Source organism: Coffea arabica, chromosome 4c (genome assembly GCF_036785885.1).
Source record: "Coffea arabica cultivar ET-39 chromosome 4c, Coffea Arabica ET-39 HiFi, whole genome shotgun sequence".
NCBI lineage: Eukaryota > Viridiplantae > Streptophyta > Magnoliopsida > Gentianales > Rubiaceae > Coffea > Coffea arabica.
Genome location: NC_092316.1, coordinates 10135631 through 10207719, shown reverse-complemented (window position 1 = coordinate 10207719; position 72089 = coordinate 10135631). Strand labels below are relative to the sequence as shown.

The 72089-nt window shown below is 37.9% G+C and overlaps 4 protein-coding genes and 2 non-coding genes across 6 annotated transcripts; 4 read left to right on the top strand and 2 right to left on the bottom strand.

Annotated features, from left to right (window-relative positions):
- Positions 1–5840: 5840 nt before the first annotated feature.
- On the top strand, positions 5841–5947 carry LOC113740507 (small nucleolar RNA R71). Its single transcript, XR_003460502.1, has one exon. It is a non-coding gene; the product is annotated as a small nucleolar RNA R71 (small nucleolar RNA).
- A 14832-nt stretch (positions 5948–20779) lies between these two features.
- LOC113738929 (uncharacterized) lies at positions 20780–29104 on the top strand. The gene is made up of 13 exons (XM_027266195.2): positions 20780–20984; positions 21156–21221; positions 23109–23445; positions 23556–24073; positions 24178–24223; positions 24338–26803; positions 26912–27056; positions 27258–27527; positions 28082–28355; positions 28441–28497; positions 28601–28780; positions 28871–28949; positions 29044–29104. Exons 1-13 carry the CDS (start codon positions 20780–20782, stop codon positions 29102–29104), a joined length of 4704 nt encoding a protein of 1567 aa, XP_027121996.2.
- A 10888-nt stretch (positions 29105–39992) lies between these two features.
- LOC113738927 (probable phosphoribosylformylglycinamidine synthase, chloroplastic/mitochondrial) lies at positions 39993–50342 on the top strand. The gene is made up of 7 exons (XM_072044798.1): positions 39993–40064; positions 40310–40363; positions 40494–43402; positions 45361–45478; positions 45583–45820; positions 48621–49967; positions 50113–50342. The coding sequence occupies exons 2-6, from the start codon at positions 40319–40321 to the stop codon at positions 49964–49966; spliced, it is 4656 nt and encodes a 1551-aa protein (XP_071900899.1). The 5' UTR covers positions 39993–40064; positions 40310–40318; the 3' UTR covers position 49967; positions 50113–50342.
- A 1083-nt stretch (positions 50343–51425) lies between these two features.
- Positions 51426–51496, top strand: TRNAG-GCC (transfer RNA glycine (anticodon GCC)). Its single transcript has one exon. It is a non-coding gene; the product is annotated as a tRNA-Gly (tRNA).
- A 119-nt stretch (positions 51497–51615) lies between these two features.
- On the bottom strand, positions 51616–55100 carry LOC113739962 (uncharacterized). Its single transcript, XM_027267407.2, has 3 exons — positions 54570–55100; positions 53192–53434; positions 51616–53147 (listed from the first exon to the last, which is right to left on the bottom strand). Exons 1-3 carry the CDS (start codon positions 54897–54899, stop codon positions 52134–52136), a joined length of 1587 nt encoding a protein of 528 aa, XP_027123208.1. The 5' UTR covers positions 54900–55100; the 3' UTR covers positions 51616–52133.
- Positions 55101–58488: 3388 nt separating this feature from the next.
- LOC113738926 (uncharacterized) lies at positions 58489–59990 on the bottom strand. Its single transcript, XM_027266193.1, has 4 exons — positions 59816–59990; positions 59552–59707; positions 59136–59461; positions 58489–58791 (listed from the first exon to the last, which is right to left on the bottom strand). The coding sequence occupies exons 1-4, from the start codon at positions 59988–59990 to the stop codon at positions 58489–58491; spliced, it is 960 nt and encodes a 319-aa protein (XP_027121994.1).
- Between the last annotated feature and the right edge of the window lie 12099 nt (positions 59991–72089).

Here is a 72089-nt window from a genome sequence, read left to right as displayed (position 1 = left end):
CATAAACCTGGAATAGGAATTCGGTCCGTATAAAGAGCAAACTCTTTAAAGCTTCCCGATAAGCCCCAATAAGTAATAAAAATACTCAACGACTAACAACTACTAAACTAGGCAATCTTAAGACAACTACCAACTAAACTAACAATTATGAGATCATTCTTTCACTTCAAATGTACAAGTAAACAAGGTAACTTCATGGTCCAGCAAATTTTCAAACTTAGCTTGCTCCTTGCTTGTATGGTGAATGATCAAGGCTCGTAAAGCTTCATTCACCTTCTTGGATTTTGATCTTATCATCGGACCACCAATTTTGACCAAAGGATCCTTGACCCAAGATTGAAGTTATTGCACACCCGTATCCGCATCATACACTGTTGTTGCCTGCTACCCAGCTTAGTCAAGCTATTTATTGAGCTATTTTTTTTGTCTCATGAGAATCTCCGAACTCGTATTTTGTAATAGCTCTTAGGGATTATGTACTATTCAATTAGTTGTGCTTCTCTCTGTAGCAAGCTTATACCTTGTTCTACAGGAAATTACCTCAGGCCTTGTTCTTAGCCAGGAAATGTTGCTCTGTTTTTTGCACCTGACTTTTCCTCTCCTCGCGTGTCTGCTGAAAATTTGTGCTTGTTTAGCTTGGATTGGGCCGTCTATCAGCCATTTCCTGCATTTTTTACTCATACTAAATCGGTATTCAAAGGTCTTTACTTTGGCCTGTAAAGAAAATATTACGGCCCTTCAAGATAGCATATTATCCTCTGCATATTAATCTTGATTTCATGGCTCAAGATAAGCCATGTCGATTCGTTTATTGCAATGGATTTACTGCAATCCAAAAGGATAGCTTTTTTTAGGCTTTCTGCTCATTCACATTGCTTGTTTGCCTTCGGAAAAAAATTAATCTTACGTCGAAGTCTCTTTTTCTCACAAAAAAGAATACATTTTTGGGTGATTTTCCTTTGGGCTGCTCTGCACCCGGTCTTTTGCCGAAACCTACGTCTTTGGGCCTTATTAAAGTGGTTCCCCTCTATCCACTATCCATGCATTGCTCTTTTCATGCACCGTAGGTAATTTTGTTGGCAAATGGAGTTCCATTCATTACTCTTTTCATGCACCGTGGATGCGTGCGTAAGAAAAGAAATTTTCACATGTTTTCATTTTTTTGATCTTTTCCATGCCTTTCGCTTAGTTTCGCTTTTGTGCACAAGCCTTGCTGCTGACACCTTTTTACTTTTTGGGCAGTGTTCTTTACTTCGAAATGCAGTAATGCTGCTCTTAGCAGGGTTGTTTATTTGACCATTTCTCTCCTAGTCTGGAATTTTTTTTGATCCCATTCTTTCAGATAAGCTGCTGTGAGCTTTTAGATAGGGGATACTTTTTCCCCTCCTTGTGTCTTTTTGCTTTCGTTAGAGTTTTGCTGTTTGCTACTTCGCTGATTCATGCAGTGAGCTAATTATTTTTTGCTCTTCCATAGAAAAAAACTTCAGTCCCGAACTACTAACTTCCCCTATAAGGTCCCGTCAAGTGCGCTCTTCCTGATATCATTTCTTTGTTAGTATCATCTCTTTGTTAAGTTGACTTTACTTTGGGATGCTCTCTAATGCTATTAGGCCTGCCTTTTTCCGCCGGATTTCTCAGGTCTTCTGCCTTGTTAGATCATTTTTGCTGTGTCCGCTGTCAATTTGTTTTTGTTTTCATGCAATATTGCCATCTGTGTAACAAAAAAAAAAGGATATGTTTAGCTACCTCTTTTTTACCTTTCTCCCAACACACAACCTTTTTCCCCCCTTTGTACGAAAACTCTAGCATATATGCCCGTTTAGTTAAAGCGAACAAAAATATTAGACTTAACGAATTCTGCAACCACTTTGGAATCATTAGTACTGGTGGCCTTTGCTTCTACCCACTTCGAAACATAATCTACAGCAAGCAATATATACAAAAAACCAAAGGACGAAGGAAAAGAACCCATAAAATCAATGCCCCAAACGTCAAAAATTTCAACAAAAATCATTGGGGTTTGAGTCATTTGATCCCTACGAGAGATATTACCCACTCTTTGACACTTATCACATGACTTACAAAATGAGTAGGCATCCTTGAATAGAGTTGGCCAATAGAATCCACTCTCTAGCACCTTACGAGCCGTTCTCTTCGGTCCAAAGTGACCTCCACATGCAAAAGAGTGACAATATGCTAGAATAGATTGAAATTCAACTTCACATACACATCTACGGATGATTTGATCGGCACCCCGCTTCCAGAGGTAAGGATCATCCCAAATGTAGAACTTTGCATCGCTCCTCAACTTGTCTCTCTTTGCCTTAGGCCATCCTGTAGGAAATTTGTCAGTGACTATAAAATTAACAATATCTGCATACCAAGGCAAGGATGAATTAATAGAAAATAAATGCTCCTCGGGAAATGCTTCTCTCAATGGGAGGTCCTCTTCGACGACTTGTACTCGACTCAAATGATCTGCTACTAGGTTCTCTGCCCCTTTCTTATCTCGGATCTCCAGGTTGAACTCTTGTAACAACAATATCCACCGTATCAATCGCGGTTTTGCCTCTTTCTTGGTCAACAGATACCGCAAAGCTGCATGATCAAAAAAAATAATAACTTTAGCACCAAGTAAATAAGACCGAAATTTCTCTAAGGCAAAAACAACTGCTAAAAGCTCCTTTTCGGTGGTTGAATAGTTCAATTGAGCTCCGTTCAAGGCTCGAGATGCGTAGTAGATAGCATGAGCTGCCTTTCCTACTCTTTGACCCAATACCGCACCCACTGCATAGTCGCTGGCGTCACACATGATTTCGAATGGGAGGTTCCAGTCAGGGGGTTGGATAATAGGTGAGGTGGTCAATAACTCCTTTAACTTATTGAATGCCCCCTTACATGTTTCATCAAATTCGAAGGATACATCTTTTTGCAAAAGTTGGAACAAGGGTGCTCTAATTTTTGAGAAGTCCTTGATGAACCTTCTATAGAAACCTGCGTGACCCAAGAAAGAACGAACTTCCCGCACACTCGCGGGGTAAGGTAAAGTAGATATAACATCTATTTTTGCCTTATCAACCTCAATACCTGTAGATGATACAACATGACCCAAAACTATCCCGTGTTCAACCATAAAATGACATTTTTCCCAATTAAGCACGAGATTAGTTTCTATACACCTTACTAAGTTCAATTTCAGGTTATCTAGACAGTTTTCAAAACTTTCACCATATACACTGAAATCGTCCATGAAAACCTCAATAATCTTCTCAACATATTCTGAAAAGATACTTACCATGCATCTTTGGAAGGTAGCAGGTGCATTACACAATCCAAATGGCATTCTTCGGTATGCAAATGTTCCAAATGGGCAGGTGAAAGTAGTCTTCTCTTGGTCTTCGGGTGCGATGGCAATTTGAAAATAACCTGAAAATCCATCCAAGAAACAATAGTAAGCTCGACATGCTAATCGCTCCACCATTTGGTCAATGAAAGGGAGGGGGAAATGGTCCTTTTTTGTGACGGCATTTAGCTTTCGGTAATCGATACACTGTCGCCATCCGGTGGACTTTCGAATTGGTACGAGCTCACTCTCTTGGTTTGATTCCACTGTCACCCCTGCCTTCTTTGGGACCACCTGTACTGGACTTACCCATGGGCTGTCTGATATTGCAAATATAATTCCAACGTCCAGCAGCTTTAAAATTTCTTTCTTTACGACCTCCATCATGAGAGGATTTAATCTCCGTTGAGCTTGCCGTACGGGTTTAGCATTTTCTTCGAGTCGAATTCGGTGCATACACACCGCGGGGCTAATTCCCTTGATGTCGGCGATGGTCCATCCTATCGCCTGCTTATGTTCCCTAAGAACTCGAAGTAGTTTCTCTTCTTGAACCTTTGATAAACCCGCGGAGATGATCACTGGAAGTGTCTCCCCTTCACCCAAGTATGCATACTTCAGGTGTTTCGGCAGCGGTTTCAGTTCCAAGATAGGTGCCTGCACCACAGATGGAAGTAACCTTTTGTGAGGTTCAGGTATAAAAATGGGTGCGAGATCATACCTTGTCTTCGTGGTTGGTAACGTTTGCAACGATCCAATCACGCATTTAAACTCTTCACTCAACTCTACTCCAGAGGTCGTTTCGGACTCGAAGTGCCTGGTCAGAACGACCTCTAGCTCATCCCTGCCTTCAATTTCAAAAACCTTCTGTATAGCAGGGTCAATAACATTTACCGAGAAAACAGAGCCAACATTTGAATCGGATGGATATTTCATGGTCTCAAAAATGTTAAAATGAACATTATCACCATCAAATTCCATAGACAAAGTACCCTTATTAACATCAATTTTGGTTCGGGCTGTGCTCAAAAAGGGTCTACCTAACAACAAAGGTGATGGATCACGGGAGTGTTCATCCTCCATGTCGAGCACATAAAAATCAGCTGGAAAAACCAATTCGTTAATTTTTACCAAAACATCTTCAATCAACCCGTCAGGGTATGCATTGGTCCTGTCAGCTAATTGGATTATTATCCCAGTCTCTTTCAAAGGGCCTAAGTTCAATGAAGCATAAATGGACTTTGGCATGACATTAATCGAGACTCCTAGATCTAACATGGCCTTTCCAATCAAAATATTACCTATCCTACAAGGAATAGTAAACATACCTGGATCTCCGCATTTCGGTGGAAACTTTCTTTGTAGAATTGCTGAAACATTCTCCCCAACTATAACTCGTTCATCTCCCTTCAATCGCTTGCGGTTGGCACACAGGTCCCTCAAAAATTTTGCGTATCTGGGTACTTGTTTAATCGCATCCAGCAGGGGTATGTTGATTTCCACCTTGCGAAAGATCTCCAAGATCTCTTTTTCCTTGTCTTGCTTCTTTGGTTTCTCTAACCTGCTAGGAAAGGGAGGTGGATTAGTTTTAGCTGTAGGAATTGGGTTCGAGGGTACCTTTGCATTTTTGTTGTCTCTGCCCTCCTCTTCCAATTCTTTCTCAATCCGTTCCTCGTTCTTGTCTTTAGGAATCACCGGTTCGGGTCCTTGAACTTCCTTGCCACTCCTCAAGGTCATTGCACTTACATTCTTTGGATTTGCCTCAGGTTGAGATGGCAACTTTCCTTGAACTTGGGACTCCAAACGATTGATTGTTATAGCCATTTGATTCATTTGATTTTGCAATGATTGCACCTATCCCAATTGATTTCTCATGCTTTGCAGGTCTGAATCCGTCTTTTGTTGATTAGCAAGTAATTGCTTCATCATCTCTTCCATGGACGGACTTGAATTTGAAGGGGGTGGTGGTGGTGGTGGGCGAGGATGGTACTGCTGTTGGTGTCCTTGCTGTCTATTTGGCACAAAGTTAGACTGCCTATTTCCTCCATAGCTAAGGTTGGGGTGATCCCTCCAACCAGGATTGTAGGTGTTTGAGTATGGATCATACGGCTTTCTTGGCGCGGGCGCGTGGCCAGCCATGTTCACCTATTCTGCAGTTTCTTCTTGAACCAGTGGACACATTTCCGTAGGATGACCTACGGCAGTGCACACCCCACACACTTTGGCTTGCGAGGCACTTCCCACAGCTAATTGTCTGACGAAAGATGTTAATTCGGAGATCTGCTGTTGGATAGAGGACGTTTCTACCTCATTCACCCTACGCGTCGGGATGTCCTCTCTTGAACCAAACTGCTGTGAGTTCTCAGCCATCCCTTCAATCAGCTCCCATGCTCCTCGAGGAGTTTTGTTCACCAACGCCCCTCCACTTGCAGCATCGATTATGCTTCTGTCCCTGAAAAGCAACCCTTCATAGAAATATTGAATGAGCAGTTGCTCACTTATCTGATGCTGAGGGCATTTGGTGCATAGTTTCTTAAACCTCTCCCAGTACTCATAGAGTGACTCGCCTGGGTGTTGTTTGATGCCACATATCTCCTTCCTTAGACTTGCAGCTCGAGATGCCGGAAAGTATTTGTCCAGAAATTTTTTCTTCAATTGATCCCACGTGGTGATACTACCAGGCGGTAGGTAGTAGAGCCAGTCTTTTGCGGAGTCTTTCAAAGAGAAGGGGAAAGCCCTCATCTTTATTTGCTCTTCTGTAATTCCCGGAGGCTTCATACTGTTGCAAACGACGTCGAACTCTTGCAAGTGCTTGTAGGGCTCCTCACCTGGTAGACCATGGAAAGATGGCAAGAGATGAATTAAACCAGATTTTAGTTCAAAGGGAGTGTCATCATTTAAATTTGGAAAAGTAATGCACAATGGCTGCTGATTTAAATCAGGAGCAGCCAACTCCCTTAATGTTCGTGCATTTGCCATAGTGACTTCCTCTTGGTTTGAATCACTCGAATTGTCACCAGACAAATTTGTCGGCTCAACCTCTGGATCAAGTCCCTGAGGTGCAATACCGTATTGCTCTTCTCTGAGCCGCCTGGTCTCTTTCCTGGTTCTACGCGCGGTCTTCTCTATTTCAGGATCGAAAATTAATTCGCCTGTACGAGAAGAACGAGACATAAACTAGAAAAATATCAGAAAATTAGAACAAAAATGAACTTAAAAAGAAACAAATGATTAACGCCAGTCCCCGGCAACGGCGCCAAAAATTGACAGGTGTCGAGCCTGTGCAATAATAAATACCTACTCGAGAAAAATGAAATTTCTGTGTATAGTAGTGAGTAGGGTCGAATCCACAGGGATTGAAAAAAATTCGATTCTTTTCAAGTTCGGGACACGGGGGATTTTTATCAGATAAAACTAAAAATAAATAATTAAACAATTTAACTAAAAATAACACGCTACGAGGGTTATTTAAATCAGATTGCATGTTCTCCTAGTATGTGAAAATACTAGTTGTCACTAATATTAACCAACTAAACAATTACGGATTTAATTGATTAATTTGACAAGAGATTAATAAGTCAAATTGCACATCGGGCCCTTGATATCCAATTAACAAAATAATCCCATAGAAATTAAAATAGAAAACATGCAAATATTAACAAATTAAGGAACACGTAAAATTAATTAGATCTCACAGATATTTGGGACTGCGTCTTCGCGTTGATCCTTGACTAGAGGAGAAGATTAGCCACGCCTCATAAGAAAATTCCCACGCAATTTAATTGAACTCAAAGACATTTATCTCTTACTAATAATTAAAAATAAGAATTGTATTCTCTGTAGTCTAATACAATAAAAATTAGTCTCATGGAAGAGACGGAAGAAAACAAGACACACGAGAAATCTTCACCCCAAAACTAAAAACTTCTCTTCCCAAACGGAAGAGAAGAAGAAAAACTGATTCTGTAAAAAATGTCCGGCCCTCTCTCATTCTCCTCTGCACTAGTTTTATATGAGAACTAGTTACGTAGGAAGCAAATAGAAAAGCTACTTTCATCATCAAAGTCCACCTATGGCTAATGAGTACATCTCCCAAAAGAAGAACACATTTTCTAAATCAATGTTACGTGGTCCCTGCAGAATTCTCTCCTTTTGACTTCTTATTGCTAGTGGACTTGTCAGGACTTAATAATAGGAAGGCAACTCTTCATCAGCAATTCCGTTGGTTTGCACAATTTGGGCTGATTGTGGAAAGCTTTTAGAAGCTTTCACGTGTGGAGAGATCTTCTCAAGAAGGTTCCCTTTTAGCACTTTTCTGCTCCACTTTCTGAAATTATATCCAAATACCAAATATAAATATATATTGACAATTAAAGCAATATTTGGCAAGGATAAAGAGGAGAATTAACAATAAAATTACTAACAATTAACATTCTATCAATGGGTGTGGTGAGAATCTTTCTTAATTGGAATAGGGTGTATTACACAATGGATTTTAACCTTTGGATCTATGGCCTCTATCGTTCACCTCAGATTTCTTCTCTTCTACCCAACAACAATTAGAGGTATGTTTCCTTTTCTCCTACCTATTAGGTTTTCTTCCGTCGGAATTTTCTTCTTTTTTTTTGTTCTTGTTCAATTTTTTTGCTCTTCCTCTTTGTGATTGTGCTATTTTTCTAGGGTTCCTCCCCCAGCTGTTTGCCTTCTTGCGGAGGTTGTTCTTTGACGGAATTTTCTTCTGTGCCTTTTCCCTTCTTCTTTTATTTTCGCTTGCATGCTGGAATAGATGTTTTCGGTCGGAATTTTCTTCCTTTCTTTTGTTCCTATTCAGTTTTTTGGTCTTCCTCTCCCAGCTTTTTGCCTTCTTGCGGAGGTTGTTTTTTTGTCGGACTTTTCTCCTGTGCCTTTGTCCTTTTATGTTTTACGTTATTTTGTTGTTTTTCAGGATAGCCTTGTGCGTTCGTCTTCCAGATCCGCGTGGAAGTACTATCTTTTCCCCCTTCATTTTTTTAAATCTCCTTTTCGTTTGAGCTGTCTTTTACTTCTCTTTTGCACCGGTCTGTTTATGCATTTGCTTTTCTTAACAGTTCAGTCTGTGCCTCTTTTTTTTGCAAGAATGGCTACTGCTGCTGCTTTCGTTGTTAGTGTTGAGCCCGAGCTTGATGCTATTCCATCTGAGCCTTTTGACGGATCTTCAGGTCTTTATGTTTTATACGTTTTTGCCATCTACCGGCTATCAGTCTCGTTTGCTTTTATGTTGACTGCGTTGCCTTTGCCGTCTTTTCCTCAAACTTTTTTGTGATTATTACACAATGTTTTTAGTCTATTATTATGAGGGCGGGTATGCTTGTCCTATATATTTACCTTTATATCTAATATTTTGAGTTACTACTGCTGTTGCTTCAGTCGTTGCTGCTGCACCTAAGCTTGTTCGCATATCAAATGTCTCTGAATCTACACATGGTTGGATGACCTTGGTTCACGTTGTTGAGGCTGATCGTGTAAAGGTTGCTAGCCATGGATCGATTTCGAAGTCGTTCCGTTTATTTCAGCTTGGCGATTCGCAGGTTTGCTCTTGGACTTGTTCCTTTTATTAGTGTTTTGGTTCATGCTTATTTGATGTTGTCGTTCTTTGCTTGCTGTGTTGTCTAATTTAATTTTTCAAATAGGGTATTAAAGTGTCTGCCATTGTGTATGATGACAACATTCCTTGTGTGGATGGGCTTCTTCTTCCATTTAGGAAGTATTATATATCGAATGCTGAGGTCCGTCGGATTCCCGAGCTGTTCCCAGCTTGTCTTTATCCCTTTTACTGGGTGATTAATTCTATTACTTCTGTTAAAGAGGCTACTGATGTTGGGCTTCCTGTTCTGCCATTTTATTTTGGCCTTCGATCTTATGATTCTTTTCACTTTGTTGCTGACACTAATAACTTCATAAGTAGGTTCTCTCTTCCTTTTTTTTTTTTCTCTTTTTACTTCAGTGTTTGTTTTCGATTCTTTCACTTTTTTTTTTGTCTTCCATGGACCCAGATGTCATGGGGGTGGTTGTTAATTCTTTGTCTACACGAGACGTTTATGTAGAAGGGATCCTTCGCCGCGAAAGAGATATTATTATAGTTGACCAAGGGTAATCGTGTTGCTCTGTTTACCTTTTTTTTTTCTTGCTTTTTGTTTTGTTGCTCTTATGATCTTGTTCTTTTATTTGTGTAACTGATGTAGGAAGCGTCCCATCATCTTGACTCTATTTGGTGACCACGAATCTATTGAGGGCCGAGCTATTGGAGAATTAATGCATGCTATGCCTGTTATCATTGCTATCAGGGTTAGGGTGACTACTAAAAAATATATGTTTTTTCCTCTCTTTGTTGGTTTTGCTTTTTTATCTTTTTTAGCCTTTTTTTTTACGGATCTACTAGTCTTTACTCTTGGGTACGTATCTGATTTGCTTTGTTTTTTTTTCGCTTAGGTTTATCTTTGTCTGTTCATCCCTCATCTATTGTTTTTGTTTCTCCTGATGTTTTGGAGGCACGGTTGCTTGATGCTTAGTAAGTGTTACCTCTTTTGTTTGCTCCTGTGCTGTATACGATAGGTCTTTCCCCTTGATGTATACCCTCTCGCTTTGTTTTTACGTTTAGGTGCACTGATAACATTTCTGAGCTAGTTCGTTTGGTTTTTGATGAGCACGCCTACTTGGACCCTACTGTCTTGCTCCCCCCTGTTCGTGATCTCACTGTTACTACCATTGCCGATGTCCTGTCCTATGACCCCTTCGTTAGTGTTTTTACTGTTTCTCGTTAATGTCATGCCTTTTCGCTTTCTTCGTCCTATTTTTCGCTTTCTTCGTTTTTACTGGTTTCGATTCCAGGATTGGCGAAATGTGTGGATCAAGGGCCATGTTGAGGTTGCTTGGCCCTCTGCTCTGGCATATGGCCTCTCCCCATTGTTATGAACCATATGATTACTCTACAACGCTTGGAGTTTTATGTCTTTCTTGTGGTCAGGGAATATATGCTTTCCCTAGGTGCGTTTTGTTTTTTATTAGTTGTTGTAGGATCTCTGTGTTCCTTGTTTTAGTTTTTCATGATGGTTTTTTTTTAAAAGCAAAGCATGGATTAGGCTTACTGTTCACGATGATATCGGGTATATGAATGTTATTGTGCCGGGTGTTGAAGCTGAGAAGCTAATTGGTATTAGTGCGGTCCACATGTATGCATCTACTGATGATGAGGTTGTGTTCTGCTCTTTTGTTGTGTGTGCATACTTTATTTTGATAGTTGTTCCTCTATATTGCTTGTCGCTTATTTGATAGTTGTTCCTTCATTTCTTACAGAATTTTGCATTGTACCGGCGTGTGTCTCGTCAAATTAAACGCACAAGGCTCTTGTGCTATATTAGCCGTTCTACTGATGTGATCAGAACAGAGGCGTGCGCTAGATACACTGATGAGCAACCCTAGGGGAAGACCCTCTTAAAACCTCCCAACCTTGTAATTATCAGAGTTGGATCTTTTCTCCCAACAGAAATTAAACTCGATTGCTCTCATGAACTCAAGACCTCTGACACACAAACGTAATCATCAACCTTAAGCAAATAAGGATGGATGAAGTGACACCATGATTAGGGAACAAACTAATCGATAAAGTCTGATTTGAATGCTAAGCTATAAACTCAAGAATTCAAGAGTAAGTTCGATTAAGAACTTGAAGGAAAATTTCTCATGATTTCTAGTTGTAATAATTTGTCCTTTTGCTCATACAATAGGTGCCTTTTATAGGCTAAAACTAGGGCAAATTCGGCCCACATAAACCTGGAATAGGAATTCGGTCCGTATAAAGAGCCAACTCTTTAAGGCTTCCCGATAAGACCCAATAAGTAATAAAATAGCCAGCTCTTTAAGGCTTCTCAATAAGACCCAATAAGTAATAAAAATACTCAACAACAAACAACTATTAAATTAGGCAGTTTTAAGATAACTACCAACTAAACTAACAATTATGAAATCATTCTTTCACTTCAAACATACAAATGAATAAGGTAACTTCATGGTCCATTAAATTTTTAAACTTAGCTTGCTCCTTACTTGTATGGTGAATGATCAAGGCTCGTAAAGCTCCCTTCACCTTCTTGGATCTTGATCTTGTCATCGGACCACCAATGTTGACCAAGGATCCTTGCCCCAAAATTGAAGTTGTTGCACACTCGTATCCGCATCATTTCCTCTCTCCTCGAAAAGATTCGTTTTCGAATCTTCAAAGTCTGTATCAAAGTCAAAAGGGGATAGGTCAGACACATTAAAAGATGCGCTTATGCCATACTCACTTGGAAGTTCCAATTTGTAAGTACTATCGTTTATCCTCTCTAGTACACGAAAAGGTCCATCTCCTCTTGGATGTAACTTGGTCCGTCGAGATGCTGGAAATCTTTCCTTTCTCATGTGCACCAAAACCCAATCACCGGATTCGAATACAACATGTTTTCTACCCTTATTTATATGTTGTGCATATTGCGCATTTTTCTTCTCAATTTGAGCTCGAACTCTCTCATGCAAGGTCCGAACAGCCTCTGCCTTTTTGACACCATCTGCGTTTAAACATTCATTAACAGGAATAGGTGATAAATCTAAAGGGGTTAGTGGCTGAAACCTATAAACAATTTCAAAAGAAGAATGAGTGGTTCGGTTATATGCAAACTCGGTAATAGGCAAACATTCTCCCCACTTCTTCAAATTCTTTTGAACAATGGCTCGAAATAAAGCACCAAGGGTTCGATTGGTTATCTCAGTCTGACCATCCTTTGGGGATAACTAGAAGTAGAAAACAGCAACTTAGTTCCCAACTTTTCCCAAAGTGATTTCTAGAAATAGCTTAAGAATTTCATATCCCTATCACTTACAATAGTATGCGGTACTCCATGCAATCTAACCACATCCTTGAAGAATAAATCAGCAACATGGCGCGTATCATTTGTTTTCCTACAACGGATAAAATGAGTCATTTTAGAAAATCTATCCATTACAACAAAGATACTATCCATACCTCTAGAAGATTTTGGTAAACCAAGCACAAAATTCATGGATAAGTCTATCCAAGGAGTATGAGGTACGGGTAGAGGAGCATACAATCCATGAGGGTTACTCCTTGACTTTGCATGCTTACACTTTAAACACTTATCACAAATGTTAGCAATGTCACGCCTCATTTTAGGCTAATAGAAGTGTTCATGCAATATGTCAAGAGTTTTATCAATACCGAAATGTCTCATCAACCCTCTACCGTGGGCTTCTCTAACAAGTAATTCCCTAAGTGAATAGTTGGGAATACATAGCCGATTTTCTTTGAACAAGAAGCCTTCATGCCTATAAAACTTTTGAAATGCAGCATGTTTACAAGCTTAAAACACATTAGAGAAATCATCATCATGTGCATACAAGTTTTTAATGTGCTCAAAACCAAGTAACTTAGTGCTCATGTTAGTGATCAAAATATACCTTCTAGACAATGCATCCGTAACGACATTATCTTTCCCCTTCTTATACTTAATGATATATGGAAAGAAATCAATAAATGAAATCCATTTCGCATGTCTTTTATGCAACTTACCCTGCCCCTTAAGGAATTTAATTGATTCATGATCAGTATGTATCACAAATTCCTTAGGCATAAGATAATGCTGCCACACTTTAAGAGCACACACAACAGCATACAATTCTTTATCATAAGTAGGGTAATTAAGAGCTCCCCCACTCAACTTCTCACTGAAAAATGCCAACGGCCTATTATTTTGATGTAAGACAGCCCCTATGCCGATCCCACTAGCATCACATTCAACTTCAAATGTCAGATCAAAATTAGGCAAAGCAAGAATAGGTGCTGAAATTCACAAATTCTTAAACTTATTAAACGACTCTTCTTACTCTTTTCCCCATTAAAACCCCACATTCTTTTTAATTATCTCATTCAAAGGTGTTGCAATAGTGCTAAAGTCTTTAACAAATCTCCTATAGAAACTTGCAAGACCATGAAAAGACCTTACCTGAGATACATTGGTTAGAGTCGGTCACTCCATGATGACCTTTACCTTGGCGGGATCAACACTTATGCCATTTGCACCAACAATATATCCAAGAAAGTTAATTTCAGGAGTGCAAAAGACACATTTTTTCATGTTAGCAAATAGCCTATTTTCACACAAGGCACTTAAAACAAGTCGCAAATGCTCAACATGCTCATCTAAAGACTTGTTAAAGATCAATATATCATCAAAATAAACAACGACAAACTTCCCAAGAAAATGCCTTGAAACATAGTTCATTAATCTCATGAAAGTACTTGGAGCGTTTGTTAAGCCAAAAGGTATCACAAGCCACTCATAAAGACCATACTTTGTTTTGAAAGCAGTTTTCCATTCGTTTCCTTCCTTTATCCTTATTTGATGATAACCAGATTTTAAATCAATTTTAGTGAAAATGATTGCTCCATGCAATTCTTCTAACATTTCATCTAATCTAGGAATAGGATGACGATACTTAACAGTAATTTTATTAATTGTACGATAATCTGTACACATTCTCCAAGTCCCTTCTTTCTCAGGCACTAAGATAACTGGAACTGCACAAGAACTAAGAGATTCATGAACCTGTTCTTTTTCAAGGAGGGAATCGACTTGCCTTTGAATTTCCTTTGTTTCCTCCGGATTTGCTCTATAGACTAGTCGATTTGGTAGAATTGCTCCAGGAACAAATCGATTTGATATTCAATGCCTCGAATTGAAGGTAATTCTTTCGGTAGTTTCTCTGGAAACACATCCTTGAATTCTTGCAAAAGAGAGTAGATTGCACTAGGAAGAGAATCGGTTAGACCTAGTGTGTAAAAAGAAGAATAATCAGCTTCCATGTACAGAAGTACTATGAGAAGACTTTGTGCATTCAAAGTCCTATCTACCTCACGCACACTTGCATAGAAACTCCTTTTTTTCATTTTCAAGCTCTCGGCCTCACTGAGTTTTTTTCCACTCGAATTTTCTTTTTCACTCAACTCGGTCTCTACTTTCTTTTTCCCCTCATTCGACTTTTTCTTTGCCTTTTTCGATTGCCTTTTCTCTCTCTCTCTTTTCTTAAATGTAATTGTTCTTCATACACTTGTGTAGGTGTCAAGGGTGAAAGAGTGATTTTGAGATTGTCCATAATGAACTTACACTTATTGGTAAGTCCAATATGATCAGCCTGTCTATCATACTCCCAAGGACACCCCAACAAGACATGACTAGCATGCATAGGAATTACATCACATAAAACTTGATCCTTGTATCGACCAATAGAAAAAGCAATTAAGGTCTGTTTGGTCACCTTGACTTTCCCCATATCATTTAATCAAGACAATCTATATGATTTAGGGTGATAAGTCCATGGAATGTGGTTTTGCTCCACAAAATCAGCAGCTACACAATTAGTATAAGAGCCACTATCAATGATCATAAGACATATCTCATCTCCAATTTTGCATCTTGTATGAAAGATGTTGGTTCGTTGGAGATCATCTTCTTGAGTTTGTGCATTAAGCACTCTCATAGTCACCATAGTTCGTGCTACGGGGTCCTCCTCTATCTTAACCATGTCATCATCTTTCCCTTCTTTTTCAAGCGGTGGCATATCCGCATATTCCTCCTCTCTTTCGCTTTGCCACACTCCCTCTTCATTCATGTACATGATGCTTTAGTTAGAGTATTGAGTCATAAGATGGCCAATTCATTTGCATTTGAAACATGCCTTTGGTTGGTTGGTAGATGTATTTGCCCCTGGAAGAGTCGGCCGCAGGGTTGGATTAGAAGAAGTTGCACTCGGATGGAACGGTTGTTCCATCCGCTTGTTTTCCCTCTCTCTATTACCTTGCCTTGGCTAAGCATTGGATGTTGGCAATTGATTTCTTTTTCAAGGAGTGGAAGAGGATGTAGTGGTTCGGCCACTAAGTGTCTTTAGAGGTAAAGCTTGCTTTTCCACCTTCTCTGCATAAGACACCATTTGTTGAAGTTCAAAGTAGTCTTGAAGCTCAACTTTCTTCCTAATTTAGGATTTAATCCATTAAGGAACCTCGCTATGGTTGCTTCCGGATCCTCTTGTACATTGACCCTTATTATCGCTACCCCATTTGTTTGTGGTATTCATCAACCGAATTAGAACCTTGAGTGAGTCGTTGGAGCTGATTGTACAAGTCTGTGAGATAATAGAAGGGTACAAATCATTTCCTCATCACTTGCTTCATTTCAGTTCAAGTGTCAATCGGTTGTTCCCTATTTCTCCTCCTTGTGGCACATACTTGCTCCCACCAAATAGATGCATAATCTTGAAATTCAATAGCTGCAAGTTTCACCTTTTTCTCTTCAGAGTAATTGTGGACTTCAAACACTTGCTCAACTCGCCTAACCTAATCCAAGTAAGTTTCAGGATCATTTTTCCCATGAAAGGTAGGCATCTTGGTCTTGATGGAACCAAGATTATCATCGGTTCTCCTAGGTCGGTCTCGATCTTCCCTTGCTCGTCTTTGGCTTTTCCTTGATCGAAAGGAGGTGTTAGAATGATATCCCTCATCATCCGCATCATGATCAGCACTCTGAATACTCGAAACCCCATGGTGTGTATCTTCGGTATCTCGCATCTCAATGGCAGTCAACCTGTCGGATATTTGTGTCATCACAAATTCATATCTCTCCGCTTGTTTTTGAAGAGTTTTGAGTACCAGTTTGAGTGACACGTCGGTCTCAGACGGCTCAGGCATGTTCCCCTCTTGAGACATATTGTCCAACCTGCAAAACAAGTGTATCCTAGTCTACCTTGCAAGCACTCGTGTATCACTTAAGAAAAACACACTCACTCTCAATTTTCCTTCTCGAAGTTCTTAAAACAACTAAAACTCTCAAAATTCCAAAATTAATGACTCTATAAGCAAGTGACAAGACACAAAGCAGAATTTTACAAATCTTAGAAAAACACTACCCGAAGATGGAATTTTTTTTTTAGCTGTTGTTTTGCTGAGTTTCTGGTCAGTACTTTGGAGGGTAAATGGTGCTTTTGGAGTGCTCAAATAATGTATGAATTAGTCCTTAAATTTCAGGGAAATCGGCTCACAAAGACTAGTTCAACCGATTTTAGAAATCCAAGAATTTAAAGGCGATTTGGCTAAGGTGTTTGTGGCGGTTTAGGTTTGATTTTGGAAACTGATTTGGGGGTGTTTGGCGTCTGGTTAGGTCGCTTGGGGTTGTTGGAATTCAATTAAGATTGGGAACTCAAGAATTGGAAACCAATCAAGATTTGGTGACTCAAGTTTTGGGAAACCAATCAAGATTTGGAGACTAATCAAGAATTGAAAACCAATCAAGAATTGAAAACTCAAGATTTGAGATACTTGATTTCCTTTATGTGAGAGTCGATTCTTTCTCTTCTTCGTTTTTTTTCGTTCTCTTTTTTTTTTCTTTTTTTTTTTTTTTTGCTTCGGCTCTTCAAGGAACACAAATTCAGGTCACACCAACAAGTTCAAGAAAACGGATGAAAGGTTATGCAAATTCCAAGAAGACCTTAGTTCTTGATTTATTGTTCAAGAACGTTCAAAACAAGATTTCGTGGTCCAAGAACTTCAAAAATTTAGTTCAAGAAACTCAAGAACTTCCCCAATTTATGTTGTGGTGTCTAAGGTTTACAAGAACAACAACCAATACTCAAGAAATAGGCAAAACAGAATTTCAGCAATACTCAAAAGAATATTCCAACAATACTCTAGCAACTTGGACATTAAAACAATATAAGGTACGTGACTCTTTTTTTTTTTGTCTTTAAACCCTAATAACCCAAACACAAGTATAACAGACCCAAAAATTTGGACAGAAAACACAAAAAGACAACACCCGAACAGATTTTTTTTTGACTCGGATGAACAGTAACATGAACAATATGCTACAGTACAATGAACAGTAATCGCTATAGTAATGATGAACAGTAATCGCTATAGTATTTTTTTTTGACAAAAGACGCAAACTAACAAGATATGAACAACTTCATATGAAAGAGAATTAACCTGAAGCTCTGATTACCAACTGATGAGCAACCCTAGGGGAAGACCCTCCTAGAACCTCCCAACCTTGTAATTATCAGAGTTGGATCTTTTCTCCCAACAGAAATTGAACTCGATTGTTCTCATGAATTCAAGACCTCTGACACACAAACGTAATCAGCAACTTTAAGCAAATAAGGATGGATGAAGCGACACCACGATTAGGAAACAAACTAATCGATAAAGTCTGATTTGAATTCTAAGCTATAAACTCAAGAACTCAAGAGTAAGTTTGATTAAGAATTTGAAGAAAAATTTCTCACGATTTCTAGTTGTAATAATCTGTCATTTCACTCATACAATAGGTGCCTTTTATAGGCTAAAACTAGGGCAAATTCGGCCCACATAAACCTGGAATAGGAATTCGGTCCGTATAAAGAGCAAACTCTTTAAAGCTTCCCGATAAGCCCCAATAAGTAATAAAAATACTCAACGACTAACAACTACTAAACTAGGCAATCTTAAGACAACTACCAACTAAACTAACAATTATGAGATCATTCTTTCACTTCAAATGTACAAGTAAACAAGGTAACTTCATGGTCCAGCAAATTTTCAAACTTAGCTTGCTCCTTGCTTGTATGGTGAATGATCAAGGCTCGTAAAGCTTCATTCACCTTCTTGGATTTTGATCTTATCATCGGACCACCAATTTTGACCAAAGGATCCTTGACCCAAGATTGAAGTTATTGCACACCCGTATCCGCATCATACACTGTTGTTGCCTGCTACCCAGCTTAGTCAAGCTATTTATTGAGCTATTTTTTTTGTCTCATGAGAATCTCCGAACTCGTATTTTGTAATAGCTCTTAGGGATTATGTACTATTCAATTAGTTGTGCTTCTCTCTGTAGCAAGCTTATACCTTGTTCTACAGGAAATTACCTCAGGCCTTGTTCTTAGCCAGGAAATGTTGCTCTGTTTTTTGCACCTGACTTTTCCTCTCCTCGCGTGTCTGCTGAAAATTTGTGCTTGTTTAGCTTGGATTGGGCCGTCTATCAGCCATTTCCTGCATTTTTTACTCATACTAAATCGGTATTCAAAGGTCTTTACTTTGGCCTGTAAAGAAAATATTACGGCCCTTCAAGATAGCATATTATCCTCTGCATATTAATCTTGATTTCATGGCTCAAGATAAGCCATGTCGATTCGTTTATTGCAATGGATTTACTGCAATCCAAAAGGATAGCTTTTTTTAGGCTTTCTGCTCATTCACATTGCTTGTTTGCCTTCGGAAAAAAATTAATCTTACGTCGAAGTCTCTTTTTCTCACAAAAAAGAATACATTTTTGGGTGATTTTCCTTTGGGCTGCTCTGCACCCGGTCTTTTGCCGAAACCTACGTCTTTGGGCCTTATTAAAGTGGTTCCCCTCTATCCACTATCCATGCATTGCTCTTTTCATGCACCGTAGGTAATTTTGTTGGCAAATGGAGTTCCATTCATTACTCTTTTCATGCACCGTGGATGCGTGCGTAAGAAAAGAAATTTTCACATGTTTTCATTTTTTTGATCTTTTCCATGCCTTTCGCTTAGTTTCGCTTTTGTGCACAAGCCTTGCTGCTGACACCTTTTTACTTTTTGGGCAGTGTTCTTTACTTCGAAATGCAGTAATGCTGCTCTTAGCAGGGTTGTTTATTTGACCATTTCTCTCCTAGTCTGGAATTTTTTTTGATCCCATTCTTTCAGATAAGCTGCTGTGAGCTTTTAGATAGGGGATACTTTTTCCCCTCCTTGTGTCTTTTTGCTTTCGTTAGAGTTTTGCTGTTTGCTACTTCGCTGATTCATGCAGTGAGCTAATTATTTTTTGCTCTTCCATAGAAAAAAACTTCAGTCCCGAACTACTAACTTCCCCTATAAGGTCCCGTCAAGTGCGCTCTTCCTGATATCATTTCTTTGTTAGTATCATCTCTTTGTTAAGTTGACTTTACTTTGGGATGCTCTCTAATGCTATTAGGCCTGCCTTTTTCCGCCGGATTTCTCAGGTCTTCTGCCTTGTTAGATCATTTTTGCTGTGTCCGCTGTCAATTTGTTTTTGTTTTCATGCAATATTGCCATCTGTGTAACAAAAAAAAAAGGATATGTTTAGCTACCTCTTTTTTACCTTTCTCCCAACACACAACCTTTTTCCCCCCTTTGTACGAAAACTCTAGCATATATGCCCGTTTAGTTTGTAGATGAGTCTCTTGTTTGTCCAGTGATTTTTTCTTGTGTTCCTGCGTATGCAAAGCCAGTAGTTCGTTTCTGTTTTCATGCAATATTGATAGCCGTGTAGGAGGAAAAAAACTCAGCAACCTACTATATTTTTAACTTTCTGTCGGCACAACCCTTTTTTTTTTGTTTGCCTTTATACAAAAGCTTTCGTTGCTCTGCTCTATTTCTTTGTATGGATGTTTCTCTAACTTATATGCCCTTTAATTTGTTGATGAGTCTCTTGTTTCTCCCGTATTCGCTCCATACTTTTGTGCCCTTTAGCGTTCTAGCCAGCAAGCATTACCACTTTTGCTTGCTTTTGTGTTGAAGCTCTGTTTCATTTGTCTATTCAGAATCCATTATTCTTAATCCTGCTATCCTCTTTTCTCGGGTATGATGCTCTACTGCTTGTCTCTGTGCATTCGTTCTTTTACTTTTTTAACCTATTCTTTTACCGTTATTTTGACTTTGCGTTAGTGGTTGTTGTGATCTCTTTTCCCCCTTCTTTGCTCCTTTGCAGTGTAGCTTCTTTTGACTTCTTACTGCTCTTGTCGTTACTTCCAGTTTGTGTCATTGTCTCAAGTATGGTGCTTATTATGATCTTTAAGAGTTCTTCTTTGAATCGTTCCTTTAGCCAACCTGCTGTTTTCTTAGTGAATATCCATTTTTTTAATTTTTTTTGGGTGTAATGCTTGTGCACGCCTACACAATATCGTTCCCCGAACTATCATAGCTTCTTGTACTTACCCTTATATGCTGCTGATTGTGTCTTCGTTTTATCTGAGTCTTGTTCTGTATTATTCAATTATTACAAGCTAGATCTTGATTCCTAATTCCATGGACCGCAACTCTGTCTGCCGCATGCGTTATGCTAACATGGACAAAGGAAAAAAGGATGCCTTGTTACAACGCGAGATGCCTACGCAGGAAAAAAAAATAATGGACGTGCTTCTGCTACTGCCACTCGCGGTGCATCTCAGATAGACAACTGTGTACATTATCAAAAAGATCCTTTGGCTGCGTCGCAACAAGCAGATTCGTCTGTTTTCATCTCTGATTCTTTTGCTCATGATAACCGCGTACCTTCTCATACTACTCCTCCTTCTATTCGACAAAAAAAGGTATATAAGAGTCGCCGAAGCAGACGCATGATTGATGCCTCAAAAGACTTCCAGCAGGATGGTGTTTCTGCGTCTGCCACGGAATCTCTCACCCCTAATAACCATGTACTTATTAGTGACGATGTGCTTGATGCTACCGCAGCCCAGCTTGCTTCTAAGCTTAATACGCAATCATCGTCTGCTGAGCCATTTCCTTCTGTGGTTCTTCCAGCTGTGTCTTCACTGTCAGAAGGTATACTCCTTTTGGTAGTGTGCCTGTTTGTTCACTATACTTACCTGTTCTTTTTGCTTCGTTTTTCTCTTTCCAAGTGCCAATCCTCATTACTTTTGGAGACTGCCACTCTTTTCTGTGCTATTTCTTTATCACTGTGCTTATCTCGAATTCATTCTTCTTTTTTGCCAGCTCTTTCTGTTCCTCCTATAGAAGAAGGTACTTGTGTTATTGACTTAGGTAGAGCAGAATTGACGGGTATTTTACATACATGCAAGTTAAAAAATACCGAATTACACCCGTTCACTGCAAGTATACAGATCAACTAGTAGTTTAGGGTATATATCGGGTCGATCCCACAGGGAAGAGTGAACAATTACCGGTATTACTAAAGTTTCTCTATTATTTAGACTATCAATGAATTATAACAAATTAAAACCTACTAAAATTATTCAAGAAAATAGCAAATGAAAGCTCCTTAGGTTGTGGTATCCCTAACTACTCATGCAAGTGCTATATTTGGATCATTGAATACTACATCTAGGCTAGTTATGGTGTAATTTCCTTAAACATGTGAAACCTACTTTCGTAGTGAATCAACTATACTCATAACTAATCCATACCTATTTTCATGGTTATGAAATTAGCTACAAGTTCATTTCTTCAATGAAATTACATGAAATGAATCACTAAAAACCACATAAGTGCACCTCTACTTTCGTGAGTGTACTCCCTATGTTTAGCACTTCTTGAACTAGTGTTAAATCTCAATTTCCATTGCAGAAACAACACCTTAAATAATCACAATCAATGGTACCAGATTAATCATGATTTAAAGAGCCAAAGTACTAAATAACTTACTCAAATTATAGCAGTCAAATAACCAAATAATAAACACTAACAATTATAGAAAGTTCAACCAAACCCAAGGCTTAAACTTTAGAAACACATAATAGACATAAATTCCAGAACTTGTATATTAACTAAACTTGGAATCAAGTACAAAAGATAAAGAGTTTGGAAGGAATGTAACCCTTGTCACATGAGTTCATCTCCTTGCCTTCTTCATCCTCCATCTTCATCTTTGCCTAGCTAATAACAAGAAAGGATGAACTACTAGCTAAACTAAACTAACCTACTACTAAGAAGATGAAAGAACTACATTGTTGCAGACCAAGTTTCTCCCGTATGTCTCTTCTATGTCTTGCTCTCTATTCTTCCCTCTCCTTCTATTGCAATCTTGGCTATTTTATGATGAAAGATGGTCAAGAAATGAGGCCTCCACCTTCCTTTTACAGCTGGAGATGTTTCTCACATGTCTAGCATCCCATGTGAGTTGGTGGAGGTGAAATTGAGTTTTCCGCGTAAAAAGCAGACCTCTCTGACCACAATCCGGCCAGAAATCCGGCCACAAATCCGGCCAAATTCCGGCCGGATTGCTACAGTGACCATTTGGTCACTTCTGGTTCAATTTCCAGCTCTGCTCCGATTTTGACTCAACTTCAACTGAACTTTTCTTGATGATAAAAGCTGATTTAGCTCTTGACCAAAACATAAAACTTGTAGCCCTTTGAGTTAGCTTTCCAATGCATCAAGAATCACCTCATTTGGATCTGTGTAGGCTGAGAAATGACCGAAATACCCTTACCTGCTCATTGCCCTGTTCCAGTTTCGACTAGTAGAAATTTGCTATTGTAATTCGGCATTTTGACCTGGAAAACCTTCAAACTGGATTTAGATGTCTTCACCAAAGTTGTAGATCTATCTCTTATCTTCAAATTGGTTCAAGAATCATCTTAATCCGATCACTGTAGCTCAAGTTATAGCCGAAATACGAAAATGTGTCAAAACTGTCAAAATACACAAAATCCAAGTAAAAAGTGATAAAAACCTCATTTAATCACTTAAAAGCATTTTTCACCAATTATAGCCAAAATGATTCATATTCTTCCAATAATATAACCAAAGTGACTAAAAATAATATAAAATATCATACAATTATTACGTAAATTAGTCACTTATCAAGAATCATCTAGTGTTGAGAACAATACACAGATCGTTGTTAATACACATGCTCTTAAGGAAGGTTTGTGAACGTTTTTAATATTGCTCTGTCTACTTATACCGATTGCCTTTACTGCCAAGGCTGGTTCCTTAGTCCTCTGTTAAATGACCTTTACTCAACTGTCACGATAAGTAGAAAAAGAAAAACTAGGCGCACAGCGTACTCCCTCTTGGAAAAAGTCCCTGACCATTCTCTTGCGTTACCAAATGCTCCAAACTGCCAGCATTATGGAGCAAAAAGGTTTCACTTGGAACCTCCAAATTTCTGTTGCACGGGTGGTGACGTTTCTGTTGTTGTGCCTGCCATGCCTTATAGTCTTTATCGGCTTTTTTCTGGTACAGATGAAGATAGTGTTGAGTTTCGCAAACACATTCATACTTATAACAATAATGTCGCCTTCACTACTTTTGGTGCAAAGTATGACCATGAACTTACAAAGAACACCAAAGGAGTTTATACCTTTCGGGTTCAGGGTCAGGTTTATCATTTACTGGATAGCTTAATCTCCTCCAACAAACACCCTACAGGCATCCAGTGTATTTTTTTGATGAACAAGAAGAGCTATCTACAAGGCTTCGTAATTCCCCTAGGCTTCGTGAAAGTACTATGAAGTTCTTAATGCGTATTCTTGAATCTAATCCTTACACTAGATTCTTTAAAAGCCTGCGAGAAGTTGAGGATCTGGAAAACCACAGGATTGTTCTTAACTCCAATCCTAGCTTAGATCAAAGGGTCTATAATCTACCAACCGCATCCCAGGTTGCTGCAATCTGGACTGAATCTAAGGACCAACCATTTGAAAAAAGTCCACAGATTCAGGTTTATTCACATTCAAACACCAGCCATCGAATACATCACTATTTTTCCTACTATGATCCTTTACAGTATCCACTCCTATTTCCTCGCGGCGAGTGTGGTTGGCGTCATGGGATACTAAGAAATTCTGACTCAAGAAAAAGAAAATATGATACTTCTGATGATGCCAATCTAATTGATTCTTCTTCGATAGAAACTGCCTCGGATTTGATTCGCTTGGAACAGGAAGGCAAGTTTATCTAAACTAATATGCTTGCCTTATCGTTTGTTCTTTTAGTGAATTATATACAGAGCTGTAGGTAATGGCTTTTTTTTACGTGCATTTTCATGTAGCTTCTGAAAAAGGAAGCAAAGAATACCGCACTGTTTCTGTGAGAGAGTATTATTGTTACTTGCTCCAGATGAGAGAAAATGATCGTTCCATGTTATTATATGCAAGGAGGCTCTTACAATAGTTTGCTATTGATGTCTATGTAAAAATTGAAACATCTAGGCTTGACTTCCATAGAAAAAAACAAAATGACGTCAGGACAGAAATCCTACAGGGTGTTATGGATAGTATATCTGGTGGACAGCGGCAAGGAAGTCAGGTTGGTCGAAGAGTGTATCTTCCAGCTTCGTTTCTTGGAGGTCCAAGGGACATGCGACGTCGTTACATAGACGCTATGGCTTTAGTTCAAAAATATGGCAGACCAGATATTTTTATTACTATGACTTGTAAGACTAACTGGAAGGAGATTCAGGAAAATCTAAAGTATGGAGAAGATGCACAGGATAGGCCTGATTTAGTATCTAGAGTGTTTAGAGCAAAGTTCGAAATGTTTAAATATGAGACACTAAAGAAAAAGATCTTTGGAGAAGTCCAGGCACTTGTCCATGTTATTAAGTTTCAGAAAAGAGGTCTACCTCATGCTCACTTGCTGTTGATTCTTAAGCCTGAATATAAGCCGTTGAATCCTGAAGCTTATGATAAAATTGTTTTTGCTGAAATTCCGGATCCTGATCAGCAGAGATACCTGTATTCACTTGTCATCAAACACATGATGCATGGTCCTTGTGGACATCTGAACAAAGATAATGTTTGCATGAGAAATGGAACGTGCAGAAATCATTATCCCAAGGATTTCAGTGAATACACTATCCATACAGAGGATAGCTATCCACATTACAGAAGAAGGAAAAATGGTCGCGTTGTAAGAGTACGAAATAAAGCCCTTGACAACCGTTGGGTTGTGCCGTACAATCCTTACCTTCTTGCACTATTTGACTGCCATATGAACGTTGAGATCTGTTCAACGGTCAAGTTAGTCAAATATTTATACAAATACGTCTACAAAGGGTACGACCGTGTTAGCTTTCATATAAATAGTGGTGCTGCTGCTGAAAACGTTGATGAGATTAATGACTTCCAGTCCGGGAAGTGGGTCGCAGCTGCAAAAGCCTTTTGGCGTATATATAGGTTTTCTTTGAATGAAATGACCCTTTCTGTTTACGCTCTTCAGGTGCATCTTCCAGGCCATCAGATGATTTCGTTTCACATGCATTCAGATCTTGCTGATCTTTTGAATCGTGCTGATTTTGGCAAGACAATGCTCACACAATTCTTTCACATGAATAAGACCAATAAGATAGCTCAAAACCTCAATTGCCTTTATCGTGATTTCCCTGAGTTTTTTGTTTGGAAGCCTAAAACAAAAACCTGGACTCGGAGGAAACGAAGGATGGTGATTGGCAGATTGGTAACTGTTAGCCCAACTGAGGGAGAACGTTATTATCTCCGATTACTTCTATCTCATGTCCATGCTCCAACATCATTTGAGCATCTATTGACTGTCAATGGTAAGATTGCCCTATCATATAGAGAAGTTGCCTTCGAAATGGGCTTGCTCCAATCTGATACATATATAGAGGATGCTCTTACTGATGCAGCAACATTTCAAATGCCATCCTCGCTTAGAACTCTGTTTGCAGTTCTCTTAATCTATTGCTCCCCCAGCAATCCAAGGCTTCTTTGGGAAAGGTTCGAGGGTGAGCTTTCCCAGGATTTAAGAAGAAACTCGCATTTGACTGATCATGATTCTACTCAAATAAGAATCCGCACTTTCCAGGATATAAATAGAATCTTAGAACAAATAAGAAAGAATGTGAATGACTACCATCTTGTTCCTGAAGGCTTTTCTCTTGTATGTGATGAGCGGCTCACAAAGGAGATAGAGAGTGAGAGAACCATTTCATTCACGGAAGAAGACTTACTCTTATCTTCGAAATTGAACGAAGGCCAGAAACGTGCTTATGATGATATTCTAGCTGAGGTTTATTCTTCTGGGAATAAGAGTTTTTTTGTTGATGGTCCTGGGGGGACTGGAAAAACCTTCTTGTATAGTTCACTTCTTGCAACGCTTAGATCTCAGGGATATATTGCGATAGCAGTTGCATCGTCTGGCGTTGCTGCTTCTATTCTTCCTGGAGGAAGGACTGCTCATTCGAGATTCAAGATTCTCTTGGATGTATCAATGAACAGAACCTGCCAAATTAGCAAGCAGAGCTCTGTAGCTAAACTTATTTCACTAGCCAAGTTAATCTTTTGGGATGAGGCTTCAATGGCTAAAAAGGATACTGTAGAAGCATTTGATCTATTACTGAAAGATGTGATGAATTCTGATATTCCTTTTGGTGGTAAAATAGTAGTTTTTGGTGGTGATTTTCGTCAGACTTTACCTGTTATACCAAGTGCATCTAGGGACCAGCAGATCGAAGCTAGCTTTGTAAATTCCCCTCTATGGAATACTCTGACAAAACTTTCTTTATCAGAAAATATGCGAGCCATTCTAGACCTTCCATACTCAGATTTCCTTCTTAGAGTTGGTAAAGGCCTTGAACCTGAAGATCTTGATGGGAAAGTATCTTTATGTCAGCATTTATTAATTCGGTTCAGTAACAAAAATGAATCACTGAACAGGTTAGAAAACTTTTTTCCCCTTGAAACCATGCTGCTCTTATAAGTGTATTTTGTGTGTACATATATATATACACTCATACACATCTGATCCTATTCTTGGATGCTCAGGTTGGTAGATTTTGTATTCTCCGATCTCTGCCTTTATTCATTAGATCCATACAGGATGATTAACAGATATGTTCTTACGCCAAAGAACTCCTGTGTTGATGATATTAATGAAATGATGATTGATCGCTTCCCTGGACAGGCCTATGTTTATATGAGCACTGATAGGACTCTTAATGAAAGAGATCAAGAGGACTACCAAGACTTCTTGAATTCTTTAAATCCATAAGGGTTGCCTCCCCATAAATTAGTCCTGAAAAAAAACTGTCCTATTATTCTTTTAAGGAACTTAAATCCTACAGAAGGATTATGTAATGGGACAAGACTCATTTGCAAAAGCTTAAAATAGCATGTTCTTTTTGTTGAGATCGCAGTGGGTGAACATCGAGGCAAACAAGTTGTTTTGCCTAGAATTCCACAGCAGACATCTAATGCTGAGAAAATTGGAATTCCTTTTAAGCGTATTCAGTTCCCAATTAAGCTCTGCTTTGCCATGATGATCAATAAGTCCCAGGGTCAAACATTGGATCGTGTAGAGATATATCTGCGCGAACCTGTTTTTTCGCATGGCCAGCTATACGTTGTTTTATCTCGCGCTAAAATGTCAACTGCAGTTAAGGTTTTGATAATGCCGGCAACTTTTCATGATACCATCATTGAGGCTAAGACCCGAAACGTTGTTTACCGGGAAATTCTAGAATTAGCTAGAAAATGACTACATGCATTGAGGAATTTGTACACTTGTTGCTTGACCTGTAAAAAATCTTTACATTGCCTGCATTCCACTCACTGCATTTAATATTTACTTTCTATTGTTATTTCTTCAGTCTTAACCTTTATAGAACTTTACTTCTTCTTTAATGCAGCATGGGGTGATGTTTTGTTTATTGATGATATAAAGCCTGGAATGAAGTCATGGACATCTATAGTAACTATCCAAGAAAAAATGAATGTTGGGTCTTCGTTGTCTACTCCAACCAAGTACCAAAAATTCATACTTGATGACTCAAAGGTAGCCTTATGATATTAACGCCAATCACTATAGAAACTTTCCAGCAGTTAATGTATACTATATACTTTATGCTTTTTTGTTTCTAACGCTATTCACTGCTCTTCCTTATTTACTTTTCTTATCTTTTTATTAAATCCTTCACACTGGTCTCTCTTTTGCAGGGGTCTAAAGTTCAGGGGATACTTTTTAATTATGCCATAGAAAAAATGGGTCCAAAGCTGAGGTTATACAAAAAATATCGTATCTCTAATGCAGATGTTAGGCCTACTGCTGAAAAGTTTCGGATTGATGATCTTAAACTTCAGTGGGTTATAGGGACCGACACAGTTGTTGAAGAAGTTGATGAGGATGGTTCTGGTGTGTTGCCGTTTCGATTCAGTTTTACAGAATATAAAGATCTTTGCCGTTATGCAGACTCTACAACTGAAACTGTTGGTCAGTCGAATGCGCATTCTCCTTTATATTATATTTAGATGGATCTCAAGAGACGCTGATTAACAATTTTTTCCTCCTGATGTAGATGTCATTGGCGTTGTTGTTAATGCATCCTCTATCATTCCAATCCATAAGGATTCTGGTGACTCGTTAGTGCAGAGATTTGTGCTTGTCAATGAAGAGTTAAGCATTTTCTTCTTCTACAAATCTGTTTGTCATGAATTATATTTCCGTTGTTGTTATAGCATCAGCTTTTATTGCAGTAATAATTGTTCCTTTTTTTACTCTCCTTATGCATATAATGAATCCTGTTGTACTATCTCTCTGGAACGAATTCATCAAAAACGAAGGAAAATCGATCCTTCAGCAGAAGGATAAGTTTCCTGTTGTCGTATGTCGCAGACTTAAAGTTGTTACATATGATGGTTAGTGTCACTATTGCTAAGTATGTTTATTAGCTTTTCCTCATGCTTTGTGCCTATGTTCGTCTTGAGCTTAATAATATCAAAAACTAGGGTTCGCTTTGTCAACTAAAAAAGACACAGCCATTCTTGTTAATCCACCAATCAGAGATGCCAACCAGCTCAAACATTGGTATCTTCTCCTCAGCAATTTGTTTTTCTTACATCTTACAACTAATCGCTGCTATATTAAACACCCATATGTTATTTTTTGATTTATTTTGTAGGGCTGTTAGGCATGAAAAATACTTAGCTGATCTTGTTCAGGATGATGTTTTATCAGTCTGACAGGTGCCGAACCTGTGCAATAATAATTACCTACTCAAGAAAAATACAGATTTTGTATATAGCGGTGAGTAGGGTCGAATCCACAGGGATTGGGGATAATTCGTTTCTTCTGGAGTCCAAAGTATGGGGGGTTTTGGATTAAATGCTAACTAAATAAATTAACTGCAGAAAATAATTAATTAAAAGAAATAATTGGGGAAACTCTAGCCAAGGGTACACATCAGAAATGGTTCATGCAACTGATCATCGATTCAAATATAATTCCAACATTTATTAATAGATTAGTTATAGTTGTCATGCACGCGATAAACAACCAACCTTTCCTTACTTTTTCGATAGTTAAGGTACGACCGTTAACTATTTCTCTAACCCAAAAACAACCCTAGGTACGACCGTAGGATTTAATTTCTAGATTGCATTAATAATTAGAAAGGCCCAATCCTAACTAACAAACACGCTACGAGGGTTTGTTTAAGTTAGATCGTATGCTCCTCTGACATAAACCCAATTACGCCAGTTGCTACTGAGATAAAGATAACGAACAATTACGGATTCAATTATCCCTATTTAGCAAAATAGCCTATGTGAATAATTAAATATTGCGCATCTATTCAATCACTCACACGAGCTATAGCAATTAAAAGCAGGAAACATATAAATACCAATAAATTAAGGAAGCAATTAAAATAAATTAGATCTCACAGTAATTGTTGAACCAAATCTTCAGTTGTCCCCTTAACTAGAAAAGCTTAACCACGCCTCATGAGAAAATCTCCCCGTTGGGGAATATTGTCGAACACCTGGCGTGTGTCAGAGGCCAGTCTAAGGAAAGAAAGAAAAGAAACTAAAACTAAACTAAAACTAGAGATATCCCTCATACTCTACGTTATCCCTATTTAAGCAATAAAAGAAAGATGACTAAAGGCTATCTAGGTGGTCCCCACACATGTGGACAAAGCCTTCAAAGTACTTCTTGCCCCCAAGTCTCTTTCCGTAACTTTCTTTTAAGAGTCCAAATGACTAGATGCCTTCCACTAGCTTGTGGTCCCCACCAATTCAAGAGCCCAAGCATTGAAACCCTTAAAAATCTCCATATTTTCCATAAAGTCCCTCCTTTTTGGTAGTTTTCTGCTTTATTCCTGAAATTAAATCCAAATACCAAATATGAGTAAATATCAGCAATTAACACAATATTTGTCAGGGATAGAAGGGGAAATCAATAATAAAATTACTAACAAATTATACCCTATCAATTCCCCCCACACCTGAATCATGCTTGCCCTCAAGCATGAGAACAACAATTGAACACCAAAATTCGACCATGGCTGTTACTCCAACTACCGTATTGCCAAGACACCAAGAAAATCATATATCAAGCGACACAGGTCAAGATCCAAGAAAAATCACTCCGGTTAGCATATAAACTACCAACTCCTCCAATTTCAAGCAAACTAATCTAAGAAAAAGGAATGATTGCTCACATTTATCAGCAAATGGTCCAACTATTAATCCAAATCTCAACATTAACCCATAGATCGGTAAGCTGACTTTAGACACACACTTACACAACCTTCACCTTTTTTTATCACGTTTTTCTATTTTTCTCTTTTTTTCTTTCTTTTTTTTTTTTACTATTTTTTTTTCTTTTTCAATAATAACAAAAGACTTAGTTTCTAGCCATTAGAGCCTTTTGACGCGAACTCCAACATTTGATAGATGGAGGAGCCCGGTTACTCAGCTCCAATCGCTACGAGACCATGCACTCATAGCAACTACTACCTTTTGACGCGAAAATCAACACTTTAGGTGAAGATCCCCGGTTACTCAGTAGTAACTACTAGCGGAGTACAGTCAACTCTTATTTACAATCATATAACACAACAACTAAAAATAACAGCAGCCAGCCTCAAATTCCAAATATGGAGAACTAAAATTAATAATTGGACCAATTCACATGAAGAATGCCAACAATCATTCCCTATGCCTAGAAGAGTTAACCAAAAATTGAAAAAGTCAAGCAAGTATTGATATTCACCAAAGAGATGTTCCTGAACTCAACTACATCAACTTGATATCCTTTTATTACTAAAACTTGGCAATAGCAGAATTAGAAACAGCAATCCAATATCAAAACTTGGTATTCATATAAAACTGATCACTAGTAAAAGTAAAAAAAGAAAATAAACGAGAAAATAGAACAAATAACAACGAAAATAAAGGAAAAAAAAAACTAAAAACTAAACACCAGAAATACCAGCTGTACCACAGCTCTCCCTCCACACCTAAATCCGACATTGTCCTCAATGGAGGTAATATAGCAATTAAAGCGAAGAGAAAAACGAAACTTCCCTCTCAAGCGGCTACGGGATAGGCGGGAACGGGGGAGTGAAGCAGACATGGTGGAAGTACGCGGCCAGGTTCTTAGAGATTGGAGCCATCTGGTTGGCGATATGCATTACTTGCTCATCCGCGTGGTGAACCTGATCTCGGAAGTGGCGCCACTTAGCATCAGAGGCCATCGGTGGGAGAGGCCACTTAGCAAATTCAAAACAATAACAATTTAATAGCCACTGGTGCCTCCCTCGTAGACAACCCAATCAACAAAATGCACAACCTAGGCACCTAGAGACTATACAAATATCCCAACAATACAGCAATTTCAATCAATACTCACTGGTGGCCCCAATTCAGTCAGATGTAGAAACAAAGCAGTCCGAGATTACCAACACAACCAGTACCATTGGTGCACATAAGACGAATAAATTATACGCCAAACACCACAACCAGTACCACTGGTGCACATGTAGAAAAGAAGTAAATCACACGGCCAAACTAAACAATAAAATGCACCCCTAAGGCACCCAAAATGCTAGAAAAGTACCCTAACAACACAGCAAATTGAATGAATATGCACTGGGTCTCCCATTCAGTCAAAATAAGATCAAGGGGCACGATACAGAAACTAACAAAGCAGAACTCAAGTGATACCAACAGGGACCCCAATAGAGCAAAGAATTTAACCAAACGGAGCAAGTGAAACTCAATAAATGTCACCAATTGGACATTCAATTACCCACTTTAAACGACCAAACCTAGCAATTGGGCCAAGCAATAGGCAATTCTAGCAACCACCGTTTAGAATTTGAGAAACAATTTAAGCACTAAAACCCAAGAATCAAGTAGGCAGTCAAGCATAAAGGAATAAGAAATTTTAGTCAACACCACAACCAGTACCTCCGCTGCAGGTACAGGGAAAAAAAAATTAAATCAAATGGCCAACCCACTGCACCTGATAAATCCGAACACACCAAGTAGCACAAAAAATGAGCAGAAATCAAAACGACAAGCAATTGGAAACTACCTCCCAAATCAACCCCAACCATTCCCAAACAAATGAACTGGCACAAGAGCCGGCAAATTTTATCTCCCAGATGCAATAGAAATCTCAAGTAGTCAAAACCCAAATAATATTCAACAATATAATCAACACCAGAGAGCACCCCAAACAATGTAACAGTTAAACTCCACGGGCAAGGGACGTCCAACCACTTTCACTCGAGCAAACTAGGAGCAGTGTGAGTAACTAAACAAAGCAACAAATTTCAGCAATTGGACACATATCCACCCAAAATCTCAACAACTGTCTCCAATTGGACAGTTAAATACCCAGTTAAACCCACCAAAATTAGCAAATGACCCAAGAAACCAGCAATTCCAGCAACTAATGGTAAGAATCGAGAGACAGTTCAGGCACCAAAACTCAAGAATCGAATAGGCAGTCCAACACAGAGGATTAAGAAATGGAAAGCAACACTGCAACCAGTACCACTGGTGCACAGACAGGAAAGAATTAAATTCAATGGCAGCAACACAACCGCAAGAACTTAAACTTTAAAATTAATCAACCAGTACCACTGGTGAGTCACAGGGAAAAATTAATCAACCAGCCAAAAATTCAAATAATAGCAGAAAATATCCCCACTATGTCAGCAATTAAACCCAACTCTGTTCAAAATTTACCCTAGAAAATGCCCAAATTATCACCTTCGTTTATCCATCAAGAAATTCAACCACAACTTTCAGAGAGTGAAACTAATTTGGGGAAGAATTCAATACCTCCACCTGTCAAAGGAATTTGACAGGTGGCTTGCGCTGTGTGGACTGGCGGTGAAGCTTGGAGGTGCAGAGGTGGAGCTGGCTGGAGGGCGGCGCGGGGTGAAGCTGGGGCGCGACGGAGGAGGTGCACGCGAGGCGGATGAGCTGGGGTGGAGGTGACGTGCGGCAGAGAGAGGGAGAAATAGGCGGGGCTCGTGGGCTGTCGCGATGGCAGCGGCGGAGTGGCGAGCTGAGGCGGCGGCTTCTCGCGCAGGTGAAGGGCTGAAGAGCTGGTGGTGCGGCGCAGCTGGTCAGTGAAGAGAGGCGCAGCGAGCTCCTGGTGGCGGTGGAGGCGCGCGAGCTCAGGAGGAGCTGCGCGCGATGGGAAAGGGAGCCGCGGCGTGCGGCGGACGAAGCTGGAGGAGGCGCACGGTGATGGAGCAGGCCGTGGGTGGGGTGCGGCGAGCTAAGCTGAGAGGGCGGCGCTCCTAGAAGGTGAGAGTGGAGGAGAGGCGCGGCTTGGCCGCGAGCTGATGGCGTGCGATCTGATGGCATGGAGCATGGAGGCTGCGGCTGAAGTAGAAAAGGACAGGGGGAAGGGGAAAGCAGCGGGGAAGAAGGAAGAAAGAAAAAGAAGAAAGAAAGAAAAGAAAAGAAAAAGAAGGAAAGAAAAAAGAAAAGAAAAAAAATAGTTTTTTGGGATTTTTTTTTTTTTTTTAGTTTATAATTTGAATTTTCCAAAATAAAATCGCAGGTTACAATGGAAAGTATTTTTTTTTTATTTTTTCCTAAAAAAAAATTTTTTTTTTCAATAAAGAGAAATATAAAAATATAAAAATTTTTCTTTTGTCTTTGGGTCGTCAAACACCGCGTGGGCACGCCAAGATTGACAAACGTCCACTGATCTCAGGAGTCACAAACACCGCGTGGGCACGCCAAGATTGCACTTCCTGCCACAGTGGAGAAAAATATGAAGATCGATTACTACTCAACTGAGAAACGAAAAACGAAAGAAATGAACAACGAAAAATAATAAAATCAATATTTGGGTTGCCTCCCAAAAAGCGCCTTTCTTTAATGTCTTTGGCTAGACATTATTATGTTTTTTTTTCATGGAGGATAAAATCGTGTGGCTCGTCTCAATGCTTCATCTTCAATGTGATCCTGGTAATCCTCATAGATGGAGTAATCTTTGAACACACGAGCTACGGTCTTCCATGGAGTAGTAGATGGCGCCAAATAATCAAGCAGTGATCTCAATTCTTCATCCACTCCTCCATCAAGAGCACTCAACGGTTCAAGATATTTGACCATAGCTACTCGTAACTCATTCCTGCCATGAGACTCAAGAATTTCGGTATAACAAAATCAATCTCATTAACAGAAATTATAGAGTCAGAGTTAAGAAAATGCGGGTTAGGGAATGGAGATAGTGTCACCACATTTGATGATTCTTCACTGGATTCTTTCACTTGAATGGGTTGCGGTTGGGGTTCCATTTCTTCCTTTTCGGCTTCTTTTTCAACTGCATCTGTACATCTCTCTTCTTGAAAATCTTGCAGCTCCTCATCACTAGTCAGGCGAATTGCACTCTCATTTTCAACAATGGTTTTCGAGGGCAATTCTTCAAATTGAGAAGCCAGTCGATTTATTTTGGATGTCAATAGACACATTTGATCTTCCAGATTACTCATTGCCTCCTTCATCATCTCATTTCTCCTTTGTGTCTCCTGTTGAAATTGATATGTATTAATAGCTATTGATTCAACTATTTCTTCAAGAGACAAACCTGACATAGATGACGATTCTTGAGACTCATACTGCTGAAAATTCATTGGCCCCGTTGTATAATTATAATCGGAGTTATCCCACCATTCTTGATCATACCCGTTTGGATTAGGGTTATACCACGTTTGAGACCAGGGTGAAAAATCTCCATAATTATTGAGGGGGACACTCAGATTATCTTGATATTCGGGGCACATACCGGTTAAATGATCCCTGGCATAACAAATTTTACAGGTTGCAGCAGCCATTCTTTCTCTAATAGAGTTTAGTGCCTCTGAATATTCAAACTTAGCAAAAAAACTAGTCTCATCGCCTTCCCCGGAAACAAGATCCAGACTATCACCAAAATATGGAGTGTTAGAAGCCATAAACTATATAAAAAAAATATGAGAAAAATAAAAAAAAATAAAAAATAAAAACAAAATGAACTCAAAAAGAAACAAATTAATCTGACACCAGTCCCCGGCAACGGCGCCAAAAATTGACAGGTGCCGAACCTGTGCAATAATAATTACCTACTCAAGAAAAATACAGATTTTGTATATAGCGGTGAGTAGGGTCGAATCCACAGGGACTGGGGATAATTCGTTTCTTCTGGAGTCCAAAGTATGGGGGATTTTGGATTAAATGCTAACTAAATAAATTAACTGCAGAAAATAATTAATTAAAAGAAATAATTGGGGAAACTCTAGCCAAGGGTACACATCAGAAATGGTTCATGCAACTGATCATCGATTCAAATATAATTCCAACATTTATTAATAGATTAGTTATAGTTGTCATGCACGCGATAAACAACCAACCTTTCCTTACTTTTTCGATAGTTAAGGTACGACCGTTAACTATTTCTCTAACCCAAAAACAACCCTAGGTACGACCGTAGGATTTAATTTCTAGATTGCATTAATAATTAGAAAGGCCCAATCCTAACTAACAAACACGCTACGAGGGTTTGTTTAAGTTAGATCGTATGCTCCTCTGACATAAACCCAATTACGCCAGTTGCTACTGAGATAAAGATAACGAACAATTACGGATTCAATTATCCCTATTTAGCAAAATAGCCTATGTGAATAATTAAATATTGCGCATCTATTCAATCACTCACACGAGCTATAGCAATTAAAAGCAGGAAACATATAAATACCAATAAATTAAGGAAGCAATTAAAATAAATTAGATCTCACAGTAATTGTTGAACCAAATCTTCAGTTGTCCCCTTAACTAGAAAAGCTTAACCACGCCTCATGAGAAAATCTCCCCGTTGGGGAATATTGTCGAACACCTGGCGTGTGTCAGAGGCCAGTCTAAGGAAAGAAAGAAAAGAAACTAAAACTAGAGATATCCCTCATACTCTACGTTATCCCTATTTAAGCAATAAAAGAAAGATGACTAAAGGCTATCTAGGTGGTCCCCACACATGTGGACAAAGCCTTCAAAGTACTTCTTGCCCCCAAGTCTCTTTCCGTAGCTTTCTTTTAAGAGTCCAAATGACTAGATGCCTTCCACTAGCTTGTGGTCCCCACCAATTCAAGAGCCCAAGCATTGAAACCCTTAGAAATCTCCATATTTTCCATAAAGTCCCTCCTTTTTGGTAGTTTTCTGCTTTATTCCTGAAATTAAGTCCAAATACCAAATATGAGTAAATATCAGCAATTAACACAATATTTGTCAGGGATAGAAGGGGAAATCAATAATAAAATTACTAACAAATTATACCCTATCACAGTCGCAGCAAAAAATCACTTCGCTTATTGATGTTATTCCTACTCAAAAGGTTATCTGTATCTTTTTATATCTTTCTCTTGCTTTGATTGTTTGGTGTATTATACAGATTATTCATCAGTCTGATGCATTCAAAATTTGAATGTGTCTTTTAAAAATATCTCAGCTCTCGTGGGTAAAAGCAAAGTTATCCTTTCAACACATCTTCCAAAAATACTATTACATGGCTTGTACCAAATGCCATCGCATGACATCGGCAAATTTTGCTACTACTTACACCTGCAACCACTGTGATGAAAAGCAGAAAGCTTCACCCAGGAAACTAATCTCACCTTTCAACTTTTTAATTCTATCAAAATATTCTTAATCTCTATATGAATTACCAAACTAATTAACTTTTATTCTTATCTAATGTAGATAAGACTGCTATAAGAAATTAAGATACCTTATTACTATTCTGTTTCCTTTTGCTATAGAATATAGAGTTGCCACTACAAAAGGTTCATGATGATCTTCAGTCAAAGATGTTCATTGTCCAGTTAAAGCCAGTAAATAGTAGAGATAGGGCATCTCACCAGCACTATACAATTGTCTACTATTTCGAAAGTGATGGCAACACATTGTCCCTCCAACAAGCCGAAGAAGTGGGAGCCCTGCCTAATTCCACAGAAACCGCTACCAATACTTTGCGAGCTTTAACACTAGGTCTTCTCGTTATTGTTGCATGTTGTCTCATGTCGAATCTTTATTGGGTATATTTACTGATGGTTTAGAGTTAATTGTTATTCAGATGAGTCTGGTTCTACATCAAAATTCAGAGTTTGCCTTGATACAAAATTCTCTCAGTTCGAAGAAGCACAAGTTGAAGAAATGCATGATAAACCAGGCGCCACAAAAAAAAACAAAACTTGTCTGATCGTACTATGTCTACTCTTTTCTTCTAAAACAATGCAGCCAGCTGATCGAGTGCCTTTATGCATGCTTTTGTTCTGAGTCAAGTATGTCTGCTCTTTTGTTTTGGGACCGTGCATTCAACAGGCGAAATAGTAGTGTCTGTACTTTTGTTTATTGCAGAACATCATTTCGCCAGAAATCTCTAAGCCTTTATTCTCTTATTTACAAGCACTTGGCTTTGTTTCCCTTAACTATTCTTTCTATTAACCCATATGCACTATCTTTTGTGTATGATGCCAAGTTCTCTCTAGTGGGGGAGAAGACTGTACGCATAAAAATATTCAGTTCGGTCCTAATTGTTGCAAAGGAGACCACTTTTTAATCTTTGGCTATTTCTTACATGCTGACGCACCTTCCAGTTAATATTTTTCTGGTCTCCCACTGCAAATATGTAACAGCTCAGCATGATACCATGATAGCTACCAGTTATTTCTCAGCCTATATACTGTCAGCCCATTTATTACAGGCAAAACAGTTCTATTGCTTAATGCACAGCTCTGTTTCGAAGAAGCCTATATTTCACTTCTTTCATCTTTACTGTTTCTAGCGGTTCTCTTACCTTTGCATTTAATTGGTTTACCTAACATTTCACCACCTTTTTATACATGCTCTGGAACAACGCTTCCATTTATACTCTTGCCGAAAAACCTTTCTTTTTCCCTTTGCTCCAAGTTGCCCAAAAAACCAACCAAGCAAAAGGGTACGTCTCCTTCTACATTACGTTAAACATCTACCTATCTCTTGGCCATTGATCTGCTGAGGATAGAAATGAATCGACCAAAAAATCCTTTCAAAAAATGGGAATCAGTTCAGCTAAAGACCAAAATACGATTTTACCTTTGCACATTTGATCGTAGAAGGATTCATGTAGCCACTGCTGCACAAAGAGGCTTAGGAAACATGGTATACTATCCAAAAAATGACTTCCTTGAAGCTTATCCTATGATCCTTCAAGCGCTGGGTGAACCATGTTTATATTCGCTTGAATCAGTTCATCAGTGGTTACAAAATATCACCCACATCTCTTCATCAGCATTTGCAAAAACAGGTAGAATTTTTCTTTTAAATAATATTTTTGTTGGACCATTTATCCACTCCTCCGTAATCTAATATACTTAATCTTTATATTTTGCTTCTAGAAACAACTAAAAGCTATAGAATTTCCGATGGACAACAATGGTGTTATGTACTGTTCTTGCACAAACATTGAAAGCCAGGTAGCTTGTCTACTTATTTATTGTTTTTCTTTTATTTTCCAGTTTATCCAATCTGTCTTTTTGCTTCTCCAGGAAATACCTGATGATATTTTTGAATCCAACCATTTTCAGCATGGATAGACTATAGTTGTTCAGCATGGCTTAGCTCGGTGGAACTTAAAAATCATGAACCGTCATTTTGAAGGAGAATGGGCGGCTTTTTGCTCAGATAACTACATTGCCAAGAATGATATGATATTTTTGAGAAATAGAGGGACTTTAATATATGACGTGTTTGCTTTTGGGTTTCATCAGAGGCTTGTTTACATGCGCTGGACATTACACCTTCCAATGATCTCTTCTAAATTATCCACTTCAGAAGGAAATTTATTTAGTCCCCTACTACATCTTTCTCTTTCAAAAATATACACATTCTCACGTGTTCTTTTTTCTATTACAGGTCTTGCTGGTAACCAATCAAATTTGAAATTAATCACATCATCAATCAATCGCTTTTTTGCGCATGATTTAATGGCATTAGATACCTTCTATCAAATCTTTTCCTCCGAATTCAAGTACTCCATGATATATATATATATACATGTATACTTAAATATTTCTCAATATACGCTTCCTATTTGGTTAAAATTATAAGTTATTAATTCTTACAGTTTTTTTGTTTTGGTAGAACATTCCCCGCTATGTAACTTCCAAATTACATGAATCCAAGACACCATCTATAGTCTTGACAAGCGAAAACAAGATTTACAACATTGGAATGACAAAAAATAGATTTCATCAAAACTGGAACACTTTTGTTGTTGAATAGACTTTCTTTTGTGCCAAAGGGAGTTAGAATGTGCTTTGGTTCACTGGTGGTATATCCCTATATACACATGGATAGGCTCTGTAGTCGGGCTTAAGCCAGTTTCACCGAGGGTTTAAGCGGGAACGAGCAGAGTCTGATTAGGATTCTGCGGGAACTGCGGCTCCCTATTAAGAGCATTGTGTAGTGCCCTTAAAGCCTTAGCCATTTAAACCGCTGGAAAGCCTCTCCTCCCGCCACTACTCCTCAACGTTGGCAGATTCACTGGCCTCCTGCCGACACCACCCCTTGACAAATTCACTGGCCACCATCACCACCTCTTGAACCCGCCATTACAAAGTACAACAATAGCTGCCTTTGTCTCTTAATCTGAAAGGTATAATTTTTTTTGGTCTGACTTGCTAGTTTGTGATGAAACCTTTTGGTAGAGGTTTTTTTTTTTAAATTTAATTTAAATGAGTCCGTTTCCATGTTTTAGTTTTTAGATTATACTATTTACAGAGGTTTGATCAAAATTTTGATGGTTCCAAGATTTGTTTTTTTGATGGTTGTTACCTCGCCCCCGCTGAATAGTTGTGCATTCTTTTGCTCATGCATGTTTATTTATCTCATTTGTTGCAGATTGAGTTCATGGCTGCTTCTGCTTGGGATATTACAGCATCAGAGTTTCTGCACGTATGCATTTTCTTCATATTTCTTTCTTTTTACTTTTTCCAATGGTGAAATACTTATTTTATTATGTGAGAGTACTTGGAAAATGGACGGTATTGATTGTTTTTCGGTTTTTGTCTGATCACTATTACAGGGTTCGTGTAGGCAAAAATTAATCTTGCCTAGACATCCACCAAGGTGGACGAATCGATTGCTTTGGGGTACAGTCCAAGGAAAGAGTCATTTGAGAAAAAATTATGACAAGGGTATTAGGTTAAGATCCCATTTGCCAGTAAAGGTTAGAGCTGTGGTTTCAGGAAATGTTGGTAGTTCAGTTGATGAAAAACTAAGTGAGGTTCAGGGGATAGGAGACGAAAAGGTTTTTCATTTTTATCGTGTACCTTTGATTCAAGAGAGTGCCACATGTGAGCTTCTGAAAACGATTCATACCAAAATATCAAACCAAATAATTGGATTGAAAACTGAACACTGTTTCAATATCGGGCTCGATTCCAGTCTTTCTAGTGAGAAGCTCTCAGTGCTTCAATGGGTGTTAGGAGAAACATATGAGCCTGAAAATCTGGGGACTCAAAGTTTTCTTGATAAAGAGGTGAAGAATAGCTCTAATGCAATCTTAGTTGAAGTTGGACCTAGGCTGTCCTTTACTACAGCATGGTCGGCAAATGCTGTGTCAATCTGCCGAGCTTGTGGGTTGACAGAGATAAATAGAATGGAGCGATCGAGGAGGTACTTGTTGCATGTTAAGCCTGGTAGCGGTTCTCTGCTGGACGGTCAAATTAATGAGTTTGCTGCAATGGTGCATGATCGGATGACTGAATGTGTTTATGCACAAAAGCTTACTTCCTTTGAGACAAATGTAGTTCCAGAGGAGGTCAGACATATACCAGTCATGGAGAAAGGAAGGGAGGCATTGGAGGAAATCAACGAGCAAATGGGTTTGGCATTTGATGAACAAGATCTACAATACTACACCAAGCTTTTCAGGCATGATACTAAGAGGAACCCAACCAATGTTGAGCTGTTTGATATTGCACAGTCCAACAGCGAACACAGCAGGCATTGGTTTTTTACTGGGAAAATTGTTATAGATGGTAAACCAATGGACAGGACTCTCATGCAGATTGTCAAGAGTACTTTGCAGGCAAACCCTAACAATTCCGTCATTGGCTTCAAGGATAACTCTAGTGCAATCCAAGGGTTTCCTGTGAAACAGTTGCAGCCAGTTCAACCTGGTTCCACATGCTCCTTAAACATGAGCAAACATGACCTTGATATCTTGTTTACTGCTGAGACCCATAATTTTCCTTGTGCTGTGGCACCATATCCCGGGGCTGAAACTGGAGCCGGAGGACGCATTAGGGACACCCATGCAACCGGGAGGGGTTCTTTTGTTGTCGCATCTACTGCTGGATACTGTGTTGGAAATCTCAATATTGAAGGGTCATATGCCCCATGGGAAGATCCATCATTCACTTACCCACTTAACTTGGCTTCTCCATTGCAGATTCTCATTGATGCTAGTAATGGTGCATCAGACTATGGGAATAAATTTGGGGAACCCTTAATTCAAGGTTACACGAGGACTTTTGGAATGAGACTCCCAAGTGGGGAAAGGCGTGAATGGTTGAAGCCAATTATGTTCAGCGGAGGTATTGGGCAAATGGATCACATCCACATTACAAAGGGTGAGCCTGAAGTTGGCATGTTAGTTGTCAAGATTGGAGGCCCAGCATATCGTATAGGAATGGGAGGGGGTGCTGCATCCAGCATGGTCAGCGGTCAGAATGACGCTGAACTTGACTTCAATGCTGTACAACGTGGAGATGCAGAGATGGCTCAGAAGTTATATCGTGTGGTCCGTGCATGCATCGAGATGGGAGAGAAGAACCCCATCATAAGTATCCATGATCAGGGCGCTGGTGGAAACTGTAATGTTGTCAAGGAAATAATATATCCAAAGGGTGCTAAAATTGATATAAGAGCAATTGTAGTTGGAGATAACACCATGTCTGTCTTGGAAATTTGGGGTGCAGAGTATCAGGAGCAAGATGCAATATTGGTGAAGCCTGAAAGCCGCAGCCTGCTGCAGGCTATCTGTGAAAGGGAAAGAGTCTCTATGGCTGTTATTGGAACAATTAGTGGGGAGGGATGTGTTGTCTTAATTGACAGTTTGGCTGTTGACAGATGCATTTCAAAGGGATTGCCGCCTCCACCACCAGCTGAGGACCTTGAACTTGAAAAAGTGCTTGGTGATATGCCACAGAAAACCTTTGAGTTCCATCGCACAGTTAATGTGCGCGAGCCACTTGATATTGCACCAGGGATAACCTTAAAGGATTCTCTGAAGAGAGTGTTAAGGCTGCCCTCGGTATGTTCAAAACGATTCTTGACTACAAAAGTTGATAGGTGTGTCACAGGTCTTGTGGCACAGCAGCAAACTGTAGGCCCCCTGCAAATTACACTTTCTGATGTTGCTGTTATCGCTCAAAGCTACACTGACTTGACAGGAGGTGCATGCTCAATTGGGGAGCAACCAATCAAAGGGCTTTTGGATCCAAAGGCAATGGCGCGACTGGCAGTTGGAGAAGCACTTACTAATCTAGTTTGGGCAAAGGTCACTTCCCTCGCTGATGTCAAAGCAAGTGGAAATTGGATGTATGCTGCTAAAATGGATGGGGAAGGAGCAGCAATGTATGATGCTGCTTTGGCTCTTTCAGAGGCTATGATTGAACTTGGTATTGCAATTGATGGGGGAAAAGATAGTCTCTCAATGGCAGCCCATACATCAGGGGAAGTTGTCAAGGCTCCTGGAAATCTTGTAATCAGCACCTATGTAACTTGTCCAGATATAACAAAAACAGTGACCCCAGATTTAAAACTCGGAGACAACGGCATACTGCTTCATATCGACTTGGCAAAAGGGAAGCGGCGTCTTGGCGGATCTGCTCTTGCTCAAGTTTTTGATCAGGTTGGGAATGAGTGTCCTGACCTTGACGATGTTCCTTACCTCAAAACTGTTGCGGAAGCCCTACCAAAGTTAAGGTATAACGAGTAAATTATTGTACCTAAAATTGCAAAATGGTAATTCCCAGGAAATATTTGGTGAGGCACACTGGCCTGCTTAAGTACCAATTTCCTAGACAGAATCACCTATATATGCACTTAATTGCACAATAACTCACTACAAATATACCTACAAATATAGCTACTAAATAGACAATAAAATAGAACACCAGAATTTAACGAGGTTCGGCTAATTTGCCTACGTCCTCGGACACTACCGACAATTTAATATTTCACTAGAAGAAATATTACAAAGAGAGAGAAGAAAGCAAGTTATTGGCTCTTGCTTGGTGTACTTGAATTGGTTTGTTTGAGAGCTATTTATAGTTCTCAAACAACCTCTCAAATGTTAAACTTAACCGATGTGGGATTTAGAAACTTAGGCCAAAGAATTCAAAGTCCTCAATTTTGGCTTGAAAAAGTCATCAATTGAGGCTTGGCTTTGAATTCAACAAATCTCCACCTTGGCATAATTTCTAATCCCACCAAAAATACAAATTTTTTTTTTCCCTCAAATTCGGTGGTGTCTTCAAATGCGTTGTCAAGCGCCAATCTTCAAGTCGTGCACAACATTTATCAAATTCAAACAATGTTGGAATTTGATAGTTGTCACAACCTTCGTAAGCATATCAGCAGGATTCTCCTTGGTCTGAATCTTTTGAAGTAGTATCGTACTATCTTCCAAAATCTTCCTCACAAAATGATACCGTACGTCGATATGCTTCGTCCTTGCATGATAAACTTGGTTCTTTGCTAAATGAATAGCACTCTGACTATCACAATGAACTTTGATAGACTTCTGTCCAATTCCCAATTCATCAAGCAATCCATGAAGCCAAATTGCTTCCTTAACAGCTTCCGTAACTGCCATATACTCCGCCTCTGTAGTAGACAAAGCAACTGTTGACTGTAAGGTAGACCTCCAACTGACTGGTGCCTTAGCAAGTGTAAAAACATACCCAGTCGTTGATCGACGTGTATCTTGATCTCCTGCGTAGTCGGAATCACAATATCCAACTACGCCTTGACCAATCTTCTCATCCCGCTCAAATACTAATCCAACATCTACGGTGTTCAAAATATACCGTAAAATCCATTTCACAGCTTGCCAATGCTCCTTGCCAGGATCATGCATGTACCTGCTCACAACTCCAACTGCTTGTGAAATGTCGGGCCTTGTACACACCATATCATACATCAAGCTACCCACCGCATTTGCATACGGTACCTTTGCCATATATTCTCGTTCTGCATCATTCTTTGGAGATAACGATGCACTAAACTTGAAATGAGGAGCAAGTGGAGTACTAACAGGTTTAGTCTTTTCATTCATACCAAACCTCTTTAATACTTTACTAAGATACTCTTTCTGTGTCAAATAAAGCCTCCCCAATCTTCTATCTCTACTTATCTCCATGCCGAGAATTTTCTTGTCTTCGCCGAGATCCTTCATTTCAAACTCCCGACTCAAATGAGATTTCAATTTTTCAATCTCACCTTGATCCTTGGAAGCTATCAACATATCATCAACATAAAGAAGAAGATATATGTAGGATCCATCTCGTAGCTTGCGCAAATATACACAATCATCATATTTGCTTCTTGTGTACCTTTGCCCCATCATAAACTTGTCAAATCGCTTATACCACTGTCTTGGAGATTGCTTCAATCCATACAACGATTTGTCAAGCTTGCATACCATCTTTTCTTTACCAGCAACTTTGAATCCTTCTGGCTGAGTCATGTAGATTTCCTCTTCCAAGTCACCATGTAAAAACGCAGTTTTTACATCTAATTGGACAAGTTCCAGATCCAATTGTGCTACCAAAGCCAATAAAATTCTGATGGAGGAATGTTTCACGACTGGAGAAAACACTTCGTTGTAATCAATTCCCTCCTTCTGAGCGTAGCCTTTAGCCACCAATCTTGCTTTGTAGCGAACACCAGACTTGTCAGGAAATCCTTCCTTCTTTGCATATACCCACTTGCATCCGATTGCCTTCTTTCCCTTTGGAAGACTGGTTAGCCTCCATGTTTGATTCTTATGAAGGGAATGTACTTCTTCATCCATTGCAATCCTCCACTTTTCTTTATCCGAACTTTGAGCTGCTTCATTGAAAGTGGCAGGAATATCAACATTTATGGTTGGGGATGCATAGGCCACTATATCAGCAAAACGAGCAGGTTTTCTGATTGTCCTCTTTGGCCTACTGGTTGCAATTGATTCATGTTGCTGTGAAAGTTCTTCAACTGGAACATTTTCTTCAGTTGATTCTTCTTCTACCATAGGAGTCCTTTCATCTACTCCGATATCCACTGCTGGTCTGATAATGCTTCTTTCAAACTCCATCTGCTTAGGAGTGCTTTCCACCTGTTGGGGAGTACTATCATTCTGCTGTACATCTACCTTTGTTAACATGGTAGATTCATCAAAGGTGACATCCCTGCTGAAAACTATCTTTTTCGTTTCGGGACACCAAAGGCGATAACCTTTAATGCCTGTTGTGATCCCCATAAAGAGCGCCTTCTTCGCCCTTGGATCCAACTTTGATTCTTTAACATGATAATATGCAGTAGAACCAAACACATGTAAGGAATCATAATCTGTAGCAGGTTTTCCCGACCATTTCTCTAATGGCGTTTTACCGCCAATAGCAGTTGATGGTAAGCGATTAACGAGGTGATTTGCATATGCTAAAGCCTCAGCCCAATATTGTCTGCCCAACTCAGCATTGGACAACATACACCGAACTTTCTCCACCAATGTCCGGTTCATACGCTCTGCCACCCCGTTTTGCTGTGGTGTATCTCTGACTGTGAAGTGCCGAACAATGCCTTCATTTTCACAGACCTCCATGAACGGATCACTAGTGTATTCACCTCCGTTGTCTGTTCGAAAGCGTTTGATCTTTCTTTCTGTTTGAGTTTCCACCATCTTTTTCCACTTGATGAAAATTCCCAATACTTCACTTTTCGCCTTCATAGTATACACCCATACTCTTCGAGAGAAGTCATCGACAAAGGTAACAAAATAATTCTTGCCTCCCAAAGAAGTTGTTTTGGAAGGTCCCCACACATCAGAGTGCACATAATCCAAAATACCCTTGGTATCGTGAATTGCAGTGCCAAATTTTACCCTTGTCTGCTTTCCTTTGACACAATGCTCGCAAAAATCTAACTTGCAAACACTGGCTCCTTTTAATAGTCCTTGATTCATCAGAAGATTCAAAGATTTTTCTCCGGCATGCCCTAAGCGCATATGCCATAATCTGGTTACTTTCAATTCTCGATCATCACTGGAAGCCACGGCCGCTACTCCAACAACTGCATTACCTTGATAGTAATACAAGTTATTATTTTTTCGGATTCCTTTCACCAGCACCAATGCACCTGAAATGATTTTCATCACTCCATTATATGCCGACACCTTGTAGCCCATTGATTCTAGTACTCCCACAGAAATGAGGTTCTTTTTCAATTCTGGCACATATCGGACATCAGTTAGAATCTTAATTGATCCATCCTGATTCCTTAGCCGAATTGAACCAACCCCATTTGTTGCTAATGTGGTCTCATCTGCCGTGTAGACGACTCCACCTTCTTTTTCCTTGAAATCAAAGAACCATTCTCTATTGGACGTCATATGATGGCTACAACCTGAGTCCAATAGCCATGTACTAGAATGACCAGTAGGCATGACAGCTAATGAAAAATCTGAGTTTTGATCAATGCACTCAGATACATTTGAATCCGCAACAGCTTTTTCTTTGTCAGGTCTACCCTTCAGTTTTGGGCAGTCCTTCTTCCAGTGCCCTTTCTCTCTGCAAAAGGCACACTCATCTTTACTTAGTCTGGCTCTTGACTTGGATCTTCTTCTCGTCCCCTTTCTCTGGTTTTGTGAGCGTCCTCTAGTTACCAGAGCTTCTGCTGCTCCATCTCTGCTATTTTGCTTGTCTTTTCTTCTGAGCTCATAGCTGTACAGGGCAGAGCTAACTTCACTGAGGGACACCTCAGCTTTCCCATGGAGTAGAGTTGTTTCAAGATGCTCAAACTCCTCAGGAAGAGATCCCAACAACATGAGAGCCAAATCTTCGTCTTCAAATGTCACATCTAAATTCATCATATCAGTGATTAACTGATTGAAATTAGTGATGTGATCACTTAGAGTTGTGCCAGGAACATAAGTGAAGCGAAATAAACGCTTCTTCTTGTTGAGCCTGTTCTGACAATTTTTCTTCAAGAACTTCTCCTCCAATCCAGTCCATAATTTATTTGCAGAGGTTTCTTTTGAGAACACATATTTTTGTTCCCTTGAAAGACACGATCGAATTGTACCACACGCTAAACGATTTAGCGTCCTCCATTCCTTCTCTTCAATCTCTTCTGGTTTCTCTTTTTCGATGGCAATGTCTAGACCTTGATTAAAGAGCGCGTCTAGAATCTCACTTTGCCACATGCCGAAATGACCGGTACCATCAAATGTCTCCACATTTAATTTTGTATTCGTCATAACATTTCTCGCCATAATAGATAATGACGAGCTTGTTGATGCTTGCATTGTAGATGAAGATCTACTTTCGGCCATCTCTACAAATTATATTTAGTAGCTCCTAAATGTAGAGTAACAATAGCCCAAGAAATCTTTTCTGATGTGGAAGATCAGACCATGCTGCAACCACAGAGCATACTAAGAAACCTCGAGCTCTGATACCAATTGTTGCGGAAGCCCTACCAAAGTTAAGGTATAACGAGTAAATTATTGTACCTAAAATTGCAAAATGGTAATTCCCAGGAAATATTTGGTGAGGCACACTGGCCTGCTTAAGTACCAATTTCCTAGACAGAATCACCTATATATGCACTTAATTGCACAATAACTCACTACAAATATACCTACAAATATAGCTACTAAATAGACAATAAAATAGAACACCAGAATTTAACGAGGTTCGGCTAATTTGCCTACGTCCTCGGACACTACCGACAATTTAATATTTCACTAGAAGAAATATTACAAAGAGAGAGAAGAAAGCAAGTTATTGGCTCTTGCTTGGTGTACTTGAATTGGTTTGTTTGAGAGCTATTTATAGTTCTCAAACAACCTCTCAAATGTTAAACTTAACCGATGTGGGATTTAGAAACTTAGGCCAAAGAATTCAAAGTCCTCAATTTTGGCTTGAAAAAGTCATCAATTGAGGCTTGGCTTTGAATTCAACAAAAACAGTATTCAATAAGGTTCAGGAGCTTCTTAGTGAGGATTTGATCTCTGCTGGTCATGATATCAGCGATGGAGGGTTGATTGTAAGTGCCCTTGAGATGGCATTTGCTGGGAACTGTGGAATTTCCTTGGACTTGACTTCGGTGGAGGGTAGTCCGTTCAAAACACTATTTGCAGAAGAGCTTGGACTACTCCTTGAGGTCAGCAAGAAACATCTGGACATGGTAATGGCAAAGCTATCTGATTTAGGCATTTCTGCTGGGATTATTGGAAGTGTAACTGTGTCACAGGTGGTTGATGTGAAGATTGATGGAGTTACTTTTTTGAATGAAGAAACTTCAGCACTGAGGGATATATGGGAAGAAACCAGCTTTCAACTTGAAAAGTTTCAAAGATTGGCTTCCTGTGTAGAATCAGAGAAAGATGGCCTGAAATATCGCCAGGTGCCTTCCTGGGACTTGTCATTCACTCCTACATATACTGATGAGAAATATATGACTTCCATTTCAAAACCAAAGGTAGCAGTTATAAGAGAGGAAGGCAGCAATGGGGACAGAGAAATGGCTGCAGCATTTTATGCTGCTGGCTTTGAACCGTGGGATATTACAATGTCCGACCTCCTTAGTGGAACCATCTCTTTGCACCCTTTCAGGGGGATTGTGTTCGTTGGAGGTTTTAGTTATGCTGATGTCCTTGATTCAGCAAAGGGTTGGGCTGCATCTATTCGATTTAATAGGCCTCTTTTGGATCAATTTCAAGAGTTCTATGAACGACCAGACACCTTCAGTCTTGGAGTTTGCAATGGCTGCCAGCTTATGGCTTTGTTGGGCTGGGTCCCTGGCCCCAGGGTTGGAGGTGTTATGGGGGTTAATGGGGACCCTTCACAGCCAAGGTTCATCCACAATGAGTCAAGGAGGTTTGAGTGCCGCTTCACAAGTGTGAGGATAGAAGAATCACCTGCTATGATGTTTAAAGGAATGGAGGGTAGCACATTGGGTGTATGGGCTGCTCATGGTGAGGGAAGAGCTTTTTTCCCTGATGAAGGTGTGTGGAACTCTGTTCTCAACTCAAAGTTGGCCCCAGTGAGGTATTGTGATGATGATGGGAAACCGACAGAAGTGTACCCTTTCAATCTGAATGGGTCGCCCCTGGGTGTTGCAGCAATTTGCTCTCCAGATGGGAGGCATCTCGCCATGATGCCTCATCCAGAGCGCTGTTTTTTGATGTGGCAGTTCCCCTGGTATCCAAAGCACTGGAGTGTGGATAAGAAGGGGCCCAGCCCATGGTTGCAGATGTTCCAGAATGCCAGAGAATGGTGTTCATGAGGTCAGTTCTTACGACCAATTAGTGTGGCCATTTTTGTGTTAACATGGTACCGTAGGTGTGTTGATTCTGGTGGTAATATGCAAACAGTATATTGTTGATTTTTCTTTCAATGCGGCTGATTAGATTGAAGCTGTTGTCATTGTAGACTACTTTTCCGAAGTATGCACGAGAAGGGTGGCGTATAAGATTGGCCTTGCCTCGAAGGACAAGTTATCCATCTCCCATTAACAGATGCAGTCGCATATCATCTTTCACTTGGGAGCAACTCCATTTGTTTCTTTCTGAAATTTTGCTGGAAAGATGAGCCTTGTCATTAGATCAAGGATATTTTTCACTTTCATTCTTGTAATTCATAATCAAGTCTTTTATCGTAAATCTGATACGTTGTGTAGTTTGGTGCAGGCCATGATGGCAGGGACTTCAACTTGTACTGTAACTTAGTGCTGGTGTTGTCTTGAAGAGGTTAATTGTCATTTTACGCGTATTGTGAAATTATGGCCTGCTACTAATTTGATTAGATATGGTGGGGTGACTTAAGACGTGCCCCTTTGACCCTTATCCTCTATTTGTTTGGCCTTGATTTCCCGATGATTCCTGAGCTGGATCTTATCTGTTCAAATTTTCTTGAACTTTTCTTGTCAAGATCTATAATGTGAAGAAACCTGAATGCCCTTCGGTTTCAACCGATGCATGAAGTTTCTGTATGAGGAACTCAGTTGAGGGACTTTGGCTATTTAAGGCCACCAGTTGGATTGGATATTAGTTTTAGCCCTGTGGCCAGTGTCTGGAACCAGATTCACATGTTTTCCAGGTCAAGAATCAAACATATCATCGTAGCAGGTTGAGATGTCTCAAAGTGGATTTTCTTGATTAACTGCACTAATTATGGGCTGATGAATTGCATGTTGTTTCATCCTCATTGCCGCCCTTGTTATTGAAGGCCTGTCCTTGTTCCATTAAGCAAAGCCTACTAAAGCAGCAGATTGAAGAATCAGTTCCTGCACTTAACCAAAACTTGAAAACTTATTGCCTGTCAAGAAGACAATTGAAAACTTGAAAAAGGATGATTAATCTATGGGCTGTAGCCGGTTTTGCTTGTGCATGTAGCCTTACAATTCCAACAGAAAACTTATTTCTGAACTTTTAAAACACTTATTATCCATGTAGAGATTCTTGTACCTGTCTTGAATGCTATCCAAGCAAGGATATTAATAAGTGACGGATGAAACAAGTACCCCTTGTTCTATGTAAAAAAATTGATCATTCATCCATTTGATATATGCATTTTTTTTTAACTGTATAGAGATTCCTATACATTCTTGAGGGATGTACAAATTAGAGTTTATTTACAACTCGGTTTTTTTTTTTTTTTTTTTTCTCCCATGCAGTGATTAGTTTTTTTAAAAGAAAAAAAGTATAAAAGATAAAGTTCTAAAATTTAACAAACCCGAGCAATCAGCACCAGTGGTCTAGTGGTAGAATAGTACCCTGCCACGGTACAGACCCGGGTTCGATTCCCGGCTGGTGCATCTGTCTTTTTGACGTCAACACCTTCGTTCCATACATAGCCAGAGATGATTTCCAGCTGAGGCACATACTTGCAAGTAAACGTATAAAATTAAACTGCCTTTTATAGATCATGGAAATGGATCCTTTAGCTGAGACTATGAGAAACTCACTCTATTCTGGATTGAATCAGATCATGTTACATCTATTTTGATATATCAAATGGTCATATTTGACCATCAATTTTCCCCAAGGACAAAATTCATCTTGGTGCATGTTTTTCGCCCGGGTTCGATTCCCGGCTGGTGCATCTGTCTTTTTGACGTCAACACCTTCGTTCCATACATAGCCAGAGATGATTTCCAGCTGAGGCACATACTTGCAAGTAAACGTATAAAATTAAACTGCCTTTTATAGATCATGGAAATGGATCCTTTAGCTGAGACTATGAGAAACTCACTCTATTCTGGATTGAATCAGATCATGTTACATCTATTTTGATATATCAAATGGTCATATTTGACCATCAATTTTCCCCAAGGACAAAATTCATCTTGGTGCATGTTTTTCGCCGAATCAACTCACTTAGCAATTAGCTCAATGACCATGTCTAATGGCCAGTTTAGTTTAGCAATCCCCAATACCAAATCTCTCAACTGATTATGCTTTCATGTCTTCAGGTTCAATCTTACTGTGCAGTCTTGAACCCTCTGGAAGGCCTAAAGGAGGATTTGGGCATGACAAATTATCCACATTGGAGAGCTCCCATTCTTTGATATCACATCTATCTAATGCTGAAAACAGCCTTTGTCTCTGTGTCTCATCTGGATACATGCCATCCGGGCTAACAAGGACGGCACCAGTATATGATTGTCCTGCAACTCGAGCAGCTCCATGGTAATGGAATAAACCCCAGCTAAAATCATCAGAGACGTCCACGATTGTCCAGAACTCATTTGAAACCACTCCATTGTCCAAGACACTGAAGTGAAATGTTGCTGGAACTTTTCCTCTTCTAACTCGGTATTTTCGCCTTCTCCAGACCAAATCCCCCTCAAGTGTCCTTACTTGAAATATTGGCTCAAACCAGAATGATCCTCTAGCCTTTCCTCTATAAAACAGTTGGTACTGGCATGGAAACTGATCATAGGCTGGGTTCTGTCCTGCTATGACTCGCCAACTCCAGTCCAATTTCCCCAACCAAGCCACAAAAAGATCCTCAGCTGTTTCATGAGATAGATTGTCCCCTCGGAACTTTATCATTGGAGGCACAGAAGGTTTTTCAGGGATCTTGGCATCCAATTCCAAACAGTTATTCTTCTGCAACACGCAGAGAGAAAATTCTTCTAGACATGGACTCTCATATGAAGCAATACATCTATAGTTGCATACCTGGTCCACAGGACTGCACTTATTCAAGCATTGGAGAGCTTTTCTGCAGTTGGGATCCAATAAACAGTTTAGTATCTGAGGGCCACAATTTTTTACCATGCAGTTTAAGGTGGAGAAACCTTTTGCTCTTAGATTCTTCAATATTGGGACTGGTCTTATGTAAGCATTAATTACAACTAACAAACAGAACCTGATATCATCTAAATTATGCCTGTCCCAAGCCTCAGATACAGTTTGGACTATTTTGGTTGATTCAGTTTTCTTTTTGATTGGGAAATTGCTGTCAATTTACTGAATATATAGCCATTGGATTTTGTTTCTAGAATTGATCCTCCAAGTTTGTACCTCAACATTGGAGAGGACTCAAAGCATAAGATGCTTGGGACGTTTACACTATTTGCTTGAACCCATTCAACAGATTCTTGATTAGTGACAGCAACAATCAGTAAAATATCTGCATTCCTTAATCCCTGATGAAGATTTTCCATGGTTTTATCAGTTGATTTGAGGAGTCCGTCACTAAATACCAGCATATCATACGCTTCATCAACCCATTTTAATCTTTTGGCCTGTCGAAGAGAAATAAGTGAAAAGGTCTACAACTGTGAGACAAGGAACCACAAGTTTTTGTAGGATATGATAGAGTCAAGGCTCTCTCATTTATGTCCAATACACACAGTTGACACGGGAATAAAGCTTCGATTGTCATAGTACCAAAAAATCATGGTAAAAGGAGAAAATGCAGCATGATAAGTTGACCACTACTATATCTGCTCATATATAGAGAAGGCTAATTAAGTCAATAGCTTGACTCTAGAACAAAATAATATCTCATGGCAAAGGCATGAAAGGATACATAAAAGTCAAAAACATAGGCTGAATGAAACATTATTACTTGAAGAATCTCATTGTCCCAATTCATTAGCCTATATTCTTGCATTGCACTTCTTCGGCTCCTAACTGAGATTGATGTGAGAAGAAATAAAAACTAAAAAAGGGTTAAGAATGTGTTGTAAGCATGAAAAACATTTTTCGACTAGATTGGATTTGGAAGCATTTGCAAAAACTCAATGGGATTTGACAATTATACATTCCAGAAACAACACTATAAACGCCGAAAATTCCATGAGTTTTCAACAGAGAATCTCGAGATCAAGGCTAAGAAGTGCATTTCCAAAACAGATTATGGAAATAGCAACTCAACTAGGTAGTTCAAGCTATGTTATAAACACCTTAAACCACACAAGTCAAAAGTCAGAAAACTGTGCTTTCAAGGATTGTTGATACTCTTTAACTCAAAAAATGGAAGTCGCATAACACAATCAAATACGACGGTGAAAGATGGCCGAACAATTTGCATAACCAAAATTTCAACATTTTTATGCCTTTTTCAATAGCCAGCTCTTACAACCTCTAGACGAGCCTAATAAGCCTAACATTCAGATATCCAAAGTTCATAATTCGAAGAGAATATCATTTCTGATGGTCAAAAAATTCAAGACAAATTCACGTTCCCTTTTTCTGTTGATATAATTCATCACTAAAAGAATACATTTTTAACAAACACAAGGAACATGCATTTCACCAATAATTCCAGAAAACAAAACAAAATCTAAAATAGCCCTTAAATTCAGTTCTCGATTCTTTGATTCTTTTCAATTTCTAAGCAATGGATAACTCTTTAAAGAAAGAAATATAACTCACAGTATGAAGCATGACGTCCAACCAAGGCGAGGACTTGAGAGGGCTGACGCTGTTTTCTCCTACCAGTACTATTCTCACCGGAGTAGCACTTGGCTCCGTTGTTTTCACAGCTTCTTCATCTTCTTCATCTTCAGTAGAAGTAGCTTTGAAATTATCAGTAGTGCTAGTGTTTAGAGGAGCAGGGGAGAATGAGATGATGCCTGCTCTTTCCCAGCTGAACTGAAGGGGGGATAGCCGGAGCTGGATGAACGGAGTCTGGAATCCGGTGAAAGTTGGCCGGCGGTTGAGAATGACCGTTGCAAATGGCGCCAGATGAAGATTGAGAATCATGGTGGTTTTGGTAGTTGGTCCAGCGGTTAGTTCTTGGAGACCCTTGTTCACAGTTGAAGTATAGAAAAATCATGCTTAATGATTCTTTAGGATTCCTGGATCTACAATTAATGGTACATGAATTCGAGTAGAATATCCGTTTAGAAATATTAATCTAAAGATGACAGCAAATTTGGTTAAGCATTTGGTTCGGTGAGAAGATGGATGATAGCTATTGTGTAGTTAAGTAGGTACATTGAGGAATTACCCATTCAGTCCAAACATTTTAGATCAGTTGCCAGAAAGAATGAGGAATTACCAATTCTTGTTATCGTGAATAGTACAATTGCCAAATTTATGAGCATCCAAGCAAGAAATTCTACAAAAGGAAGAAAGAAAGAAAGAAATGACCCCAAAAAAAAAAATCATGAAATGGGATTAATTTTGTTGCTTGTGTCCTTATATTAAAAGAGAAAATGACCAAAGTTGTCTGTGATATTTTGAAGAAGTCCTACTTTAGTCATCATATTTAAAATAAAAACAGTCCTTTACATATATAAAATGTATCGTTTTCGGTCCTACATCCCATTTCCGGCTAAATTTTTTATTAAGAAAAATGAAATAGGATTAATCTCGTTCCCTATTTGATGCTTATAATTATATAGCAGATGCATACAATAATGTGCATGGTCGGTATAATTAATATTACAACAAAAGAACCCTTACCGTCCAATTCCGAATGCCATCGGTTATCTCTCTTAAAGCTCCATATTTATTAAGTTTCGTTAATTATTAGCATAAAATAAAGAGATACTTTCAGAAACCTTCCCTGAGATTTCTGACAATTTCACTGAACTCCCCTAAGGTTTGAAAAATTACACTTACCTCTCTTGATTTGACAGTTTTAGTAACAAAACTTTAAAATGATATTGACTTGGACAATTTTTTAAATGAATATCCAAAAATGCCCTTGTGGAATGAGTTTTAATTTATTTCCTCATACAATTATAAGATTATTTAGTATAATTATAAGGAAAAGATGCCAAATTTTTCATGTCCATATCTACTGTTTGATAAACAACTATAATAATAATTTTATTGTTATGATATGATATTTTATTATGGATTTAGTTTTATAAGATAGAAAAGAAAATGTTGAAATAATTCACTTAGAGTTTATAAAATTTTGGATTAGTAGGATTATCATAATTTAGCAGTGCTTTTGGGCTATTTCTTTTTTATTTATTGTTAATTTTAATACCAAAAAATAAAAAACAAAGTTCAACAAAAATATTGGATTGCATATAAAATTAATTCATCAAAAAAATCACTAGTTCGATATTTAGTTATAATAGAAACCTAGAGGCAATAGTGGTAGTTCTACAATTTTATTGGCAAAAAATTAAAGAAAAGGAATTTAAAAGAGAATTTTATTAAAATACTAGGAAGAGAGAGCCCGTGCAATGTGCAGAAGTTGAGTGCTTGTGATTGAAGGTAGTGAATAATTATGGTATGGAGATAGTTTTATAAATATTGTTTGATGATGTAATATATCTCCACTTGAATAAGAAATATAAGTAAAATTGTGCAGAAACTGTGGCATCATTGTTTAATGAATCATTTGAGTTGATGTTTTAAAACGGAACTATGAATAAACTGCAAATGTAGTTCATGAAGATAAACTAAATCCAGAAGCAATGAAGCAATCGTTCACCATTCACCATGATATTAAGATGGTAACCAACAAGGATTTCACCTAATTTTCTAAAAGATTTTCTCAGCAACTCATATATCATTAAAGGATATTAAGATCAGTCTAGTAGTTCATGTCCAAGTTATTCAATAGGCAGGAAAAGTAAAGTTAGTAGGAAAAGAATCCTAAAACACATACCGTAAGTTCCATTCCATCGTGTAGGGTAGCATTCTATAGTAGAGGAGTATAGCTCCTTTGTGCCAAGTTTCATAAGTTCTAGCTGTAAATTATATGCTTTGCGGTTGCTAAAATTTATAGGTTTTTATAACAAACAACTTGCATTTGATCTATCGTAGAAATTTTTTGTAGCGGATACCAATATTCACATATATATATATATATATATATATATATATATATATATAAGATGAAGAGAATCTAACGAAAGAAGGTAAAGAAGTAGTCATTAGAATAGGTCTGCGTAACAGTCGAAAGCTATTACTCAAAAATAATGAGATATTAATTCAATCACTAAACGGCAAAAAAGGCATTACTCTTACATTTAATGATGAAAACAACATTTAAGTAATTACAACAAAATGAGAGTTAGAATGACTTGTACCCAATGCTTCAATCATAGTCCAAATATTCTCATATTTCTAAACTTCTTTTAACCTTAAATGTCTAAAAGGTTATCTCAGTGATTACAACAAATTTAAAACTGTCATGACTTGTACCCAATACTTTAACGATACTCCAAATATTCTTATATTCCCAAACTCTTCCTAGCCTTGCGGTTGAAATTCAAACACAATCTTTAATGAGAACTCATTCTCGTATTTCCAAATTTCTCTCAACCTTAAATGTCTAAAAGGTCATCTCAGTGATTAGAACAAATTTAAAACAGTCACGACTTGTACCCAATACTTTAATGATACTCTAAATATTCACATATTCCCAAACTCTCTCTAGCCTTGCGGTTGAAATTCAAATATAACCTTTGACCACAACTCATTTTTATGTAGTATAAGGATATGTATTAAGATGGTAACCAACAAGGATTTACTCTATTCTAAAGGATTAATCTTTCCTACACTGACAGTGTATACACTATCAGTATTGGATGAATGACAACTATGTAAAATTTGAATTTGAAATTCAATTTTTGCACACATGTCATGAATATAACGATGATAGTGTATACACTGTCAGTGTAGGAAAGATTTACTCTATTCTAAAGGATTAATCTTTCCTACACTGACAGTGTATACATGACAGTGTGGGAAAGATTCATGACATGTGTGCAAAAATTGAATTTCAAATTCAAATTTTATATAGTTGTCATTCATCCAATACTGATAGTGTATACACTGTCAGTGTAAGAAAGATTTACTTTATTATAAAGGATTAATCTTTCCTATACTGACAGTGTATACACTATCAGTATTGGATGAATGACAACTATGTAAAATTTGAATTTGAAATTTAATTTTTGCACACATGTCATGAATCTGACGATGATAGTGTATACACTGTCAGTGTAGGAAAGATTTACTCTATCCTAAAAGGTTTTCTCAGCAACTCATGTATCAATAAAGGATATTAAGATCAGTCTAGAACTTCATGTCCAAGTTATTCAATAGGCAGGACAAGTAAAGTTAGTAGGGAAAGAATCCTAAAACACATACCGTAAGTTTCATTCCATCATGTAGGGTAGCATTCTATAGTAGAGGAGTATATAGTGGCGGAGCTAGGAATTAACTTTGGGGAGGGGGCGAGTCTATAGCAATGAAAGTGAAATATATTTACGAAAAAAATAATGTGAACATATATACCACAAGATTAAAAACAACCTTATATAGAATGAAAATTACTTATACGCTTCACATATACAAAAATATCATCATATTTACAAATCTATTTGACTGTGTAGGACATATGAAATTGTGCACGACGACTTTTAATTTTATCAAAGTCATCAATGATTGAATTTATATCAAAAGTTCTAGCAATTTCTTTCTCAATATACATTATCATCGAGTTAGCAAGAAAGTCTTCCTCCATCCTAGAACGCAAATAAGTCTTGATGATTTTCATAGCAGAAAATGCACGCTCTGTTGTAGCTGTTGAAACAGGAAGAATCAAAATAAGACGAATCAATCTATCAATAAGAATATAGAACATTGACTTTCTTGTCTTTGCTAACACTTGGCACAACTCCTGAAGTGATGACAAATTTTAAAGCTGAGAATTACAGGAAAACTCAATCTGGAAAAGCTCTAATTGAGTTATTAAGTGTAACTTCTCTTGATCTGTGAAGTCAACTGAATAAAACTTGTTTGCAAGTTGACAAATTTGTTCAATATTGAAAGCCTGAAAATTATCTTTGGGGTGCAATGCTGAACTAAGAATAAGCAGCTCTATTACATCTTCCTTAAACCTATTCTTCATTTCAAGTATTTGAGAATCAACCGTTGCCAAAACACATCAATCCTGTAGTGATGCTCTATGGTAATTGGATCATTTTGTTTTCGAATTATTCCTCGACATGCTTTATAAATGACATTCATATCAGACATCTCTATATTTCGTGCATCACAAAATGTCTTTACATTGGTGAACAATTCATTCCATCCATTATCTCTGTAACTTTGAAGTCGATCCTTTGTTACTGAAACCAATTTAAGGGCATTCAAAATATCTTGAGATTTGCATTGTAAAGCTTGAGAAAGTACTTGTGCAAATCCTAAAATGTCCCTCATCATATGCATAACAAGAACAAAATCAAAGGATGTCATGAAATCGTAAACTCTGTCAACTTCACTTCTTTGAGTTGATGTATTTCCATAATTGATAACATCAATTAGGACAGAGCAAATTTCTTCATATTCTGTGAATAAGCTACAGATAGAACTAAAATGAGACCCCTATCTTGTAGTCCATGGCCATTTTAAGGTACCAATCCAATTCTGACCCCTACCAGTCTCAAGTTCATCAATAGCAATCAATTCAGCAATTCTAGTAGCTCTAGCAACTCTAAGTTGGTCCACACGTTTGCAAGAAGATGAAATTAAATTTATAAGAAAAGGTAAGTATGTAAAGAATTGTTCCACAGGAATTACCTCTTGAGATGTTGCTACCAATGTTAATTGCAATCGATGAGCAAAACATTGAATATAACATGCATAGGGGCACTCCTGAATAAATAATGCTTGCAGTCAATTCCATTCTCCACGCATGTTACTAATTCCATCATATCCTTGGCCACGAATATTTTGCACACTAAGATTATGGCGAGAAAGGACATCACATATCTCCTTCTTCAAAGTCAAGAAATTGGTTTCGTGCACATGAACAATGTCAAAAAATCTTTCTCGAATATAGCCTTGCTTGTCCACAAATCTAAGAACAATAGCCATTTGCTCCCTTTTTTATCTATCTTGAGCCTCATCAACAAGTATAGAAAATTTTGAAGTTGAGGGAGTTGAGAGTTGAGAAGTTGGGAGTTGAGATTTGAGGCTTTTCTGTAAGAAGGAAATAAAAGGTGAATTGGTGAAAAACGGCAATTGTCAAGTTCAGAAAATAGTAGGTAAGTTATTTGGATCAAGTCTGTTATTCTCCGTTAAGAAAATAGTGGCAATTCTCTATTATTTGGACCAAGTCCAAATAACTTTCAAACATTATTATTTGGGCCCTTGGGGGGCAAAGTGAATATTTTGATCAATTTTGGAGGGGGGGCAAAACATAATAATAAAAAAAATTTTACTTAGAAATTTTTTTTTAACAATTGGAGGGGGGCGACCCCTCCGTCCCTGGGAGTATAGCTCCTTTGTGCCTAGTTTCACAAGTTTCAGCTATAGATTATATGCTTTTGCGGTTGATAAAATTTATAGGTTTTTATAACAAACCGCTTTGCATTTAATCTATTGTAGAATTTTTTTGTAGCGGATACCAATATTTACATATATATATATATATATATATATATTGAAGATGAAGAAAATCTAACGGAAGAAGGTAGAGAAGTAGTCAGTAGAACAGGTTTGCGTAACAGTCGAAAGCTGTTACTCAAAAATAACGAGATATTAATTCAATCACTAAATAGCAAAAAAAGCATTACTCTTATATTTAATGATGAAAACAACATTTAAGTAATTACAACAAAATGAGAGTTAGAATGACTTGTACCCAATGCTCCAATCATAGTCCAAACATTCTTATATTTCTAAACTTCTCTCAACCTTAAATGTCTAAAAGGTCATCTCAGTGATTACAACAAATTTAAAGCTGTCATGACTTGTACCCAATGCTCTAACGATACTCTAAATATTTTCATATTCCCAAACTCTCTCTTGCCTTGCGGCTGAAATTCAAGCATAACCTTTGACCGCAACTCATTCTTATATAGTATAAGGATTTAAGGGTAAAATTGTTATTTTAAATGACAAGGGAGGTATATGTAACTTTTCAAATCTCAAGGGAGCTCAGTGAAATTGTTAGAAAGCTCAGGGGAGGTTTCTAAAATTATCCCTAAAATAAATAGCACTCTTTAAGTTAGCTTGTTTAACATATTTAATGTGGTAGTTTCTTGTGGTTGTGGAAACTTATTCCAGCCTCTCTAATTTATGCTTAATTAACTATTGGCTTCTGGAAAAAGGAATGGCGATCACAAAGACATTAGTCATGTGACTCATGCATATGCAACAGTTTACGTAGGTGTCTATTTCTGCAATTTGAATTGTACCCGTCTAAGTTAAACAAAGTTTCTTCACTCACATCAAATTAAAAAGTGATTGACAGGGTGTCGAGCCTGTGCAATAATAATTACCTACTCGAAAAAAATACAGATTTTGTATATAGCGGTGAGTAGAGTCGAATCCACAGGGACTGGAGATAATTCGTTTCTTCTAAAGTTCAGTGCATGGGGGATTTTTGGAAAATATAAAATTACTAATTAACTAACTAATGAAACAACTAAAAGAAATAAATAGGAAATAATCAATAACCAATACGACTCTAGCCAAAAATGCAACTTTTCAGGCACGGTCCATTCAACTGATCATCGATACAAAGATAATTCAATTATTCATTAATAAATTGGTTATAGTTGTCATATACGCGATGAACAACCAGCCTTTTCTTAATTTCTCGATAGTTAAGGTACGACCGTTAACTATTTCTCTAACCAAGAAATAACTCTAGGTAAGACCATAGGATTTAATTACTCGATTGCATTAATAATTAGAAAAGCCCAATCCTATCCAACAACACGCTACGAGAGTTTGTTTAAATTAAATCATACGTTTCCCTAACATGAAACTAATCACGCTAGTCACCACTGGTATTAATCAATTGAACAATTACGGATTCAATCAATTAATTTGGCATTAGATCATCAGGTTAATTCGAATATTGAGCCCTTGACATTCAAATAACATAACAAACATAAGCAATTAAATCAGGAAACGTACAAATACCAATGAATAAAAAAATTAATAAAATTAATTCGATCTCACAGATATTTGGAACCACGCCTTCAAATTAGCCTTCGACTAGATGAGAAACTTAGCCATGCTTCATGAGAAATTTTTCAAATAATTTAACTGAGATTCAGGCCATCAAAGGAACTAAGAAAGAAAAAAAAAACTAAACTATGCTAAAAGCTCTCCGTAGCCTTTCTTACAATTGTCCTTATATAGCCAAAAGAAAATGACTAAAGCTATCTATCCAGTGGTCCCCACAAATAAGGAACAAAAACAACTCTCTGCACGTTTGTTTCCTTCAATTCAAATGACTAATGCCTTTCTTCTCTCCGTGGTCCCCGCACAAATTGAGAGTCCAATTCCCACAAGTAAGCTCCAGCCGAAGTTTTCTCTTTTCGTTTCCTCTTGCTCCTCAAAGACTTCAACTCCTAATCAGCAAAAAGGAAATGCCATCCGTCTGCTTTGTGAAGCTTGTTTGGAGTCTCCCACATGTGGAGCAATTTTCTCCAACAGGTCCCCCCTTTTTAGCACTTTTTAATTCCATTTCCTGTAGATAGGTCCAAATACCAAATATAAGTATATATTAACAATTTAAAACAATATTTAGTAAGGACAAAGGGAAAATTAATAATAAAAATAACCAACAATTAACACCCTATCAATTCCCCCCACACCTGAATCATGCTTGCCCTCAAGCATGAGAACAGCATTTGAATACCAAAATTTTAATAATGGCTATCGCTCCAACTACCGTATTGCCAAGATACCCAGAAAAATATATATTAAGCATCACAGGTTAAGATCCAAGAAAAACCACCCCGGTTAGCTTCCCAACCACCAACTTTTCCAATTTAAAGCAAACTAATCAAAGAAAAAAGAATGGTTGCTCACATTTATCAGCAAACGGTCCAATTATTAACCAAAATCTCGACATTAAGATCACAAATAGGCAAGTTGACTTTTTTTTTTCTCTTTTTTTTAAATACTAACACAAACTTCCCTTTATTTTTTTTTCTTTTTTTTTCACATTCTTCCGTTTTTCTCTCTCCTTTTTTTTTGAATAGTAACAAAAGATTTAGTCTCTAGCCATTGGAGCCTTTTGACGCGGACTCCAACATTTGTCAGATGAAGGAGCCCGGTTACTCAACCCCCATCGCTATATGACCACGTACTCATAGAAATCATTATCTTTTGATGCGAGAGTCGACACTTTAAGTGAAGATCCCCGGTTACTCAATAGTGATAACTAGCGGAGCACAACCAACTCTAACCATATAGCACAATAACTAAAAACAACACAAAAATAACAGCAGTCAGCCCCAAATTTCCAAACATGGAGAACCAAAATTAATAATTGGACCAATTCACATGAAAAATGCCAACAATCATTCCCTATATCTAGAAAAGTTAGGCAAAAATTAGAGAAGTCAAGCAATTACTGATATTCACCAGAGAGACGTTCCTGAATTCAACCCCATTAACTTGATACTTTTTTATTACTAAAACTCGGCAATATCAGAATTAGAGACAAAAATCCAACATCAAACTTGGTATTCAAATAAGAACTGACCACTAGGAAGAAAAAAAAAAAGAAAATAAACGAAAAGGAGATAAATATCAAACTAAAAACAAGGAAAAACACCTAAAAATTGAAAATTGAAAATACTAGCACCCAAACTGACCCCCTCACACCTAAATCACACATTGCCCTCAATATGATAAATAAACAGTAATAGTAAGCAAAAGAGCAACGGTATTTCCCTGAAATCACAGGGATCATGGCGGGGCCACAGCAATGGGTGAGGCGGGAAATGGTTAAGTTAGGTTGGGGTAGGCTAAGGTCGAGAGGTTCCGGGCCTAGAAGAGAACTTTGATCTCACCATTGTCGCTAACAGGTAATCCAATCAACAGAAACAAAATTGCCAACATATAGAGGAACCAGTAAATGCAGATCAGTAGAAATCAATATCCTCTAGTGAAGTCAACAATTAACCCAATAAGCACAGGTATCTCCCAATTCAAAAGGGTAGTGCATAATAAATGGCCCACCAAATTAGCAATTTAAGCCCAACAATTCAATCAGTACCAGAAAATCACTCCAAACAATGTAACAGTTAAACTCCACGGGCAAAGGCTGTCCAACCAATTTCACTCAAGCAAACTAGGAGTAATGCGACTGATTAAACAAAGCAACAAATTTTAGCAATTGGACACATATCCACCCAAAATCCCAACAAATGCCCCCAAGAATTCAGCAAGTCCAGTAATAGCAGGTTAGAATTTAGGCAATAACAACTTAGTCACAAGCTCTGAGCTTTCAATCAAGCAGCCAACCAAAGAGAATGAATAAATGTTAGGCAAACTATCACAACCAGTACCACTGGTATACGCACAGAGAAGAATTAAATCAAACGGCAAACTCAATTCACTAAGAAACCCCAAACAATCACTAAACAGCACTAGAGATGAAAATGGGAAATAGTTGGCCAACAACTCCCAAAGCAACTCCAAACACCTCCCAAATAAATGAAATGTCAGAGGAGCCTTTAAAAATCAAATACCAACAAATGCCACAGAAGCTCCTAAATAGTTCAACGGGAAGGGGAAAATCAAGCAAACAACTTCCTGTTTTTATCCAACAAGAAACCCACTAAAAAGGCACAAATTTCAGCAAATGAGGGTTCAGGGAAAATACTAAACGGGGGGGAAATTTCAATACCTCCACCTGTCAATTTTTGACAGGTGGTGACGGCGCGTGGGGCAGCGATGGGCGGCGCGGCAAGGACGGCAGCAACGGCACTGCGTTGGCGATGAAGGGAGAGAGAGGCATCGCGGGAGAGGCGCAGGCGTTCAGCGTGGCTCTGTGGAGGCGCGCGGAGGCAGTCGTGCGAGGTGAGAGAGGAACGTGCGATGGCACGTCAGCTGCGGGAGGGGAGAGTGGCGGCGTGTGCGTTGGGCAGATGGGGGAAGGCCTTTGGAGCTGGTGGTGAGCGAGGTGAGCTGGTGAGGTGGTGGCGGGCTGCGTGGACTGGCGGTGGAGCTCGGAGCTTGGCGGCGAACTTTGGAGCTGCTGAAGGTGGTCCGTGAGGTGGAGATTGGAGCTCGGAGACGGCGGCGATGGAAGCTGGTCAGTGGCGTGCGGCAATGGATGAGAAAAGGAGACCGGTGGCGTCGGAGAGAGTGAGGGAGATGATGGCGAATGAGCGAAAGAAAAGAAGAAAAAGGAAAAAGAAAAGAGAGAAAGAAAAAAAGAAATAAAATAAAATAAAATAAAATGATTTTGAGGTTTTTTTTCAATGTTTTTTTTTCAATTTTTTTTCGAATTTAAATTTTCAAAATCTGAATTTTTGAAGAAAAAGAAAAAAAATGCCTTTTGAATTTTTGAATTTTCTCAATGTGAAATTTTAATTTTTTTTTATTTTGGATCGTCAAACGCCGCGTAGGCACGCCAAGATTATAAAACGTCCACTGATTTCAGGAGACACAAACACCGCGTGGACACGCCAAAATTGGTAACCGTCCATTGATCTCAGGAGACACAAACATCGCGTGGGCACACCAAGATTGCACTTCCTGGCCACTGTTAAGGAAAATGTTAATATCGATACTATCCAACGGGGAAACGACAAAACAAAATAAATGAATAACTAAAAACAATAAAACCAATATTTGGGTTACCTCCCAAAAAGCGCCTTTCTTTTATGTCTTTGGCTAGACATTGTCATATTTGTTCAGGGAGGATAAAACCTTGTAGCTCGTCTTAATACTTCATCCTCTATATGGTCCTGATAGCCATCGTAAATAGAGTAATTTTTGGGCACACGAGCTATGGGCTTCCATGAACTAGTAGATGGCGCCAAATCGGTCAACAATAATTTGGATTCTTCACTCACTTCTCCATCGCGCGCATTTATTGGTTCAACATATTTTGTCATTACCGCTCTTAACTTATTCCTATCATGAAATTTAAAATTTTCTGGTATAATAAAATCAATCTCAATAACAGGAGTTGAAGAATAGAAGTCAGGAAAATATTGATTAAGGAATGGAGAAGATGTCACCGCATTTGGAAATTGTTCATTGGATTCATTCACTTGAACGAGTTGATGTTCGGGTCTTATTTCTTGCACTTCAACTTCTTTTTCAATTGCATTTTTAGATCCATTTTCTTGAGACTCTTGTAGCTCCATGTCACTTGTCAGAATAATTGCACTCTCATCTTCTTCAAGGTCGACGATGGTTTGTGAGGGCAATTCTTCATAATCTGAAAGTCTTCCTTGGACTTGGGATTCTAGGCGGTTAATTGCTATCATCAATTGATTGACCTGAGTTTGCAATGATTGCACTTGTCCCCATTGATTCCTCATGTTTTGTAGGTCAGAATTCGTCTTTTGTTGATTAGCAATTAACTGCTTCATCATTTCTTCTAGAGACGGATCTGGCATGAATGATGGTTGTTGAGACTCTTACTGTTGAAAATCCATCGGCCCAGTCGTATAATTGAAATTGGAATCATCCCACCATCCTTGATCATACCTGTTTGAATAAGGGTCATATCACGTTTGATACTGAGGTGAAAAATCTCCAAAAGTATCAACTGAAGCACTTAGATTATTTTGAAATGTGGGGCATATGTCGGTTGAATAACCTGAGAAAAAATAACTTCCACAATTTGCAACAGCCAATTGATCATTAGAAAAAACATGAGTCTCATAATCCCATTGAGGAATAAAATCCAGTCTATTATCAAAATATGGAATGTTAGCAGCTATCAACTATATACAAAAAAGAGGAAAATAAATAAAAAAAAATGAAAACAAGATAAACTAAAAAAGAAACAAATTAATCTGGCACCAGTCCCCCGGCAACGGTGCCAAAAATTGACAGGGTGTCGAGCCTGTGCAATAATAATTACCTACTCGAAAAAATACAGATTTTGTATATAGCGGTGAGTAGGGTCAAATCCACAGGGATTGGGGATAATTCGTTTCTTCTAAAGTTCAGTGCATGGGGGATTTTTAGAAAATATAAAATTACTAATTAACTAGCTAATAAAACAACTAAAAGAAATAAATAGGAAATAATCAATAACCAATACGACTCTAGCCAAAGGTGCAACTTTTCAGGTACGGTCCATTCAACTGATCATCGATGCAAAGATAATTCAATTATTCATTAATAGATTGGTTATAGTTGTCATATACGCGATGAACAATCAGCCTTTTCTTAATTTCTCAATAGTTAAGGTATGACCGTTAACTATTTCTCTAACCAAGAAATAACCCTAGGTACGACCATAGGATTTAATTACTCGATTGCATTAATAATTAGAAAAATCCAATCCTAACCAACAAACACGCTACGAGGGTTTGTTTAAATTAGATCATATATTTCCCTAACATGAAACCAATCACGCTAGTCACCACTGGTATTAATCAATTGAATAATTACGGATTCAATCAATTAATTTGGCATTAGATCATCAGGTTAATTCGAATATCGGGCCCTTGACATTCAAATAACATAACAAACATAAGGAATTAAATCAGGAAACGTACAAATACCAATGAATAAAAAAATTAAATAAAATTAATTCGATCTCACAGATATTTGGAACCCGCTTTCAAGTTGGCCTTCGACTAGATGAGAAACTTAGCCATGCCTCATAAGAAAATCTCCAAATAATTTAACTGAGGTCCAAGCCATCAAAGGAACTAAGAAAGGAAAAAAACTAAACTATGCTAAAAGCTCTCCGTAGCCTTTCTTACAATCATATATATATATATATATATATATATATATATATATATATATAAAGTCGTATTCTCATACTTATCCCTTAGTATTTTCTCTTCCCTACGTGGCTTAACGAAACGGCAAGTAGTTTCCTACGTGGCTTGCTCCTTTTTTGTTTGGATATATATCAATTCTTATTTCCTATAAAAATTCTTAATATTATATGATTCTTATTTCCTACCCAAAAAAAGAATTGGAAAGTAATGCGATATAAATAAAAGAGACATAAATCTCCTCTATTAGATATATAGGAATAAATGATAATATATTTTTTTATAGTGTCCTATTTTTTTTTTTTTAAACAGCTTCATCATAGATCCTTTTTATTTTAAGATAATCTACCAATATATAGAGCAACATACAAATAATCTAGACATGGAAATTAAAGAAAGTTAGCCCGAGAAAGTTTTTACAAGACTCATAGTCCCCATGCATAATTAATGTACAAAGAGAAATGGCACTTCATCTGATTGAAAAATTCTGGAAAAATCCATAAAGAAAATGGAGTGTCATCAACCAAAGAAATAAAATCCTATTATCATAGCTAAAGAAAGATGAGATACAACATTAGATATTTATTGAAGTTTTGTACCTTGAAGGCCCCTACCCTGCCCTCCGTCCGTAGTGTCCTTCAATCCAAGAGAAAGGCCTCCGTCCGTAATGTTCTCCTCCCGTCTTTTTTTTTAATATATTGTTGCTAATAATTCCTTAATCACAATACATCTCTGCCCAAATGATGGGAGTATTTCGTGTGTGAACCCATATCATAGGAGTCCATGCACTTAAAGGACTCGATATAGTGGAGGTGATCTTTTAAGATCGGTAAAATCTATCTTGATAATGCATTTGTAAATTTATTACGTACAGGTTTATATACGTGCATAGTACGGGTCACATAAGGTCTTATTTCCTATTCAAAGTTATTTGGACGATTATGGTTTTATTTCTTATAAGAATTCTTAATATTATAGGATTCTTATTTCCTACCCAAACTTACGTACTTTAAACAACTTAAATTAAGATAAACATACTTTTAATGTTCTTATCAATATCTCTTTGTATTCTTATCAATTCTTATTTCATATGTCTACACTACATATAACCTCTAATATATTGATTTCAAGCATTAAATTCATGATTAGGTATTTCCAGTGCAAGCGGTTGGCATATTTAAAGTATCGATTTTGGATTTTCACTCCTCTTGATTATCAGGTACATTTTCTTTCAATATATATATATATATATGTATATATATATATATATATTTTTTTTAAAAAGGCATGTTGATCTTCAATTGTAAGAACTTAGTAACATATCTTGAATTTTTTTTGTTTTATTTTCTATTTGTTTTGTATGAAAACATATGATTTAAACAAGTACTTTCATCATTATTTTTGTAGGATTTTTTCTAACATGTTTGTCAATTGATTTTTGTGATCATATACTATAATGTTTGCTAATTTGCCTTCAGGAAAAATAACAAAAAACAAAAGGCACTGGAAAGTAATGCGATATAAATACAAGAAACATAAATATCTCTATTAGATATATCTGCAAATTCATTAGTTAATTAAAAGACTCTGGCCGTTTACTTAATTATAATCTTTACGTATTGTTATACACAAACTTGAATGCGATAAATCATTTATTTTTTTTATACTTAGTTATCTTACTTTGCTATCATGCAGTGATAACAGAAAATCAATAAATGCTGATTTGCACGGACAAATCGAGGAGAATGTTCAAACAGATAAAAACAAAAACAAGTTTCTGAATAGTAGAATATTATTTGATACTATTTACTGCACTTTTTATTTATTTTCAAGTTTTGGAATGTTATGCTATTGTTGAATGTTATTTTTTCTATTTTTGAATTATTATTCACTGAATTAGATGTTCAAATTTATATTATAAGAATACTTTACATTACAATGCGTACATAGTAATATACTTAAGACAAGTTATAATAGATTATACATTAAATAAGTATTTTATATCGACATTTTTATAAATTGACTAAAGTTTATTATTTTTCGACGATTTCCGTTCAACGAACGGGTACAAAACTAGTTGTCCTTATATAGCCAAAAGGAAATGACTAAAGCTATCTATCCAGTGGTCCCCACAAATAAGGAACAAAAACGACTCTCTGCACGTTTGTTTCCTTCAATTCAAATGACTAATGCCTTTCTTCTCTCCGTGGTTCCCGCACAAATTGAGAGTCCAAATCCCACAAGTAAGCTCCAGCCGAATTTTTCGCTTTTCGTTTCCTCTTGCTCCTCAAAGACTTCAACTCCTAATCGGCAAAAAGGAAATGCCATCCATTTGCTTTGTGAAGCTTGTTTGGAGTCTCCCACATGTGGAGCAATTTTCTCCAACATGTCCCCCTTTTTAGCACTTTTTAATTCCATTTCCTGTAGATAGGTCCAAATACCAAATATAAGTGTATATTAACAATTTAAAACAATATTTAGTAAGGACAAAGGGAAAATTAATAATAAAAATAACCAATAATTAACACCCTATCAGTGATCCTATAATTAAATTATGATATTTATCATCAACTTATAGACAGGTCAAATTATGAAGTGATCCTGAAGCTTTTTATCCGTGGTACCCATTTGGCTGCTAGACATTTGGAACAAAATCTAAAGATAGCTTATTTTACATATGACAGAGATCTAATATTGTATTCTATTTGTGAATATTTTCTATTGATTTTGGCAAAATAATATGTTAGTTGATAGATTCTACTTATACTTTGTATTTGGTGATGTGTACAGGAGGTTGAGGTAAAAATTATCTTTAAAAAATTTTCCAGAAGATTACTTTCGATATGGCGTTGGCACGCTCTATGAAACTTGTGAAGCTAAAGTCCATGCAAAGCTCTACGGATACGTGTTTTATTTTTGAATACCCATAGGTATCCGATCTTGTACCCACATATTTGAGTTTAGCATAAGTTTTAAAATTGTGGGGTTTTTTTTTATAATATTTAATTAGTTACATCTATATGGTATGCTATTTTTACTCACCAAAATATTGGGCCTCTTGCTATCATTGTTTGCTGTTTATTTAACTTCCTTTCTTGAAGAATTTGGTTAATGTATTTGGCTAGCAAAATTATAAAATGTGTAATCTGTTAGAAATGATGATGTTTTTTAGTTGATCTCTTTATTATTTGAGTGGTTCTGTCACTTTAATCTTATCTAAATTTATTTAGACAAACACATTGGATAAACTAATTAATGAATTTTGGATATGGATCAAATATTCTTGGGGACTATTATGCAAAATGTGAATGGTTTGATGATTTGATTACTCTATGATATTAGAGGGCCAATATATTAGAGGGCCAATATTAAGAGTGCAGAGAGAGTGGCCAAGGGCCTATTCCATCATAGCATAGCTTCAAATGCTACGTATAGCTTTTTGGGGCAGATATTTTATTGTATAACAAATACAACAAGGATAATATCAGAAATCTCCTTTGAGGTTTCTCCAAATATCACTTGGCACCTTGAGATTTTAAAAATATCACCTATCTCCCCTAATAATTGCAAAAAGGCAAATACATAATTCACATATCAAATAAATGGAGTTCAAAAAATTAAAAAAACGAAACAAAATTCACTTTCTTCTATTTCTTCTTTCTCCAACATTCTCTCTTATTTTTTTTTGGATTACTATACAATTTTTTATTTATAAGTTGTAGTAAATTGAATTTTATTTGTCTTTTACATTTTGTGATTGTGATAGAGTAGGATATGATTTCTTTGATTATTTTGAATTGATTTTTATAATGATCAATACAATTTAAAGGTTTGGGTACGAATTGAGAATAAGTTGGAAGAAAATATAAGGTTCATAAGAAATTAGTTTTGAGCATATAGAGTTAACTTATGCTAATATATTTCTTTGCAAATATCTTTTCTGTTTTTCAAATTTCTTTGCAAAACTTTAGAGGTGCTAAATGATATTAAGAGAAACCTTATGGGAGGTTTCAGTTATTATCCCATAAAACAGAGTCAAAGCAAAATCTTTTGATTATCCAACGAGTTAGACTAATCATTAGTTTTAAAAGGCCTAACAATTGCCAAATTTACTAAAACATTTCATGAGGTTACATTTTATATTCGAATATTTTCAGAGTTGAAGAATAGCGTGCCATGGTAGAAAAAGTTAATTAATAAAGCTTCCAAATATTAGTTCCTCAAAATTCCGAAAGAAAATTCAAAC

Bases quoted from the DNA above. Each gene is read 5' to 3' on its own strand.
- LOC113738929 (XM_027266195.2), top strand. From the start codon at position 20,780: ATGATTGATGCCTCAAAAGACTTCCAGCAGGATGGTGTTTCTGCGTCT. The intron at 26,804-26,911 runs GTTAGAAAACTT...TTGGATGCTCAG, and splicing joins AAAAATGAATCACTGAACAG to GTTGGTAGATTTTGTATTCT. The intron at 28,950-29,043 runs GTATCTTCTCCT...TTTATTTTGTAG, and splicing joins GCCAACCAGCTCAAACATTG to GGCTGTTAGGCATGAAAAAT.
- LOC113738927 (XM_072044798.1), top strand. From the start codon at position 40,319: ATGGCTGCTTCTGCTTGGGATATTACAGCATCAGAGTTTCTGCAC. The intron at 40,364-40,493 runs GTATGCATTTTC...TCACTATTACAG, and splicing joins CAGCATCAGAGTTTCTGCAC to GGTTCGTGTAGGCAAAAATT. The intron at 43,403-45,360 runs GTATAACGAGTA...CTTGCTTTGTAG, and splicing joins GAAGCCCTACCAAAGTTAAG to CGAACACCAGACTTGTCAGG.
- LOC113739962 (XM_027267407.2), bottom strand. From the start codon at position 54,899: ATGATTCTCAATCTTCATCTGGCGCCATTTGCAACGGTCATTCTCAAC. The intron at 53,435-54,569 runs GTGAGTTATATT...TCTCTTCGACAG, and splicing joins TGGACGTCATGCTTCATACT to GCCAAAAGATTAAAATGGGT. The intron at 53,148-53,191 runs ATTCTAGAAACA...CAGTAAATTGAC, and splicing joins GGTACAAACTTGGAGGATCA to AGCAATTTCCCAATCAAAAA.
- LOC113738926 (XM_027266193.1), bottom strand. From the start codon at position 59,990: ATGGCTATTGTTCTTAGATTTGTGGACAAGCAAGGCTATATTCGAGAA. The intron at 59,462-59,551 runs GTAGGGGTCAGA...GCTTATTCACAG, and splicing joins TATTGATGAACTTGAGACTG to AATATGAAGAAATTTGCTCT. The intron at 58,792-59,135 runs GTCATTTATAAA...TCATCACTTCAG, and splicing joins TAGAGATGTCTGATATGAAT to GAGTTGTGCCAAGTGTTAGC.